At 41.2% G+C, this 72,089-nt stretch overlaps 1 protein-coding gene across 1 annotated transcript; it reads left to right on the top strand.

Annotated features, from left to right (window-relative positions):
- The first annotated feature begins 30,626 nt into the window (after nt 1-30,626).
- Nucleotides 30,627-55,124, top strand: slc7a11 (solute carrier family 7 member 11). The gene is made up of 12 exons (XM_034543494.1): nt 30,627-31,017; nt 32,750-32,876; nt 36,896-37,011; nt 38,634-38,759; nt 41,078-41,177; nt 42,201-42,245; nt 43,452-43,575; nt 48,891-48,994; nt 49,684-49,780; nt 50,189-50,338; nt 50,568-50,745; nt 54,344-55,124. Exons 1-12 carry the CDS (start codon nt 30,750-30,752, stop codon nt 54,397-54,399), a joined length of 1,491 nt encoding a protein of 496 aa, XP_034399385.1. The 5' UTR covers nt 30,627-30,749; the 3' UTR covers nt 54,400-55,124.
- Nucleotides 55,125-72,089: the final 16,965 nt, after the last annotated feature.

The following is a 72,089-nucleotide window of genomic DNA, read 5'->3' on the forward strand; positions in this document are numbered from 1 at the left end:
ACTTACAATTACTCTCCAACCTGGCTTGGTAGCCAGACAATAGATTAACCCAGATATTGTCTCATGACAATCTAACAACCCTGCCTCTTTTGAGCAGCAGTTCATGCTCCGACAGAGGAGGTTACATGTTGAGCAAGATACAGAAAACACACATTGGAACAAAAGAATCATAAAATAAAATAATCAGTAAGATATCACTTATTCTCCAATGCATCATCGCTACAGTGTGTGTGAGCACGTGAATGTTGCTTTATTTGCAAAACCTTTTTGATTTTAAATATATTTTCATATTTACTTTATAAAAAAAAGAATTACAGGTGCAAAAGAGTGCACTTCTGCCATCACCTAATGCTGGATGTGGTCAGAGATAAAAACAGACATGACAATTTCAACAGGATATTATTATATTATTGTTTTGGCAAATGGGAAAATAAAATGTCACTTTTATTGATTCATTTCATTTCCACATTGGCAGCCACTGACGTCCACTGTGAGAGAGACATGGCACGGAGAAACATATCAACATAGTTTTCTCGGCCAAAGTTAACTGACTAACAATCATTTTAATGAGAAAATATGTGGAAATGTGTGGACATGTCTCAGTTCTTTTTTTTTTTTTTTTTTGAAAGGAAGGTAATGTTCATTGTTTTCTTCACCGATATGAGTTGGTGCCCATTGAACTGTGAGACTGTGTTGGCTGAACACTATGATCACAGCCATTGTCTTCCTCCCTACTTGGCCATGCAGCCATAGAAGCCTGGCCTCTGTGTGAAGCCCACAGCAGTAATCTATATTTCATAGGCCCTCTCCATGAATAGGTGAAAAGTGTGGTGGTGCCAGCTGGGCCCACCTCATGACTAACCACACACTTGGCACAGATTGTTAGATTAATAACTCCTAATACAAAAAGGAGCCTGAAGCTGGCAGCCACAAAACTGCAAACTCAACACAATTCTCACATTCTTTGTCTTTTCTCTTCCCTTCAGTTCGCTGAAGCAGCAGGTTAATATGAATAAATATAGGTTACTGTTAATTATAGATTTAATAACTGTTGGGTCAAGGCTAAAAACCGGAGGAGATGGAACCCTTTGAGTCAGAGCCCCCAAGAGTCTGGATCGACCTGTGTTTTAAGAGGGCTGTCAAATCCCTCTTAAAACACACTTTGTCAGCATTGCTTTTTTTGATAGTAATTTAGTGCTATCTGTAAATTGATCTTGCTTTCATGTATTTGTAAAGCACTTGTTTTTTAAGAGTGCTATATATGTAAATACAGTTGTTTTTTTGTTATTTTATTATTAACATTAATTTATTAGCAACAGAAACGCAGTGAATAATTGTAGTTCATTAATATACAACATATGTATATAATAAACACACATTTTGCTTCCATTTTTTTACTGTTTGAGACTCATTTCTATAATTCAAATCCAAAAGGAAAATAAAAAAGGTATATCTCATTTCAGTGAATCCTTATGAACACACTTTGGCAGGAGAGACAGGTGAGTAGTCTCAGACAGACAGTGAGCACAGAGCGTGAGAGAGAACAGTATGTGTCTGTACACAGATAAAATAAGGACTCAAATAATAAACAGAAGTCCATAAGTAAAGCAATACGACACAATAATTGTCCTTCAAAGTAAGGGTGCTCTCCAAAGAAAATCACACAAAGAGAAACTACACAACAACTACAATTTACGACAGATTGCTGACTAAATACTGTTTCATTCCATTCATAAAACATGTATGGATGGAATTATATAGTCAATTACTATTAAAAATCAAGGTTATACTTTTACTTATGTTGATTACCGATATACATAATACTGTAATCTAATAATAGTAATAATCTAATAATGTAAATAATACAATTTTACAACAAAATCCAAGATTTATCTTGTTTTAGTCTTAAACAAAGCACAACAATCCCACTTTATTTTAGAAGCAAAGATGAAGTATATTTTTTTATAAATGTATATTATTTTTTATTAAATTGTTTTAATTCATTCAGGCATGTTGCTAATTTATTCCCTTTTTATTGTATTTGTTTTATAATTCAAACAATAGTGTTTTGGCCTGAGGATATTTTTGTATGCTTAAATCAGTGATTGTCAACTGGCGACTACAATCCATATACGGCTCATTACTGCCTCTCATCCAGCCGTCGGACTGTTATTGATTCAATAAACGTTAGGAGGTAAAAGATGCGTTCCAGTATTTTTCTTATGTTGAAGCAACTCCTAAAACAATTGAGATGGAAACAGTTTTAAGACGATTTACCTTTCTTATCTGACTTATTTTATGCCAATCAGAACACTGGCTTATAGCATCAAAATCGGTTAGTTTATAAGCATTGCCTGCCAATCAGGTCTGCATCGTACTCATGTTTCCATCACTACGGATTGTGACCTTGTGATTGAATTTACAAATGCACCCAATATGTCTGTATGGCCTGTTGCCACATTGTTAATGTTAGCTTTATGGAAACTGTAATGCTAATCATGTGCATGCTCCTCTGATTGATAACAAACCACATTATTGCACTTTGTATATCAGTGGTGTGTGTGTGTGTGTACTTTATATACAAAGCTTGACCATAAAGTTCTGGACTTCTGTTCTATCTCAGCTATATTAACGGCTGAGGCCGACAATAGCCAACCAATCAGACAGGTGCGAGCTTCCACAGGCTAACCGTAAAATGTCCAGTCAAACCATGCAGGGAAAAAAAGCCACACATCAAAATCAGCATAGCCAAATGACCACTGTCAAAGTTGATTTGAACACTTTTGAAGAGTTTATATGGTTCCAGACCACATAGTGTCTTTTTGGAGAGTAATTTAAGAGTTATTATTAACAATCTTTTTGAGTTTGTGGTGGCAAATGTTGCCTTAGGACGAATATTGAAGAAACAGGATTAGGGTTAGTCTATGAAATCATTCATTCTTGGAAGGAGAGGCACCGTTAGAGTCACTATGAGTCTGCCCAAGGATGACTGAAGAGTCCCAATTCACATGGCATAAGAGAGACGAGGAGGGGTTCAGGAGGGGACATATAGTTTCAGATTGTGATAAGAACAAAGGAATTTGCTCAAAAGGTCTTCGTCCTGCCCTTAGCTTATGACCTGTCCCCCCAAGTCATAAATCACTTGAAACCGGGTACGGAAGATGGTATTCCCTTTGCTTTGGAGAATATGATTTGCATAAAGAGGTTTGAAAGCCACTTTACAAATACAAAAAAAAGAAGATAAATTACAACTAAGTCCATTACAAGTTCAAATGTAACTTTTCTGAACACAAACCAGTGTTAGGGTTTCTCAAAACTTGTTTGTAGTGTTGAAAATGAACTTAAGATGGTTTGTTAACTACTTAATTCTTGCTCCCATTAACCCTGTACTGTATCAATCTGACGCTTTCCTAAAAATTACTTGGAAAATACAGTTTGCTAAAGGAAAGAGGTCATGTTTGTTTTAAAACACATCTATTTTATCTTACAATAAACATGAGCAAATATATTGATGTTATACATCAAATTAAACAACAGAACTTGGGCTACAAGAATCAGTAAGCCATTTCCACAGAACTCAAACACCAACTGAAGGAATTATGAAAATATCATAATCATCATTTTGTGAGGAGTCAGCTCACTCAGCACGTTTCCGGAACTAGCAACCCATAGCTCGGTGCTATCAGAAAAAGCCAGATAGCAAAAAGTTAAAAAAATTGTTTGGGGCTTAAAAGGTTAAAACTGAGATTTGAATATTAATGTGGATGTTGATAATGATGGCCTTAGTGCTGCATTTATCTCATTGTTGGACTTGATTGGCTTCTGTCAGAGTACAGAAACCCACTCACTGCTTTGGCCACACCCTCGACCTTGTTCTTACATATGGCATTGACATTGCGCATTTGGAGGTCTTCCCACAGAACCCTCTTCTGTCAGACCATTACCTCATAACTTTTGAGTTTATACTCCCGGAGTATACACCGTTAGTCAAAAGTTTCTACACCAGATGTCTAACTGACAGTGCTGTAGCTAAATGTAAAGAAGCGATTCCTTCTGCATTTGATTCAATACCACGTCTCAATGTGACGGAGGACTCCTGTGCTAACTTTAGTCCGATCCAGATTGATCATATTGTCGATAGTGCTACAGGCTCACTGAGAATGACACTAGACTCGATAGCCCCACTGAAGAAAAAGACAGTGAGGCAAAGGAGGTTTGCTCCCTGGTATAACCCTCAGACCCGCAAACTAAAGCAAACTTCACAAAAGCTCGAAAGCATATGGCGTTCCACCAATCTGGAAGAATCACGCTTAGTTTGGAGAGACAGCCTTAAAACATATAAAAAGGCTCTCCGTAATGCCACTCATCAGTAATAGAGAAAAATAAGAACAACCCCAGGTTTCTCTTTAGCACTGTAGCCAGACTGACCTTCCCTTCCTCTCTAAGATCCTTGAGAAAGTAGTCGCAAATCAGTTGTATGACTTTCTACATAATAATAGTTTATTTGAGGAGTTTCAGTCAGGATTTAGAAAACACCACACACAGAGACAGCACTGGTGAAAATTACAAATGACCTCCTAATTGCATCAGATAAAGGACTCATCTCTGTACTGGTATTATTAGACCTTAGTGCTGCGTTCGACACCATTGATCATGACATCCTATTACAGAGACTGGATCAGTCGATTGGCATTTCAGGTACCGCACTAAGTTGGTTTAAATCGTATTTATCAGATCGATCTCAATTTGTATTTGTAAACAATGAAGCCTCAATGACCACCAACGTTAATCACGGAGTTCCACAAGGTTCTGTGCTTGGACCAATTTTATTTACTTTATATACAGTATGCTTCCTTTTGGCACTATTATCAGGAAACACTCCATAAACCTTCATTGATATGCACATACTTAATTATATCTATTGATCAAGCCAGAAGAGACCAACCAGCTCGCCAAACTTCAAGCATATCTTAAAGACATAAAAACTTAGATGACCTGCAACTTCCTGATCTTGAACTCATACAAAACTGATGTTATTTTAGCTGGCCCAGAACACATCAGATATTCAATTCAATTAAGTTTATTTTGTATAGCCCCAAATCACAAATTATTATCATGCTGCTCTAATAAGACTCTTACATTTCTCCTGTTTTAGCTGTTCTGCACTGGCTCCCTGTAAAATCAAGAATCACATTTAAAATTCTTCTCCTCACCTACAAAGCCTTAATTGGTGATGCCAATCATATCTTAAGGAGCTTGTAGTACTCTGTAGTAACTCTGTAACGCTGTTCATTCTGTACACATGACATCTATTGCTTCTGTCCATCCGGGGAGAGGGATCCTCCTCTGTTGCTCTCCTGAAGGTTTCTTCCCTTTTTTTCCTGTCAAAGGTTATTTTTGGGGAGTTTTTCCTGATTCGATGTGAGGTCAAAGGTCAGGGATGTCGTATGTGTACAGATTGTAAAGCCTTCTGAGGCAAATTGTAATTTGTGATATTGGGCTACACAAAATAAACTGAATTGAATTGAATTGAATTGTTGTGTCCCTCTGTCAACCAGGTTGTAACTTGCAGATGGTCCAGCCTTTACCTTCACCATTTGATTCATTTGTTATTATAACTTTTCATCACTCCCCGTCCTGACTCTGCTCCCCTGGTAGTCCACTCATTAGCCAGTCAGACCGTACAGGACCATGAAGTGGTTTGTCCCTATGCAGCCTGGTGTGGTTATAGTCTTATACTCCCAGGTGTGTGTGTGTGTGTGTGTGTGTGTGGGGCATGCAGGCTGCTGATGTGGCTGCTCTCCATCCCTCTTGGGTGGGTTTAGCAGGTAATCTATCTGTGTAACCGCTGCCCTGTGGCACACTGCATTCCCTCTCAGCGCTGTAAATGGAGGGCTTTTACTGCTGATGAGAGGATGGCAGGATGGACACAAAATGCCCCGGAGCTTCCACTTTAGCGCTGAGCAGTGAAAAAAGGTGGCTTAAACTCAGCTAGCATTTGCCTTTGTGAGAGCAAAGCTAGCTCTGGCCACGCTGCAGGCAAATGCACCTTTTACCACACTGCTGATGGTCCTTAGGCTGTTACTACTCAGTCTTACTTTAACATGTATTCAATCCACTTCACATGAGCCTTAACTGACCCTTCGCTAAGCCTAGGCCCCTGCTAGTACTCCGTCAAGCGGTCAGAACTACCATGGAGACCAAACTTTCATGAGCTGCAAAAAAAAGCAACTTCAGAGAGAAGCAGATGGAAAGGGTCAACAGGGTTTCTTCCCTTTTCCTCCCTATTTATTGGGGGGGGGGGGGAATCATTCTTGAACTAATGTAAGGTCCCAGGACAGAGGATGTGTACAGACTTGACTCTATCCAGAATATAATGAACTCTACATTTCCTTAAAGTTTACAAACACCAAGAGAGTAACTCTCCTCTTGTTTCATCCTTGTTGGTGCAGTTCAGAAACATTCTCAGACTTCACACAGAATGTTCAGCTGTAAAAATGAACATGGCTTCCTTTGTCTGAAACAACAACAACGTGTAATATAAATATAACCTTGAAGCCTTGCAGTCCGTGATTCACAGCTGCTCACAGCAAGCAACAGCTCAGGCATTTCCCAATGGCCTCACTGCTGCTCCATCAGTCTTCAGCTATGGACCTCATTTTTAAAGCTGGCTATCCATCCATCCATCCATCCATTATCACCCGCTTATCCGGGGTCGGGTCGCGGTGGCAGCAGGTTCAGCAGGCCGACCCAGGCTTCCCTCTCACCCGCAATACTTTCCAGCTCATTCTGCGGGATCCCGAGGCATTCCAAGGCCAGCCGGGAGATATAATCCCTCCAGCGTGTCCTCAGTCTTCCCCGGGGCCTCCTACCAGTTGGACGTGCCCGGAAAACCTCTAATGGGAGGCGTCCAGGAGGCATCCTGACTAGATGCCCGAACCACCTCAGCTGACTCCTTTCGACATGAAGGAGCAGAGACTCGACTCCAAGCTCCCCCCTGATGTCCGAGCTCCTTACCCTATCTCTAAGGCTGAGCCCGGCCACCCTACGGAGGAAGCTCATTTTGGCCGCTTGTATCCGAGATCTCGTTCTTTCGGTCACGACCCAGAGTTCGTGACCATAGGTGAGGGTTGGAACGTAGACCGACCAGTAAATGGAGAGCTTTGCCTTCCGGCTCAGCTCCCTCTTCACTAAGACGGACCGGTACAGCGCCTGTTTTACTGCTGCAGCCGCACCGATCCGCCTGTCGATCTCCCGCTCCACCTTACCCTCACTCGTGAACAAGACCCCGAGATACTTGAACTCCTTCGCTTGGGGTAGGCAGTTTGCCCCCACCTGGAGGGAGCAATCCGCCGGTTTCCGGCAGAGCACCATGGCCTCAAAGCTGGCTACATGTGTATAAAAAAATGGAATATTGCAATATTGGTGAATCTTCACCTCAACTATGAACATGTAACAAGTGTGTGTTACCGCTGGTGGTATCCCCTTAGCACAGAGACAAGGTAGACAGGAACTGATCAGTTATCTTTATTAATACTCAAGGCAGATGCGGTTTCCGTTGTGCTCGTGGATCTGCTCCTGGGGACGGCAGCGTAGGTCTGGTGCTCTGCCGAATCCCAGCACCCCTCTCCTTCGTCCCTACCGCCATTTATAATGGGAAGCAAATCGTCACTAGCCCAATTAGGCCTCCACCTGGTACCGTTCCCTGAGCGCACTCCCCCATTCCCCTCTGCAGCTGAGCCTAACCACGCCCCGCCACCACAGAACTTAAACAGTGTCTAAGTGACTTATGGGGACAACATTGTTAAGCCATATTCTTAAAAACACCTGTCAAATTACCAGAAATGGGCAGCCCCTATAACGAATTTGGCCTGGTGTCACTCTATCTAATTATTCAGAAAATTCACCTCTGCATGTATGCATATACCTGGTGGTAGGTATGGTCCTCACACAGAGACAGCAGCTGGAGAGAGCGGTGATCCACTAACCAGAATGTTGGTGGTTTGATCCCTGGCCCCAGCAGTCTATATGTCACAACGTGTTTGGGAAAGACACTGAACACTCCCTGTGAGTATGCATGTGAATTTTTATCTCCACTGATGAGCAGATAGAACATCATGCGGCAGCCTCTGCCACCAATGTATGAATGCGTGTGTGAATGGGTTAATGCTGGCTTGTGTTGTAAAGTGCTTTGAGCGGTCACTAAGACTAAAGGAGAGCTATGACATCCGTTTACAATTTACACACACACACACACATAGAGGAACACACACATCCATACACATGTCCAGGGCAAGTACTCAAACATTATCAGAAGTGGTCTGTTTGTTGCATATTATTTTGAATGTCTTTGCCTCAGTTCCATTTCCATTGCACATGATTCATATTGGGCTGCACGGTGGTGTAGTGGCTAGCACTGTCGCCTCACAGCAAGAGGGCCGTGGGTTCAATTCCCGGTCGGAGTGGTCCTTCTGTGTGGAGTTTGCATGTTCTCCCCGTGGCAGCGTGGGTTCTCTCCGGGCTCTCCGGCTTCCTCCCACAGTCCAAAGACATGCTGCAGGTTAATTGATCTCTAAATGTCCCATAGGTGTGAATGTGAGAGTGAATGGTTGTATGTCCCTACATGTGCCCTCGGTGTCCCCTGCCTTCGCCCTATGTCAGCTGGGATAGGCTCCAGCGCCCCCGCGACCCTAATGAGGATAAGCGGTATTGAAAATGGATGGGATGGATGGATCTGTATTTGCAGAATTTAAATTCCAAAAGGAACATTTTCTTTAATACTTAGGGTGAATTCCATCATATCACTGGGACATGTCCTCTAAAAGTGACGACAGAGTTTTGGCTGGAATTCCTTGACTCTAGGGAATTCAAAAATGTCTCTAGAAAAATAACAACACTATCAAAGGTTGCTTTACATAGATACATAGTAAGTTAATTCATCCATCCATCCATCCATTATCACCCGCTTATCCGGGGTCGGGTCGTGGTGGCAGCAGGTTCAGCAGGCCGACCCAGGCTTCCCTCTCACCCGCAGCACTTTCCAGCTCATTCTGGGGGATCCCGAGGCGTTCCAAGGCCAGCCGGGAGATATAATCCCTCCAGCGTGTCCTCGGTCTTCCCCGGGGCCTCCTACCAGTTGGACGTGCCCGGAAAACCTCTAATGGGAGGCGTCCAGGAGGCATCCTAACTAGATGCCCGAACCACCTCAGCTGACTCCTTTCGACACGAAGGAGCAGCGACTCGACTCCAAGCTCCCCCCTGATGTCCGAGCTCCTTACCCTATCTCTAAGGCTGAGCCCGGCCACCCTACGGAGGAAGCTCATTTCGGCCGCTTGTATCCGAGATCTCGTTCTTTCGGTCACGACCCAGAGTTCGTGACCATAGGTGAGGGTTGGAACGTAGACCGACCAGTAAATGGAGAGCTTTGCCTTCCGGCTCAGCTCCCTCTTCACTAAGACGGACCGGTACAGCGCCTGTTTTACTGCTGCAGCCGCACCGATCCGCCTGTCGATCTCCCGCTCCACCTTACCCTCACTCGTGAACAAGACCCCAAGATACTTGAACTCCTTCGCTTGGGGTAGGCAGTTTGCCCCCACCTGGAGGGAGCAATCCGCCGGTTTCCGGCAGAGCACCATAAGTTAATTCAATTCAATTCAATTCAGTTTATTTTGTATAGCCCAATATCACAAATTACAAATTTGCCTCAGAGGGCTTTACAATTTGTACACATACGACATCCCTGTCCCAGGACCTCACATCGAATCAGGAAAAACTCCCCAAAAATAACATTTGACAGGGAAAAAAGGGTTGTAATCCTGTTAAATAAATCCTGGCAATAAAACCAGCAAGAATATATCATGCTTTTGGTTTCAATTGGTTTTAAAAATAAACTATCCAGTTTATTAAATAAAGTTTAATAAACTGGATAGTTACATGACATTTTCAGTAAAATACATTTTACACAGACTTACAGATTTATTTAAAAAGTTGTCTTTCTGTGCTGAATGAAAGAGTCAAACAGTGCCCAACTCAAAATGCAGATCTGGTTTTTTTGCAAAGACACAGACAAGTGAGGAATCTAGAACAGTAAAGTCAGCCAGGACTTTAGCTTCAACCCCTGTAACCAAAGTAACATACCCAAAGGCTCCTCTGAACAAAAGCTCACCAGCCAACCAAGTTGTCCAAAGATGCCCAACACAAAGAGGAAACCAAGCTACAAAAACCAAGCCCACACAAACCCAAAAAACAAAGAATGAGCTGTGTCACTTATTACCAAAGCTGCTTGACCAAGCTGCCAAGTTGGAGACACATTTGTTGTTCCTCACCCACCAAACCAAATTATATTCCATGACGCTAAGCATCTTGAGGCCTACCAGGGTCCAAGACATTGAAGATACAAGATCAGACAAAGAGTGTATACAATCTTGATGACGAACTGCTCAGCATCTTAATTTCTGCTGCACTTTAACTTTATCAGACAGGCATTTGATAATACCATCTAAGTGAAGAACTGGCCTCCAGCCCATGCTGCAAGGAGGACTTTAGTGTTCGGCAGGTTTCTTATTCCACAAACTTAGTTTGTTGTGTTTAATGACCTTGTATTTTCCACATATCTGTGTTATCTTGTCAGCCTTTGGCACTGTCACAATTGATGCAGACCATTCGCTTCGATTCTTTTTCTAAATAACGCCCATTTTTACTGGTCTTCCCATTCTTTTTCCATAGCCTCGTTCAGAACATATAGACTTGCTATTGGGGAATAGCTTGATAAAAACCTTGAATTCAAGGATGGTGCTGGGTCTTCCTCAAATACCCCACTGTACCTCGGTAGAATCTCCCTTTACATCTGGATCAACAGCACCTTCTGCTGCATTGACTTGGAATATTCCCTTCAGCTCAATCTTATTTTCTTCAGCCAATTTCTGCCCAATAGTGCTGATCGCAACCCTTTGAAGAACACCAGGCTCATGTCTAACTTCAGTTCTCCAAAAAAAGTATAAACACACAGGTGTGAACAGTGAAAGATCTTGGACTGTCAATGGCTGATCTTTGTCTCCAGAGCGAAGGAGCACTTCCCAATAAAAGTCAAGTTTAACCCTCCTGTTATGTTGCGTGTCAAATTGACCCGTTTCAAAGTTTGAAGATCTAGGAAAAATATTTGTAAGTACTTTTGCTGTATAAAACTTATTCTGCTTAACTTATTAAGTGTAATCAACGTTAAAAAAAAAAAAAAAATCATGTATTTATAACCCCTCTGCTGGTTTATATTATAGAGATGGTGTTCGGGTCAATTTGACCCGGCAGTGAAAGTGGAGGCTAAAAGAGGTCAGAAGTGTCACCATTTCTTTCTTTTTAAATGTGAGACAGTCTTTCTTACTCCCTCCCACCATGTTTCACCACATTTCTTTCTCTCACACACTGACACACTCACTCACACACACACACACACACACACACACACACACACACACACACACACACACACATCCCACTTCACAGCCCCATATATAAAGTTGTACACATTTCAAACTTCAAACAAAGAAATCAGGTGGTTGTTATGGGAACCCATCTCTATCCTGCTATGTGCCCATCAAGCCCACGTGAACCACACTTTCCAGACTAAACAATGTTTCTTATCTTCTCACTTTCCCCCTAAATAAACCTTTATTGGACATGGAACTCTAATGTAAGGGTTTCTTTCATGTCTCTCGTAATAAATATGGTCTGACTGACTGACAGAGTGACACACAACCTATTTCATCCCAATCTCAGACGCACACACACGACCCAACCTTTCTAACGACCCCACCTGTGCGAGAAATACAGATACTATTTTGACTGGAACCTTTATTTTTCCACTCGGCAAAACTGAGCCCACACTTAGCAGAGGAGGGGTGAAACATCCCAAAGGGTTGCTGAGAAGTCCTCCCAACAGTACACACTGCAGATACATACAACTGCACCAAGAGAACAACTGCTCGCTGACCTTTGGTCATCTTTTATAATATAATTGATGTATCTTAACACTATAAATAAACATAACTAAAGTTTACTTTCAATACAAATCCTTATGACTCATTTGGCTTGATTTTGAGTGAGTGGGTCAATATGACCCTGAACAGCACAGGTGTCTCATCTCTATTTATCTATATCACCCCATGAAAAAAAAAAAGTTTCAAAATGCAAATAAAATGTAGGAGAAAATACATGTTATGGTAGACTAATGCAATTTATATCTAAATCTTTCCTAAGTACCTAAACAATTGTTTGAACATGTATTTTTCATTAAAACAAATCAGTTATCCTAATTGAACTCTGATCTAAGGAGGGGTTAATAACTCCATTCCTCTAAAAACTGATTGAATTGTTAGTAAAGGTGTTGGTGATGAGGTACAAACTATATTCCTTAGGATTTTTTGGTTTCTGACAACTTTTGGATGATTCAACATTCACCGGGTCACATTAACCTGGGAACATCATTGCTGTACCTAAGAAACGAACATAACAGGAGGGTTAAGTTACACAAATGAACAAGTTCCAGTGGTGCAAAGGCACTCCACAAACTAAACGGTGTCAGGTAAAGCTTCACATTTATTTTTTAGTAGTGACACCCTTTTTTCCCAGTTATTAACTTTTATATTTTTAAACTAACCACCAAAAGGCTGAAAAACAGAGTTATTCACATTTTGAGTGAGTGTGCTACCTGAACACATCTGGCGGGCTCACCTCTGCTGTTAGCAATGTTTATTGCTAATATAGGCACCACAGTTACCTTCCTGAACTTAAAATGTAATTATCAGCAAAGTGTCTCTGACAGCTCGGCTTCCCAGCAGCTGGTAATGTGATTGTTCCAGCCCAACCCCGTTAATGCTAATCACATCACGGATATCGCATAATAACAACCACCATTGCTTATTAGACTGTGGACTGCTATCAGCCTTTAGCTGGGGAAGACTCATTCACTAAGAGATCTCTGATCTTTTCTAACGCAGTTAGATCTAATCCTGTGTGCGATGAGTGATAGACGGGCCTTAAGAAAGGTGTTAAGAGCATTTATCTGTTCTTAGAAGACTGTGATGTAATAACATAATTACACTCTGTTCTTCCTTCCACACAGACAGGAGGCAGAAGTTTACATCTCAAACTTAATTAGTCTAGAAGTTGTCTTGAGGAGGCTGGCCTCAAGACAGTTCTAGTCATTTTAGACTGCATAAATTAGAGGTGTTTTCCAATAATGTTAAGAATACGAAAAGTAATTTGTGGAAAGAGTTCAAGAGTTTAAAGAATGACATAGAAACTAATGCACTCCCTCTTTTCAGAGCGGGCTGAACACTTGGCCTGCTTGCTGCTTGCAGCCTTCTGGAGAAGCACTTATTCAAACCACTTCCCACTCAACGCTGCTCTTCATTGGGTCCTCAGCCTACAGTTACCTCACACACCAAAGTGGCTACTCATGATCAGAAACACCAGTGGATTTTATTTCACAGGAAAAAACACAACCTTTACTGATGCTAGACATAACAGTTACATGCAGATTCTAGACTGAAATAAATCATTTAAAAAGGTTAATGACACAAACATCATATTCCTTCAGAGAATAACTTTAGATGAATCCCTCAGCTGTTTTGTCCTCACACCTACGTTGCAGATTCTGATTTGAATATGATGCATTATTGTTCTTCAAACTATCCAGCATCAAAGAATTAAAAGCTCCTCTGTGATCAAACATGGTAACTACATTTGAGTTTACTTTACTTAAAGTAATTAGAATGCAGGACTTGACTGTGCATTATTGATAGTTTTACTTTGAATAGTTTTACTATGAATAGTTTTATTTCAGATAGAAAGTTTTGTGTAATGTTAATACAATTTGGTAATGTGTCACTTTATTAAATTTGAATATTTTTTGTGTGAGAAAGTAACTTTTTGTATTCCCAAATTGTGATCAGTTTATCCAAATAACACCTGTTGGGAAATGTATTGTGATTGTTGTCAGAGATATGAGAGCTAATATGCGGTCCTTTGAAACCGTCTCTTAAGAATCCTTCAGTGAACTCATGGTGTCTGCTGCTGAAATCATAAATAATATTTCAAACACAGCTGAGGGTCTCACAGAGAGATGAGCCCGTCTTAGCACAGTTATTGTTTTTTTTTCTTGGCAGTAACATTGTTAATGTTATCAATTATGTACACAATTTGAGTTTCATAGGAACTCAAATTGTTGATGCTGCTGTTCGTGGGTACTTCTCCTTCCAGGAAAAGGCTCTCCCACCCACGACCTAACTATTAACTTCAACAACTCAGTGCTGGCTCCGACTCTGACTGCCAGGAACCTCGGTGTGACGCTCGACAGTCAACTCTCCCTGACTGCCAACATTACCGCAACAACACGCTCCTGTAGGTACATGCTGTACAACATCAGGAGAATACGACCCCTTCTCACTCAGAAGGCGGCACAGGTTCTGGTCCAGGCTCTGATCATCTCACGGCTAGTCTATTGCAACTCCCTCTTGGCAGGTCTACCTGCTAATGCCATTCGACCTCTACAGCTCATCCAGAATGCAACTGCTCGACTGGTCTTCAACCTCCCGAAATGTACCCACACTACTCCGCTCCTCGCGACCTTCACTGGTTACCGGTGGCTGCCCGCATCCGCTTCAAAACATTGGTACTTGCGTACCGTGCTGCGAACAGATCGGGTCCGGTCTACATCCAGGACATGGTCAAACCGTACACCCCAGCCCGTTCACTTCGCTCGGCTTCTGCCAATCGGCTTGTAGCTCCTTCACTTCGAGCTAAACACTCAACAAAATCACGACTGTTTGCTGTGCTGGCTCCTCATTGGTGGAACGAGCTCCCCATTGACATCAGGACAGCAGAAAGTCTCTACATCTTCCATCGCAAACTAAAAACACGTATTTTTCGACTATACCTTGAATAGGGAAGGTAGAGCCGTAGTAGCACTCTAGTAGCACTTAAATGTCCCTTACCGATAGCACTTTGTTGTTTAGCACTTTAGTAGCACTTAAATGGCACGTACGGATAGTACTCTGTAGTTTAAAGTTATTGAAAAAATTGTACTCGCTTGATTCTTGTTGTTCTGAGTTTGGACTCATGGTTTAATGCACTTATTGTAAGTCGCTTTGGATAAAAGCGTCAGCTAAATGACATGTAATGTAATGTAATCTAAAGAAAACTGGGAGGAGGGGCCAAGCACCAGTAAAAGTGAGATCCAATACGTCCTGGACCTGCGGGCAAAGCTCCACACGCTGAGTAGGATGTCACGCGGGAATTTGCTCCAGGCCCAGGAGCGTCAACAACGGCTGTACGACAGAGGAGCCAAGCTGAGACAATTCACCAAGTGGCCCTTTGTGGTCACACGGCGAGTGGGGGATGTTGACTATGAGGTGGTGCGTTCTGACAGGGGTGGAGCTACACAGATTTACCACCTCAACCTCCTAAAAGCATGGAGGGAGGCGGAGTCTGTGTCTCTGGTGTCGGCGCTATCTGAGAGAGTGGAGCTGGGGCCTGAGGCCCCAAAATCCACTAATCCAGCCTCGCTCCTTTGTGAAGACCATCTCTCCGGGACCCAGAGAACAGACATTTCCCAGTTGCAAGAGCAGTTTGCTGACGTGTTCTCTCTCCTGCCAGGGCGCACAAACCTCATAGAGCACAGTGCCTGGTGTAGCCCCATTGTTCTTGTTGTCAAGAAGGATGTGTCTATACGGTTCTGCGTGGACTATCGCAGGGTGAATGATGTGTCACGGTTCGATGCCTACCCAATGCCTCGGAAAGGAAAAGACAGCCTTCTCCACTCCGTTTGGTTTTTAGCAATTTACCACACTTCCCTTTGGGGTGTTCGGGGCCCCAGCCACTTATCAACGCCTCATGGACCGGGTGCTGCGTCCGCACACTGCATATGCTGCCACCTACTTGGATGATGTAATCATCCACAGCACCACCTGGGCAGAGCATGTGCAGTGGGTGGGCGCGGTGCTGGAATCCCTGAGGCAGGAGGAGGCGATCAATTATCTGGTGATGTGGTTTCTGTAGATGGCATTGCCCTGGCATCCAACACCACTGTAAAGAATCTCGACGTTATCTTTGATCAGGACTTGTCCTTTAACTCCCACGTTAAGCAAATCTCAAGGACTGCATTTTTTCACCTAGGTAACATTTCAAAAATCAGGCACATCTTGTCCCAAAAAGATGCAGAAAAGCTGGTTCACGCGTTTGTTACTTCCAGACTAGATTACTGCAACTCCTTATTATCAGGCTGCTCTAATAAGTCTCTTAAGTCCCTCCAGTTGATCCAGAATGCTGCAGCTCATGTACTCACAAAAACTAAGAAAAGAGACACATGACTCCTGTATTAGCTGCTCTGCACTGGCTCCCTGTAAAATCAAGAATCACATTTAAAATTCTTCTCCTCACCTACAAAGCCTTGATTGGTGATGCACCATCATATCTTAAGGAGCTTGTAGTACCATATTGCCCAACTAGAGAGCTGCGCTCACTAACTGCGGGGCTACTTGTGGTTCCTAGAGTCCTAAAAAGTAGGATGGGAGCCAGAGCCTTCAGTTATCAAGCTCCTCTTTTATGGAACCAGCTTCCACTTTCAGTCCGGGAGGCAGACACAGTCACCTCATTCAAGAATAGACTTAAGACTTTCCTGTTTAATAGTGCTTATAGTTAGGGCTGAATCAGGTTTGCCCTGGTCGAGCCCCTTGATATGCTGCTATAGGCTTATAGGCTGCTGGGGGATGTTTTAGGATACACTGAGCACCTATCTCCTCTTCTCTCTCTCCTTATGGATGAATTTACATCTCTCCATTGCACCTTATTAACCCTGCTTCCTCCCCAGGGTCGTTGTGACTTCACGTCTCATAGGGTCCATTGGACCTGGATGTGTCTGATGCTGGTGAGCCGGCCTCCCGCGTTGGCCCTGCTGATGCGCCCCGCCCCTCCTCCTCTCTACCTCCTTCTGTTTCATGGATTGGAGTTCCATTCATACATTGTCATATTCATGTAATGTGTTTATGTAACTCTGTAGTGCTGTTCATTCTGTACACATGACATCTATTGCTTCTGTCCATCCGGGGAGAGGGATCCTCCTCTGTTGCTCTCCTGAAGGTTTATTCCCTTTTTTCCCTGTGAAAGGTTATTTTTGCTGAGTTTTTCCTGATTCGATGTGAGGTCCTGGGACAGGGATGTCGAATGTGTACAGATTGTAAAGCCCTCTGAGAATAATTTGTAATTTGTGATATTGGGCTATACAAAATAAACTGAATTGAATTGGATTGAATTAGTTGTCATTGCAGCAGCAGATACTTTTCACATCCACCGTTCAAACGCAACACAAATTCACAGCCGACAACACCTCAGATAACAGAAGCTACAAGCAATGAGCCTAATTGAGCGTTTACCATCAGTTTCCTCAATTGCGAGAGGAAAGAGGGAACAGATGGAATTTTAACGTTCGGGTTTCGGACTGTGGCGTGCGTGCTACATCATCGCATGGTCACAGGCGGCTTGGTACATGTGAAATGTTAATTCTCTACCTGCACACATGTGAGAGAGAGCTACCCAGTTCTAACGCACCACAATCTTTCAGTAAGGCACAATCTTTCACTCCTCATTTTGTGAATGAGGAGACACAGGTGGAACGAATCAGAGCGGGGCAGACAATCACAAATGCGGGAAAACACACAGAAGGTACACCTAACATGACATGAGGTGAGTGTATTAAAATAATACAGGACATACTGAACATTACCAAACAAATGAATGAAAAGAGGAACATAACAGAAAACCCCAAAGCCTGGAAACCAAAATAACTCTGGACAAATCACAGGACCGATGTGGGCAATTGACAAGTTGACAAAAGACAAAACACAAAGTCCGATTACCCAGCCCTCATGTCACAGAGTGAAACCAAAAAAATTGAGCTGAACAACGCTAAAACTCAGACATCTCTGGGTCTTGATCCCTAAGAGCAACATATTTTGCAATACATATAGTCATTTCATTGCAATATACAAATGAAGTTCTAGTGTAAGTTCAGACAGGAAGACCATCCCCTCACACCAGGCTCGTAGGCCCCACCTGTATGGCCCCCTCACCAGCAGCTCACATTCCATACCGGCTGTCACCATCAGAGGAGTCACGAGTCTACCAGCTGATCAACAGCTGGGCGGGAGCCAATAGCACAGAGTCATACCCTCCGAGCAAGCCTATCAGCTGCTGCACTGTAAAATGTAATAAATTGACTACTTGAAAAAAGTCAGGAAACCGATTGCCTCAACATTTTTAAGTAAAGTATCTCAATAATTTTAAGTTCTTAAAACTGAAAAAAACTGAGTTTAGGCAACTTGTGTAATTGCAGTAAACATTAGTATAGTTAACTCAAAATTATTAATTAGGTTAACTATAAAATGTATATTCAGACAACTTAAGGATCTGACTGAAGTTAACTTACAATCTTTAATTATGTTGACAATAAATAGTCAATTCCGACAACTTAAAGATCCAAGTTATATTAAGTAAGCAGTACTAATAAGAAAGAGTTATCTTTACAAGTCCAAGCATTCACATTACTAGCAAATAATAAGCATAAAAAACGCAATTACATATCAAATGTCACTTTGCATTTCTATGGTAGAACACACAATGGTTATTTTTGTGCCTCACAGCAAAACAGGGCTCCACAAAATCAACCAATCGAAGCATTGAAGAGACACAGACACTAAGACAAAGCTAAATTCTGATATTATTAGATAATCAAGTAAAAGAAGATGCTCCTCCAGAGCGAGTGCTATGATTGATTCATTCATTCATCATATGATTCACTGAATGGTTGCATAAGCTAATAAAGAATATGGATTCTCACAAGGACTGGTGTATTTACATATAAGGATGATATTTTAATGGAACAACAATAATAGCACACATGTAAATACAACATAATGTAGAAGGGCCTGAGAACAACAGGTTGATGCAGTGGCATCAAACACTAAGTGAAATAGAAATGACAGCTCGTTAGCCCTGATCAGGACCCTTTGGTGGCATCTGCTGTGTTTCCATAAGGTCAAGTCGCAGCTTCACGCCATCCAAAACTCAAATACCTTCAATAATGAAAAAACAACAACCTAACAGGTGTCTGTACACCCTCAACTGTCTGATGGTAGAGGGGTTCTATTAATATCTCCTCTGATCAAAGTTTAATACGTGGTTGAACAAAATCATATTCTTACCTAGGCTTGTCTTTTTTTGGCAAACCCGTCCTGTGTCCATGTCCAACCTTAACCAATCGTCTCTGCCTCAAGCAGCTACATCAGGCGAGTCTTGCCAAGAAATTTATTAGAACAAATATTGACTTGCTCTGCCAGAATATGCTTTTGTCACCAGCTGGCAAAGCTTATCCCTTGATGTAGCTACTGTTGCCGCATCCCATTATTCCACGTGCTGTAGCCTGTCCACAATATAGTCACACTCAAATAAGTAGTTTTGAATATCCGACTCACAGGAGGCTGATCAGGTTTGCGGCCTACCGTTTTCAGCTGTCACACCTGCATCATATTGGCACTCTACTCCTGAACCTCCTGTTGCAGTAGAGCGAGCATGTTGCCCAAAGGCATAGGCAACAAAGAAATGGTGATGATGTTAAGGGAAAATCCTGTTTGTTTTGTAACAGGAGATATTAGTAGAAGCCCTCTACTATCATGCAGACATTTGAAGGTGTACAGATACCCGTTTGAGTGTGATATGAGTTTTTTTATTTTATTCTTGAAGGCATTTGGGTTTTGAATGGGGCGACTTGAGAGCTGCAACTGGACCCGACTGGAAAGACATGAGATACCACCAAAAAGGGCCCCGATCAGGGATACGTGATCAGTGAATCAAGAGAGATAGATTGGGCAGTTAAATAATGTTGAGTAAAGTCTACTTACAAAGCCTGTCTTGAAGAAGTGTGCGTTCTCATCTCCAAGGATGACAGGAAGGCCACGGAGGACTGCTGTTGGCTTCCCAGTCACATCTGTACTCAAATATCTCAAACACACACACACACACTTCCTAAGTGTTAAATGACAATCAATTGACAGCTCTGCATGCAATGGCATTACTTTAGTAACCACATAAAGAAAAATGACTTTGCTTGAGAAACTTACCCCTGGTGTGACTTGTGCAGATATTCATTAAGTTTCTGGCTGACACTTCCATCCTTGGACTTGCTGTTGGGCCACGGTGCCACTCGCTGAGGCCGAGAGGTCAGCCGTCATACGGTTGTTGTTGAATTACTCCTCGTTCAACTTAACCTTAACTTAACTTAACTATCTCCTCTTCTCTCTCCTTATGGATGAATTTACATCTCTCCATTGCACCTTATTAACTCTGCTTCCTCCCTGGAGTCTTTGTGACTTCACGTCTCATAGGGTCCATTGGACCTGGAGGTGTCTGATGCTGGTGAGCCGGCCTCCCGCGTTGGCCCTGCTGATGCCCCGCCCCCTCCTCTCTACCTCCTTCTGTTTCATGGATTGGAGTTCCATTCATACATTGTCATATTAATGTAATGTGTTTATGTAACTCTGTAACGCTGTTAATTCTGTACACATGACATCTATGGCTTCTGTCCATCCGGGGAGAGGGATCCTCCTCTGTTGCTCTCCTAAAGGTTTCTTCCCTTTTTTCCCTGTGAAAGGTTATTTTTGGGGAGTTTTTCCTGATCCGATGTGAGGTCAAAGGTCAGGGATGTCGTATGTGTACAGAATGTAAAGCCCTCTGAGGATATTGGGCTACACAAAATAAACTGAATGAAACTGAATTAACTTAACATTACATTTCATCTTCATTCAATGACAGTAAGTTCTGTGACTCCTGTAATGTGATGCGTTCAGTGCACATGAGTGAGACAGCCACGGTTATTAATAACCACTGACATCCTGCCTGCCATTAAAAAAATGCTTAATGTGACGTTATATGTTAAGTACGTTACTTTTAAATTGGTAAACGGATAAACTCGTTTCGAATTTTGACTCGTTTCCCGACGAGGTCCCTTCCGTGATTTTCTTGTACCGTTAACCCATGTACACCGACAATAAATAAAAAAGACATGCTTACCAAATTCAAGAGTGGCCCTGAAAGATTGACATAATTATCATTGCACCCGCAAATAAGCACGCTAAGTTTACTGAAACGCAAATGTAGTTATATTTACACTAAAGCTCTTCTGGGGTTACACGCGCTGGACTTGACGGGCTAGCTAGCTTAAACGCTAGCTAACATTAGCTTTCGAAATAGAAGAAGCAAAGTTAACATTCAACCAATAATTCACATATGAAGAATATGGCGAAGAGATGACGACGTTTGCTAAATAGATGAACGGTAGCGTTTTATTATGAAGCTGAAACTTACCTTAAAATAACTTGACACAATGGTGCTTTCTTCCCGCTTCGTCATTCCACCTCACAAAGAACATCTTCAGTGGTCGACTGCGCATGTGTATTCGAGTCGAGTTCGGCCGAGTGCGGCCGAGTTTCTCCGAGCTTTGCAAATGGTCCATCTCATCTCCAGCCAACTCCAGGAGGACCTCAGCCACCACCACCAGTGTCTGGACTCCTCGGGGGGATTCATTTATTGCTGCCGCTCAGGGCAAACACAGCGCGATCTCAAATCTCCCCTCCGAGTCCAAGCGCCAAATGTTTTAGTGTAACCCATGGACATTATAATAAACGTTAACTATTAATCATTCACTTGTCTCTCCTGATTGACATATTGATTAGGGTTGTTTCTGATCTAACTTCAACATTAGAGGTCCACACCAGTGCCGAAACAAAGACAATAATTACCTTGGCATTCATTATTTTTCTCATTTCTTCTCAGTTCAGTAAGAAGAACCCATGTCTTGCATCACATTGTTGTGTCCCTCTGTCAACCAGGTTGTAACTTGCAGATGGTCCAGCCTTTACCTTCACCATTTGATTCATTTGTTATTATAACTTTTCATCACTCCCCGTCCTGACTCTGCTCCCCTGGTAGTCCACTCATTAGCCAGTCAGACCGTACAGGACCATGAAGTGGTTTGTCCCTATGCAGCCTGGTGTGGTTATAGTCTTATACTCCCAGGTGTGTGTGTGTGTGTGTGGGGGGGGGCATGCAGGCTGCTGATGTGGCTGCTCTCCATCCCTCTTGGGTGGGTTTAGCAGGTAATCTATCTGTGTAACCGCTGCCCTGTGGCACACTGCATTCCCTCTCAGCGCTGTAAATGGAGGGCTTTTACTGCTGATGAGAGGATGGCAGGATGGACACAAAATGCCCCGGAGCTTCCACTTTAGCGCTGAGCAGTGAAAAAGGTGGCTTAAACTCAGCTAGCATTTGCCTTTGTGAGAGCAAAGCTAGCTCTGGCCACGCTGCAGGCAAATGCACCTTTTACCACACTGCTGATGGTCCTTAGGCTGTTACTACTCAGTCTTACTTTAACATGTATTCAACCCACTTCACATGAGCCTTAGTTAAAACATAAATGGCAACCCCATTTTGTCCATATCATCTGCCCAGAATATTGTTTTATTGCTGCTGTTTACATTCCTCCTGATGCAAATGTATAAAATGCACCACAATAAATGACATTTGAATCCTTGAATATCAATTTTATATGGCGATACCATGTCAATGCATAGGTCACAGCTGGTTTCCATTCAACCACGTGGCCCAAAACATCAATTATTACTGCTTTGTAAAGTGCAGTTTAAAGTAATTTGAAAGTACTTTGGGGATGGTTTACATTTTTGACATTGTACTGAAATATTGAAAGTATAGTTGAACACACAAAGTTGAATGGTTCTTGGTCTGATGTGTAATGTCTTCTGTTTCTCTAAGTTAAAAAACCAAAAAGCCTGATGATATCTCATGGGTTCTCTCGGATTGGGTTTGAAACTTGAGACACAAGTTTGCAAAAGTTTGCCAAGTCTAACATTAATAATCCAAACAAGCAAAAAAACTTCTCTGTAATCTGTTTCCAAATGACTTCAGGCAGATGCTCTTCATGACTGATACGTATGTCATCATAGCTGCCACTTCAAAGCTTTACTTACCCAGACCAGAATTGCTGATGCACGCTGCTGGGTGCATTCAACCATGGCCCCTTTAACAGGAGACAAACTTAGAAAAAATGTATCCCACATGCATACAATGCAGCATTTAGCAACATGTAATTGCAAAACGCTGTATGACACACGCTAACAGCGCAGCATTTTACCATGTGTAACTCCTGCCAAACTCCCCAATGTTTCACAAGTTCACTAAATATTGCTATTCATCACTGTAATGTGTCCTGTAATCTCTAGTGTGTTTTTATACACAGATGTACACTTTGGCCTTAAATTCCCTCTAGTGTCTTTATGTTAAAGTGGGTTTGGTCAAATACATGGTTTGTTTTTGCCTGACCTATTCTGTTACACCTCTGCAATTGCTTCAATTAAATAAAATTAAATGTATTTTGTATAGCCCAAAATCACAAATGACTAATTATCCTCAGAGAGCTTCACAACATCCTCTGTCCCAGGATCTCACATTGGTTCAGCGAAAACTCCCCCAAAAAAACTTTAATGGGGAGAAACAGGAAAGAAACCTTCAGCAGAACAACAGAGGAGGATCCCTCTATCAGGATGGACAGAAGTACAATTGACTTCATGTTTATATAATTTGTCCTTGTCCAAAAAAAACACCTGGGAATAGACAGTAGAACCACAATCTCATGGAAAATGATTTCCAGGTGTGTGCACGTCAGTTGAAAGGGTGGTGGCAGGACAAGCTACGATTTAAACTATATAATTATAGCTGAAGTAATGGATGATTCTGTACAATTTGAATCAAAGGACTTTCCCATAAACATGTCCATTGTGCCTCTTTAGGTCATGCTTCGGTAATGGCTACTTTGACAGTTTGTTTTCATGTTTCAGCCTTTGTGCCAGAAAATATGTAGCAAATGAGAAAAAATATTGTTATGATTCATTACAAATCATCCGGTTTGAATGTTTTCTTTGGTTATCCGGTGATAACTATCGATACAGGCTCTCCAGACAGCTTAAAATCTTCTCTTGTCGTATTGGTTACAAAATACTCAACCCAGTGAGTGAAACAGTGGCCAAAGACCACATCCAGGAAGACCACACCCTCTCCACTCTACAAGTGGAAAGGAGTTGGAGAGGGTGGACAGCATCAAATTCCACATTACCAAAGACCTCACTTGGGCCCTGAACACATCACACCTGTGAAGAAAGCCCAGCAGAGGCTCTTCTTCCCGAGGGTGCTGAAACAAGTTGGCCTGCTCCCTACACTTCTGGTTAACTTTTTCAGAAGTGTAATAGAAAGCATCATCTGCCAGTGCTTTACTGTGTGGTACTCCAGCTGCACAGCAGAGAACAGGAGGAACCTGGCCCGGGTGGTAAGAACCATTGTGGGAGTTACCCTCCCTGACCTGGACACGTGTATGTGGGCGGCCTCCAGAAGAAAGCCAGAAACATCTACACAGACATTACACACCCGGGGCACTCTCTGTTTGATCCACTGCCATCAGGAAGAAGATTCAGGACTATTAAAACCCGGACTAACAGGCTGAGGAACAGCTTTTTCCCCAGAGCGGTTTCCTCCATCACCCCCACCACACCCACCACACCCACCACCCTACCCAGCTCACACCGGACAGTGCTGCGGGGGGACACAAATAGACAATAACACAACACTTTTTCACTTTTAAGCCATGCTGCCTGTGTTTTATGTTTTATTTATTTTTAAATGTCTTGTTTGTAAATCAGAATGTCCTGGCTTAAATGTGTTTATACATGTTTGTACCTGTTACTGCTGTACTGACTGAGTTGCCAACTTAATGTTGTTGTATGTTTTTTACCATGACAATAAACATCCTTACCTTACCTTATGTTGTCGGGAGATGAAAAGAAAAGCCAGAACCTGTCAAACACCTTTTCTGTTTCGAGGATTATAATAATGTTGAATAATCTTCACTTGACCTTTTAGGAAACCAGTATGATCAGTGTTGTAAGAATAGAGCGGTAGTTGGAGCAGTGTACCGGGTCTTGGTTTGGTTTGGGGATTAGTGTAATCAAGTCAGTATCCATATTATTGATCGTTCTAAAACTAAGGAGTATATCGGTTGTCATTTAAAAAAAATGAGGCTGAAAGTATGGACCTGACATGTTTCTAAAATTCTACTGGGTATATAATCCTGGGGACTAGGACGATTGCTGGGTGATGGTCACATGTGCATACTTTAGAGTAGTAGTTTCGTCTATTGCAATGGTCTTGAGAGGTGTTTCTGGAGATATCTTCTATTGACAATGTTGGTAATGTAAAATGTTATGTATTAATTGATTAGCCAGAAGATTATTTCCAAAATCAAAATGTTGTTGTCTGAGAACATTTTATTCTATAATATGTGTGTTGTTGTTGAGAAGACTATGAAGGTTATTTGTTGTTTTGAGTAATTCTTGTAATCATGTCTGTGGGCGTTTCAGAGGCAAGGGTATCCAGATGTATCCAGTCTCTTCACCTCCTGCTGTAGAACATGTTTATTCCTGGAACATACTATTAATTCCCACAGAGTGCTTGTGTTTATATCCTGGGTGTTGTTGGTTTCTAGGAAGGATGCTTATTGTTGTTTGAAATACTATATACTATTTGTGTCTTTCAGGAGGGAGGTATTAAAGCGCCATCTAGATGGGGGCGGGGGTGGGGGGACGGTAGAAATCCTGTTAGTAATGTGAGGGTGATATAAGATATTGTCAGAAATAATGATATGGTGGACTTTGAATTCTCTGACTATGTCTAGGAGAGTTGCAGGATCAATGCAGGAGCATGTGTTGTAGCATAAGAGGTAATAGGAAAACTCCAGTCTCCAGATATACATCAGTCCACATTCTGACATATTGTCTAATTCTTGTTGAGGATTAGCGGTTAGAATAGAGGAGCAATCCAGATCTGGATTTAATACCCTTTTAAAATCAGAAAGAAGAAAGTGGGGGAGTTAGTGTTGGGCCATTTATATTAGCTATTGTTATAATGTCTTTACCAATATTGCTGTTGATGATAATGAAATGCTCTTCCAGATCAGTTACAGTTGGTTTCTGAGAGTATGGTTTGTTTTTGATCAGCAGGAGAGACACACAATGCCTTTTAGAATTAGAAACTCAATGCCAGATTAATCAGCCATTCAATTTATGAGATTCTTCCTCTATGAAATATATATTTTTTGTAATGGACCTGTAGGCAGATGTTTACATTTTAGTTTGTGTAGATGTCCTTTTTTCAGAGAAGCTGATTCCCTTTTATATTCCAGGATGTTATATTCAGTGCTAATATCATGGTGTTACTGGTGTTGACAATGAAACATAATTCACCCATTCAGACAGTGATGCAACTTCACAGCCACACAAGGACACATTGACATGGACTAGCGGAGCCGGTCTGATTGAAGGCTGACTCGCTGCTCTACTGAGTGCCTCAGAAGAGAAGAAGAAACAAAACAAGAACAAATACATGTTTTCGAAACCATTTGACAACATTTAGGACAAAAAGAGACAACAGTATTGTATTGTGTCGATAACTGGGTGTAAATTAGGTGTTCTATTTTAACCCTGCATTGAATGAAGTAATATTAACATACAGGCATTAGTATACACTCCTAACTATACCTTTATATGTAAACACACACACACACATACATGGTTTACATATACTCATGCCTATACACACACACATATATATATATATATATATATATATATATATATATATACATACATATACTGTATACATACATACATGTTTTTAATCCCACACAGAAATATGCACACTCTCTCTCTCTCTCTTTCACACACACCAACATTACTCTGTTCTACCATCCACTGACTATATGCTGTTAACTGGCCAGTATTCACTGAGGCATCCTTGTATTCTGTTTATGTATTGACTTTTGTCTAGCGATAATAATAAAAAAAGTCCCAGTTCTAATCAGGCTGAGATCACAGCCAGGTCTCACCGATCACAAGAAGACAATGAGACAAAAGAAAAGTGGACTAATCATACTCTCTTTTTGAAATGTCTCATATGGCTCATTCTGGCAAATGAGGAGATCATGCTGTGACATGTCATTTATGTTTACCTTTTAAATACAGGTGTGTTCAGCTCTTCACTTCTCTGTGGTTAAAGGAATATTTTAGTCATGCCCACATGATGCAACCCAGTTTGTCTCCTTTTCGTGTGCATGTGGCAACACCAACACCAACATATATTACTAGTTATAATATAGGTAGATGAAATCAAGCATTCTGATTCATTGACAGTGAGTTACAGGGTGTACTTTATTCAGCCATAACATCCTGTACACCTGTTTACATTTATCTGAGTGTTCCATATCTGTACGAACCCAATAATAACAGGTAGATTTTGCGTGGCCGTTAGTTGTCATTTCAAGCTTGACAGTTACCAAACATGTTTCATGTGAACTTTGATATTTTGATGAGTGCTTAGCCGAAGAGGAACTTCAGGTGGACGTCATGCTACCATAGATAAGAAAGACATTGAGACCTATGAAATGTATGCCGCAACGGAAAAAAAGCTCCCTTCAAAGCTACTGGCACCAAATCTAAATGAAAGACAGCGTAGGGAAAGTATTAAATTACAACTTTAACACTACAGACACACTCGCTGGTCTCTACTGACTTCAGACCAGTGTTCACAACCGGCCCTTTCTTTGCTTTCCAGGGCCAAGTTTTGCAGTTTCGGCTTCTTAGCTTGTTACTTGTGACAAATAATTACATATGGGGCCCTGTTCCCATGGAGGGAGAGGGTCTTCCTTCTGAGAAACCCCACCGGGGAACCTACCTTACGTAAGATCAGCGATAACAACAGATCCATCACTGAGGGGCTTGGGAGCCGGCTCGCTGGGTAGGACAGTGAGGTTCTGTGGGAACCACTTTGTTTATCAGAGCATCTAAATGTGCTCTAACGTAAGGCCGTTCATCTTACTCTCAGGGTTTTCTTTTGCCATTCATAAGTCACAAGCCTGTGCTGGTGAGAACCAACGGCACCGCTGCTTTTTACCGTCCAAACCACCAGGGTGGAACGTGGTAACAATGCTGTCTCCAGGTGGCAGGGGAGCTACTGACACAGGCATGGCCTCAACTCAGCTCTCTGAGAGAAGTCCACATCCTGAGCTTAGCAAACAGGGAGGCCAACATTCTGTCCAGAACATGGCTTCTCCCGGGAGAGGGGTGGCTACACCAAGATGTCCTTGACATATATCTTGGCTCGATATTGGGTAGCATGGGTTGTTCTCATCAATAAAAAGGAATTTTACTCTTTAATTTCACTCATTCTGATGCTATGACACAGGAATGGACAATAGGTTTAATACGTGCGTTCCCCCTTCTTGCTCTTATTCCTTAAATCCTCCAGAGAGCCAGGTCATTACAAAGTTCTGGTGGTTGCTCCACGCTGGCCAAGAAGGACATGGTTTACCAGACTTGATTCAGCTGAGGGTCACCTGTGGAAACTGCCATACTGCACAGACTTCATGTGATCTGTTCAACACCACCTCATTGGCATGACTTTGTTCACATAAAGGTCTCAAGATAGGGGGAGAACTATCATTCTATTAACATAGTTATCTTCGGCATTACAGATATATAGTTAAATTCAAAACTTTCTTTATCCAGCATTACACAGCATCCATGTAATGTATCCAGCAAACAGCAGCAAAATTGAATAGCAAATAACATATCCACAGACAGACAGACAAACAAAGATTCATTGATTTATAGATTAGAAAACATCTAAATATGAGGTGGTCAAAACAGTTTGACCAGACAGAAGCTATTTGTCAGATAAAGTCTGAAGATGAATGAATTGAATGCAGTCCACTAGTAAAATGACCAAGTACCACTTTGCGTGTAATCAGTGAAATTGACATAATCCAAGAACCACACATGTTAACAAGATCGTTCAATTCACCACTCACACAAACAACAAACCCTGGATTACCAGCCATTTGAAGGCCTTACTCAATGAATCGAAGAAGGCATGAGGTCAAGTGAAGCTCAAAGGTTCACACATGAAAGTAAAACAGACCCAAGAGGAGAGCAAGGACTCTCTAGAGGAGAAACTAGAGAGGGATACAGCTAGGGATGTATGGAGTTGGATGGACGTGATTAATTCAATTCAATTCAGTTTATTTTGTATAGCCCAATATCACAAATTACAAATTTGCCTCAGAGGGCTTTACAATCTGTACACATACGACATCCCTGTCCCAGGACCTCACATCGAATCAGGAAAACTTGTTGATTACTGGTTTTAAGTGGAAAGGCAGCTGAGAAGAACCTAGATCGGGATAATGGTCAGCCTGTTGTAGCCTGTAGTAGCAATGGCCACCCCCCAACAACATCTACTTTCCCCCATGTCGATACCATCAGAGGAGGCCTCAGGGCGTGGTTTACACCTCTCCCACTGAAACCTCTAGTAGACCCTTCCAATCCACCCCCCCATCACTGCTCACACTCGAGCTGTAGAGACTTCACCTCGGCAAAGCTGCTGGACCGGACGGCATTAGCCCCCGGGTGCTCTGGGTGTGGTGACCATTTATGTGGAGTACTCCAGCACCTTTTAAACATGAGCCTGCACCTCCCTGTGCAATGAAAACATCAGCAGTTTGTCTATCAGCCATAACGTCCCATGGCCCAAAGACTAACTGATGGGCAGATGGCAGTTTGTGAGGCTACTATGTGTCAGGGCCCCCCAGGAACTGTATTATCCTGTTGTCCACCTACACAGGAGACTTTAAGTACAACTTGGAATTGTGTCATCTACTGAAATTCACTGTTTACACTATCAACGTAGGGTGTGTTGAAGGTGGAAAGTTTACATATATATGTATGTATATATATATATATATATATATATATATATATATATATATATATATATATACATCTGGAGGGTTTGCCATTTGTGAAGATTCTGTTGCTTTTAACATGCTCTACCACACGCCAACACAATGCAGAGTAATCTGTGAGAAACCTTGTTAAAGCGGCTGCTGTCTGATCTGCTGTCAAACTTGTTTCTACTGGTTGCCATGGAAGAAACTACCCCAGAACAGAAATTCTACAGCTTTTGTGAAGCACCAAAGTTGAGCTCAGATTAAAACTGGATGATGAAGAGAGCGAGATATTGAATTAAAAAGAGACAAGAGAGCAACTGGAGAGGGAACAGATACACAGAAGTGGATATGTTGACTTAGAAATAATATATCATGAGTGAAACCCTGTTTGCTGTGTCATGATTACCTTGCACCAAAGAAACACAAAACCCCACCGAAGTGAGCCACAGCTGGTTTTATTGTGAGACATAAAGGGACTGCAAAAAAACCCGTCACCGGATGACACAGCAACACAGACTAGAGTTATTGGGAAAGAGGGAGTAGAGAAAAACTGTTTGAAAGAGGAAAGGGGAAGAGCCACCCTCTGGGCGTTACAGAGGGAGAGAGAGAGAGAGAGAGAGAGAGAGAGAGAGAGAGAGAGAGAGAGAGAGAGAACTTTGTAACTTTGCCTGCACCAGTCACACAGCCTGAGTGGTTCCAGGCTGCACCAGAGGGACAGCTCCCTGGTGAAATACACTTTGACTCCATTCCAAGGGAGACGGACTTTGTGTGGTTTGGAGTGTTAGGAAGGGTTTCAAAAATGACCAAGCGGTCGACACCTTCTCAAAAAGACGGAAAGGGCGAAGTAAGTGGACACAAAGTTTCCCAAAATGAGACCCTGCTGGACGGGGACGACAGGAAGGTGGAACTGGGGAAGAAGGTGACCCTGCTCCGAGGGATCTCCATCATCATCGGCACCATCATCGGAGCTGGGATCTTCATCTCTCCAAAGGGCATCCTGAAGCACTCAGGTAGTGTCGGGATGTCCCTCATCGTGTGGATCGCCTGCGGTGTGCTGTCACTCTTTGGTGAGTTGGGTCACAGGTAAATCAGTAGAAGAGAAACATGTATTTCTTAATTTGAGAGTAGCGACATTGAATGGTGGAGGTGAATGTTACTAAACGTGTTTACTGTCAGTACACAGAGGGAATAACTCCTATGAAAATAAAAACAGAAGTCCATTTTCTTGTATTGAACAGTTGATAACTGCATTAGGAATCTGTAGCCTACACCAGCGGGCCCCAACCCCCAACCCCGGGCTGCGGGTCGGTTGGTACCGGGTCGCACAGAAAGAGTGAATGAAAAAAAAAATTAAAAGTCGTAAAAAACTAATTTCGTGACACATCTCAAGAGGTCACGCATTATGTATCAGTAACCTCTTGAGAAAAGCTAGCGAGCTATAGCAAACCCACAAGCCAGAGAAAATTAGTAAAAAAACCAAACGTCTTTGGAGAGCTTCTTTGCGAAGCGGGTTTCTGCAATGACGAAAACTAAGTTATGGAGCAGACTGGACGTAACAAACATGTCGTTGTCTCCCATCACCCCGAGATGGCACCGGCTCGTTGCAGATAAACAAGCTCAGGGTTCCCACTAATTCGGCGTAATGGTGAGTTGTATTTTTATGCACTTTATGCCGGTCGTATCATTTTATTACATCATATTTATTACGTCATATTTATTACGTCATATTTATTACGTCATATTTATTACGTCATATTTATTGTTTGTCCGTGAAAATATTGTCTGACACGAAACCGGTCCGTGACTCAAAAAAGGTTGGGGACCGCTGGCCTACACAACTTGATGCAGGAGTCAGGCCTACCTCACACAGCTGTGCTTGCTTTGCTGCTTGTGCTTGAATATTCATCAATGATGACGCCCACGACTGTATTCTTTTGCAACAGAAATTGCTTCATTGTCAATCCGGTTACTGTGAGATGACAGTGTCTGGCCCTTGGATACATACATATAAACATGTTCATTCAAGCATGAGATAATGTTTTTAACTCACTATTTGTAATGACACTGACTCACTTGTGTTACAACTGATAATCTCATCTCACTATATTTGCAAATAGGAGACACTATTGTTAAATAAGTATGCACAAAAAACAAGTATAAGAATATTGTTCTACCTTTTTAAGATGTATATATATATATATATATATATATATATATATATATATATATATATATATATATATAAATTAACAATAATAATAATCTTATCTGATCTCTGGTGTCTTTCTACAGCCTCCATCCACCCAAACCTCCTCCTTTTGACTCCAATCAATTAAACAAAAGACTAGCAGCGATTGTGTTTGCCACCACAGCGTAACTGGGAAAATGTTATAGAACAATGTAAAGTTGGTTGAAATACTGGTGCTGCAGTGCTGCAGTATTTCTGGGCACATCTGTGTATTCTAGCATATATTGTTGCAGTATCCTTAAATCCTTCAGTTTTTGCACAGTAATGAAAAGTCCAAGCACATTATCCCTGAATACCCTTCCTTAACCCTTCTCTAGCTCCCCTTAATTCATATTCCATTAAGTTGTAATTAAAATGTGTCCACCTGAATTGTTTTTCTTTCTTGAGATCCTGAAAGGCTCCCACAGTCATATATCTGGGTGATCATGGGGCCCGGGAGGGACTGCAAATTTCTATAGATGTGGCTGAGTCAGTTAAACAGACCTGGGACTGTTGTTAGCCGGCCTTCTTGTTTCAGAGCCAGAGCTAATCTGTCACCTCTGTCACTGCAGGAGCCCTGTCCTACGCTGAACTGGGGACTTGTATTAAGAAGTCTGGTGGCCACTACACATATATACTGGAAGCCTTTGGACCTCAGGTGGCCTTCATAAGACTATGGGCTGAACTCATTGCTATAAGGTAATGTCTACCTCCTCACCTCAGGTATTTATACTAACAATGGATCAAATCAACATGTTTCTTCCAGACTCTTCAGATACAGATGCTTGGTCATTTCTAACACACTGAGTACCCTTTAGTGTACTTGTTCCAATGTGCAGGGTTGTCCGATAGACCTCATTGTGACTTATATATGTGATTTAAAATAAGTCAACGTTGACCTTTCCGTTTCACACAGAACATGGACACCGTCTCCTGGGTTAAAGTCCTGTGTCTCAAAGCTTACTTTGTTGCTCTTTATATTACATAACCTGCCTACCTTCTTTACTTCTTTCATAATGTATATGGCCACTAAAGTCTATCATTCACATGTACAACTGAAGGCCTTTTCAGTGGTCACAACACAAAGGATGTCCGAAAAACAGTACTAATCTCGAGGCAATTAAACAAAAGCTTCCTGCTAAAGTTATTCATCCATTAGCCTCATTTGGCAATTTAGCAATTCAGTTTTGTTTTGTATTGTCAAATCTGCGCAACAAATAAAATAATACAATTGATCAGATCCAATGTCTTGATTCATTCTAAGTGATGTCATCAGCCTGGGAAGGCCAAATCAGAGTTAAAAGAGAGAGAATATCAGACACGAAGCACCAATCTAAATGAATTTACAGCTGTTCAATAATATGTTCACTGTCACAACGTTTGCATAAACAGTGGATGGATCATGGCAAAATCAATTCCTCTACTGTTCAACTTTGGTAAACTCACAAATCCCATCCATTTGCCAAACTGCATACTCTCTAGTCTATCAACTGTGACACGGCATGCAATTTTACACAACCGTGCTCCACTAAAGAGGCATGGTGTGCAGTCAGTCATGAGTCAGTGGTACACAAAGATTCCCTTGAATTAAGTGTGTTAACTAAATGTCCGGTGAAGACGAGCAAATGCATTTCACTGTGCCACTTTCTGATCCGACTAGACACTTATGCTGCGTTCACACCAAACACAAAGAAAATGTTCCCATTTCGTTACTCACGGGAGTTTGATCGCGAGTGTTTATTCGCATCACTCGTCCTAGACACGCTTGAGAGGAGCAGGGCCTCCTTTTGTATAGACATATTTCATCAATCATGGCTGACATAACCACTATTGCTGCTTTGTACCTGCTATGGAAGTCCCTTGTATCTCGCGAAACTAATAGCTGTCATGTCGGGGGCTCATAACATCATCCAGAGGCGCTCCGTGAATTCCATTGAGGTGTTCACTGTATGTAGCAAGTCACACGTCGACTGGTTTACCACAGCCGTATGAACACAAAATAAACAATTTAGCTGTGCTTTAATTGCAATATACAAATAAAAGGGATCTTAAATGACTACAGAATGAGGCCGATTTGTACAGACGACAAGCAACACCCCTTTTTAAAATGCTTGTTTTCTCAATGGATTTTGGATGGGTCTGTGCTAGGCTTTGCTAACGTCGACACTCAAAATACCATCAGCCTCGTTATTGTTTGCAAAAGGAGCGTCACCCAAATTGTGCGTATTCGCCTCATTTGCGCCATTGCATAGTTATCTTGGTGCTTGTCGTTTTCTGTGAACACAGCCTAACTCTGGTTGGAGGAATACTCCACAGAGAATGTATTATTACTTTTAAAACAATCTCTGCCTGTAGTCTTTAAAGGTACCTCAAACAGCTAGGCACAGTTATTCTAATGGCATTAATTGACTAGATACGTTTCAAAACACTTCTCAAATCCTGCAGCATGATTCCTTTCTAGATGTTTCTCTAAGAAACCCGTTACACCAGAGCAGATAACTGAACTTTCACTGTGGCTTCCTCATAGCTCCGAACCACTGCTGAAAATAGTGCATGTAGTTATTAATTCATAATTAACAACAGAAAAGTAGATTATGCCGTCATTTTGATACATTTTGGCATCTTCTTGTGCAATATTTTAGGTTGATTGAAACCTTTTCAGAGCTATGTGACAAGCCTTACGAGTTTCAGTCCAACCCAAGCTATTTACACACAATGCAATTCATGATGGAACATTTTGTGTTTCTCCAGCACATCATCTGTTTCATAATTTTGATTAGACTGTGTTGGGTGACGGAAGCCAGCACACCAAGCAAATAAAAGCTGTATCTGTCTGCGACCTTGTGAGGTGAGATAATGAGTTTACTTTAGACTGGTGAGGTGAGAAAATGATCCGTGTGCAGACGTCTATGTACACAGCCATGGTGAACAGTATAAACAATCCAGAGGCTATCTTGAGCTGTCCAATTTTATGCTGGCCTCGGGCTAGTGGGACTCAATGGAAGCCATGGGAAATGAACAGAGACAGAGGCAGAGAATGAAAACAAGAATGAGGGGAGACAAAGAGAGTTTTCCATGGCTTTAGCAGCTCAGTGGCTGCTTTGGGAAATGAGGGGAACACTGATGAGCCATAAGACGAGCCTGTGGGACCAGCCAACCTTATTTGATTCTTATTGAAGGCAAGTCTATAGCTGCCCATCGGATATTACACACACACACACACACACACACACACACACACACACACACACACACACACACACACACACACACCATTGGGTTAGACAAGATCACAGAGGACAAGACGCACATACACATATGTGTGTGTGGTTATTTACAAAGGTAGTCTACGCGTGATTAGTAAAACTCAGCCATGCAGATGTACGTGTTTTTGAAACCTGTGGGCCTTCATATACTACTATAATAAGTCTGAATTTGAACTTAACACTGCATTTGCAGATCTATTCAAATTGTTTGTTTTTTTCACTCTCTTGCCGTCTCTCCTCATGTGGACACATGTGGGATGTGATCATTCACATGACTCATCTGGTTAAATAAAGGTAAATAAATAAACAATGAATACAAATGGAGTCATTTTGAGTGCACCTAATGAATGTAAATCCAATATTCTCTCTCTTGTAGCTCAGCTTTTGGTTTCCACCAACTCTGTTGACGCTAAATGCTCCACTATATACCAGCTAGTCTGTAACTGAGGACTGTGGATTCATTACAGCTTTCACATTGAAGTTGGGGGCTGTACAACCAAAATCGTAGACCTGAGTATTTGTATATATAGTATATCTTCTGTGCGACTGTGGCTCAGTGGAGAGCAGGGTCGACCTTCAGAGGATCGGCTGTTCAATCCCCGGCTCCAATAGCCCATGTCATTGTGTCCTTGGGCAAGACACTTTACCCCAAAATGTCTACGGTGTGTGAATGTTAGCTACTCCTGGTGGGTAGGTGGAACCGTAGCTCCTCCCATCAGTGTATGAATAGATGTGAATGGATGAATGATGACAAGTAGTGTGAAAGCTCTTTGAGTGGTTGGAAGACTAGACAAACGCTATATAAGTACAGGTCCATCAAAGCGCTGAACAAGTACAGGTCCATCAAAGTGCTAAACAAGTACAGGTCCATCAAAGCGCTAAACAAGTACAGGTCCATCAAAGCGCTGAACAAGTACAGGTCCATTAAAGTGCTAAACAAGTACAGGTCCATTAAAGTGCTAAACAAGTACAGGTCCATCAAAGCGCTAAACAAGTACAGGTCCATCAAAGTGCTAAACAAGTACAGGTCCATCAAAGCGCTGAACAAGTACAGGTCCATCAAAGTGCTAAACAAGTACAGGTCCATCAAAGTGCTAAACAAGTACAGGTCCATCAAAGCGCTAAACAAGTACAGGTCCATCAAAGTGCTAAACAAGTACAGGTCCATCAAAGTGCTAAACAAGTACAGGTCCATCAAAGCGCTAAACAAGTACAGGTCCATCAAAGCGCTGAACAAGTACAGGTCCATCAAAGCGCTGAACAAGTACAGGTCCATCAAAGTGCTAAACAAGTACAGGTCCATCAAAGCGCTGAACAAGTACAGGTCCATCAAAGCGCTGAACAAGTACAGGTCCATCAAAGCGCTGAACAAGTACAGGTCCATCAAAGCGCTGAACAAATCCATGTTCCATTGACCATTCCTCCATCACTATGTGTGTATGTTTCCTCTAGGCCTGCAGCGACGGCAGTCATCTCTCTGGCCTTTGGTCAGTACATCCTGGAGCCTCTGTTCATGCCCTGTGGTATTCCCCCTATGGCTGTCAAACTGGCCACCACCATCGGCATAAGTATGTATACCATTAATACATCGGTGTAACTTAATGTCAGAAAGATATTATCCTTTTGACATGTTAAACCCTATCTGTCAATGACAGGAAATGTGCATGTCTCTAAAGGGGGAGGAAGGCAGTGGTGGAAGAGATACTGAAGTGTTTCACTTAAAGTAACAATGTAAAACATACTCCTTCAAGATGCACGCTGGTAGCTCACTGGGTAGAGCGCGTCTCGTGCACACCAAGCACACATAGTACTGCAGTGGCTTGTACATTGTCATTTCTCTTTCATTTGGACCAGGGCACCTTTTCCTGCAAGTCAACCCTCTCTTTCTCCAGCATGTCTCTATTACACAAAGCAGAAATGTTAAAAAAAGTAAAAAACTCCAACACAATTTCAAAGTTATACTTAGTTCAAAATTCTGATTCCAGCGTCAAATCAGCGTCAGTCTTTTTCTGTTTTCAGAATTGGCATTAAAAAGGTTTTTATCTTATCTTATTTCAAAGTATAAAATTATCATACACACAATGTTTTACAAAAAAGTATGAATATATAGAATAGTGACCCAATGGGTGGTATAGTCAGTAAGTTAAGCTTTATTTATTCAGTAACTCTTGTTGAGATAAAGATGTCTTGCAAACGAGACTTAAGAGCAAATGATGTGCACATAAGATCACAACAAGAAAATGCATTCACTCAATGCAACCATTCGACACACACAGCCACACTAATTAAAATGTATGTTATTTCATTATTACATTACTGACTGTTGTATGTGGTTGTTAGGACTCATTTAAACTATTACAAATGTAGTTTGGTAGTTAATTATATAACAACATAAATGTATTCCAGAATTGGACAGTACTTTAGTGAATCTTAGTTAACTTGTGCATTAAATGAAAACATAGACAGTACAGCAGCTGTTTAATACAACCTACAGTGACACTGTTGTTTAATATCTCACGCAAGAAGGTTCCTAACATTGCTGGCTCAAAATCAAATATTCCCTTGACATAATAAATCCACATTGATGCATGTGTTTTTAATTTTCAATTGACTGAATAATTATGTAGTATGTACTGTATGTGTCATATTGCATAACAAGGTAGTTATGTGGCTATCTATAGGAGTGGACACTCCTATAGCTAGGCCAGATGCAGGATGAGAACTTCAATGAGTATATCAGTGAGACATTTAGTTGCAAAGTTACAGAATTTCAAAGATTTTGCAGCTCTAATCCAGTGCATGGATACATTTCTTTCCTTTAATGTCACATTTTCTCAGCTTCCTTCTCAGAATTCAGCAGGCCAGACAATATCATTTTTGCTCAGATCTGTGCCAGTATTACAATCAGCCCCAACACAATTCAATTCAATCCAATTTATTGAGCTGCAAAATCTTTGGACAAAATTATCATCTGCCTTTACAATCTGTACACAAATGACATCCTCTGTCCCGGGACCCTCACATCGGTTCAGGAAAAAGTCAGACATGCCCCAGGCCCATTCACCATCTTGACTGACCTAACTCTTTGCTTATTGAACGACACACTACTTGCTGCATTGGCACTGAATGTTGTCACTGGCCATACACTGTGTGCTATGAAAAGTCCTTCTGTCTTTCTCTGTCCCTGTAGCTTCTATTATGTACCTGAACAGTATGAGCGTGACATGGACAGCCAGGATACAAATCTTCCTCACCTTCAGCAAGCTGCTGGCTATCAGCATCATCATAGTACCTGGAATGTACCAGCTCTTTAAGGGTAAGACATCTACATCTTCACCACCGTCAGCATCATCATCACCATCATCACCATCATCCCCATCATCACCACCTCTAATGGGCTCTATTGGTATTATTCTAGAGCCCACATACTCCAAGATATATACCGGCTTTACTCAACTCGACTCACTCTTTTTTGGTTTTCCATTAGCAGAAGTTGTGGATAGTACCTGGTACTTGTTGGTACCATGTTGGTGGTATACTCGGTGCTAGAAGGTGAAGTCAAAACACTGCAGACTACTGATTGTTCGGAGAGAATTTTCACGATTGAAACACAGGACATTCTGCACAAGCTCAGCTAACGACAATAAAGACCTCAGTGGTTTTTCTTTACTCAACCAAAATTTCTAAACGAAAATGTCAGCCTGCAAACGTTTGCTATTTACTTCGCCATACAACTGACAAAGATTTCCCTCTGTTTAGTTGCAGATGAAAGGATTCAGCCAGTGTCTCATTGAAGATGATGTCACAGCAGTTTCATGCTGCCTTCAGCTGAGAATTCCTCCTACACTATCCGTACTATCCGCAATGGAAAAGGAATTAGGGAATAGGACCTGGTACAAATGTGAGTTGAGTCGAGTTGAGTCGAGCCCGACCAAACCAAATGAGGTGTTATGCTTGATGTATTTGTTGTAAATGGTAAATGGATCTGTACTTGTATAGCACCTTTCTAGTCTTCCGGACACTCAAAACACTAATTGTCATCATTCACCCATTCACACCCATTCAAACACTGATGGCAACGGCTACCCTAACCGTACCCATTAGGACTAACTACCTCATTCATAGTCCACACATACACCGTAGGGACAGCCTTTGTAGACGAGCTACAGTGCAGGCTGGTACTAGCACGATTCGTGCATGCCAAGCATACTTAGTACTCAGTGGCTTGCACATAGCATGTCCTTTCTCTTTGATTTGGACCTGCGGTTTTCAAATCTATTGTCAGGCTTGATTGCTGTATTTGATTGCTGTCCCTCGAAGTAATTAGGTTGTTGTTTTTGAAACAGATGTAAGGAACCGGTGAAATACCACCTCCTGGCTCATGTCCAATCATAAGCCGGAGCCTGGCGCAGTCACATTTTGCTAGCTACAAACACCATCTCTACGGATGCTCTTTGCACGATTTTAAGAAGTATAAATCACTTCTTACACTTAAATCCTTGTTACTGTTCTTCAGAGACATTCTTAGACTTCAGCTGTAAAAATTAACAACATTTATCTCAAACAACAAAAACATGTAATATAAATATAACCTTGAAGCCTTGCAGTCCATGATACACAGCTGCTCACAGCAAGCAACAGCTCAAGCATTTCCCAATGTCCTCACTGCTGGTGTTAGAGGAGGCCCTCCATTACAGCGCATGGAGACCGTCTTCAGCTATGGACCTCACTTTTAAATCTGCTTATGCATATGCAATTTTGGTAAACGTTCACCTATTGATCCTATGACTCTCCAATATAGAAAGGATAATAGTGATAACAGTTCATCTTCTAATCTGTATGTCAATGTAAACAAAGGCCCGAGCACAGATGACCAGGCTTCTGTCTGTTTTTGGAGGTTTATTGGTGTTTATTTAGTTTTATTGCCCTTGTTTAATCCTACGTGGATCAGGCCCCTGTTGAGAACACGGGTCCTTGGCATAGCATAGTTGTCTCACTCTTACATGCAGATGTTTAAACCAACAGATGAGTAAACTATATCTGTTTACTATTTAATATTGCATGAACTAGTCTTCATGACTTATTCATTTGAGAGTATGATTTATCAAAAACTGTACTGTACTCCCGATGAAGTTTAACGACGGACAGCCAACTATTTTGAATTCACTTCTGCATCTCTTCACAGAGTGATACTTACAAACAATTTGTGGCTGTCAACATTTTTGTTATAATTATAGTCCTATTAGATTCTTTATGAGCAGTTTGTGTTCATAAATCTGAGCTCCTATATAAAGCAGAACACTGATTACATTGAGAGTGATTTAATCTGCCTGAAGTATCTCTTTTGGAGAGATGAAGCTACTATGCCAAGCTAATAAGGCAGAGTACTGCTGCATTCATCTGTTTTATTGTTGAAACTACTTTTATGTTTACTACTATTGTTATGACTATGATCACCTCTGGTCTTGTGTAGTAACTATTTGCACATATCAATCAATTGCTGCAATAATCACTCGTTATTGAGGAGCAATTATGTTGCTTCAAAATGTCAGCAGGAATAAATATATGTCTACACACGCCATTTAAATATTTGTAACTTCTTAACTGTGTGTGTGTGTGTGTTTGTGTTTGTAGGAGAGACCAGGAACTTTGAGAATGCCTTTGAGCTGAACAATGCGAAGCTGTCTGAAATGCCACTTGCCTTCTACTCCGGGATGTATGCATACTCTGGGTGGTAGGTATGGTCCTCACACACACACCACACACTCTCAATTACCTTACAAGCTTTCTTATACCTGGCCAACGACAGAGAGGCTGTGATTCAAACCAAATTGCATTATCGAATCTAAACCATCTAAATATACGATCATACTGCAGCCATGACACAACAGCCAGACTCGAGCTATCCTTACGAGATCTTTCAGACTGCCCGTAGATCTCTCCTCCGTCAGCGAGGGCCAAAAACAGCATACACCAATGTAATAGTCTACCAACCCTCTCATTATCAGCAACCTCCTTCCTGTCAGTCCACAACTCACAGTAGTTGTCGATTCGGCCGTATCCACGTGCACAAATCCGGAGACTGGAACGTCGGCGACCTCCAACGATTTCTAGAAGGGAAAGGTATTCCCTTCTTCAAAACCAAAGATACGGTCACATTATTCTATTCCCTAGAACCAACCATAGTCAGTATCGTCATGCATGAAGGGTAACCCCCCCACCCCACCCTTACTGGTGGGGGCCAGGTTGTATTTTCACCTGTGCCTGCTCTCTCTCTCTGTCTCTCTCTACCTTTACTGCTGCATCTTAGCAGCTTGTTGGTCACGCTACTGCAAGGTATGCCCCTTCTCACAAAGTCAGTTGTCTACCACCTCGCTAACATCCCTCTTCCTCATGCAACGCCCTTTATCACACGCTATACAAGTACAGAGCATTTCCCATTTACTGGCACATTCAAAGTCTTGCCCATTCATCCAGACTTTTGCTGGAAAGGAGCTTAATATCTTTAAGTGGTCTCAGTTTGATATATATATATATATATATATATATATATATATATATATATATATATATATATATATATATATATATATATATATATATATATATATATATATATATATATATATATATATATATATATATATATATATATATATATATATAGTTTTGTCTTCACTTCAGTTCTGTATACATTGCACATGATTGATCATTTATTGATCCTTGGAGGTAATACAATAACTGTTTCCTTTTGCAGGTTCTATTTGAACTTTTTGACAGAGGAGGTAGATAACCCTGAGCGGTAAGTTTAATAAATGTATTGGCTGAATTTAAAACCCAATGGAAAGCAAAAAATATTTTAAATTCAGCAGTAGTTGCACAAAGGTCAAATTACACCATAATACTGGGGAATATTCTTAAAGCAGCAATAATCATAATTCTGTATCTAAACAACTAGACTACTTGTTTATGGAAGGAGTCGCTCGTGATGAACTCATAAGGAGTTATCTCCAGCTTGGCAGCTCTAATTTGCTCAAATTCAGTTTATTCTTTTGGTTTTTAAGTTGTCAACTTTATTGAATTGGTTCACTCTCATGGTTCTCATCAACCAGCAGGCTTCTGTTTTCAGGGGAAACCCGTTGTACACTACTACCTGCTGAATAGCTAACATACACTGTTTTTGACTTGCTGGTGTGAACACAGGTGAGAATTTAGCAGCTAAAGAGACCAGAAACCAAACTAAAATAGTCAAATAATGATGTTGTACTGTGAACAATTCACACAGTGAATAAAGTAGGTATTGTGTGTGAATCAAAACCTGTCTCATCTGGTTGTGTCATAGAGCTCCATTATTGTCTACAAACACATTATTTAGCCACACTGTTGCACTGGAAGTCATGATCCTTCATTACTTTGTACACACACACTGTAAATGTTTGACTCAATCCCTGCTGCAACACATAATAATTAATAATATATCCTTTATTGATCCCACAGTGGGGAAATTCTTCTCTGCATTTGACCCATCCTTAGTTATCAGTGGGCTGCAGTAATGCGTCCGGGGAGCAACTGGAGCTCCCCGACCACTCTCCCGATGAGCTACAGCCACCCAAATACTCATTAGAGCACCCAATGTGGATTAGTCCGCCACTTAAAATAGTCCCCAATAAATGCTTTTCAATTGTCTCCTTTTTTAGTAGGTTTTTTTCAAAAATACAGTGTCATCTGGTTAAGAAATGAAACTATATGTTGTTCATGTCTCCAGTAGAAATCAATAATCCAGAAACAGCAGGATAGCAGCTTTTATTTAATAATTCATGGTATATCCTCCTGAAATATGTTAACTCTGTGCATTTATTGGCCCCAGCAAGTGTTTTACTTAAATGAATAATATACAGATAAAGAGGATGTCAGAGTTCATAACAGAGGTAAAATAAAGGTGAATGAGATGCACCAGTGAATTACAGCATAACAGTACTGCTTCTGTTATTATCCCTCATGCCATCAGGACTATGCCATTAGCAATCTATATCTCCATGGCGATTGTGACTTTCTGCTACGTGCTGACCAATGTGGCATACTACACTGTGATGTCAGCAGACGAGATCCTGGCCTCAGATGCAGTCGCTGTGGTAAGTAAAACTAATGGAATGGCTACAACAATATTGCACAAGGAAAACACATCATATTTTACCCATTGTAGTAAGTTGCTCAGATTGCCTTAGGATTTAATGGAGATTTGTAAAAGTTTGTGGCCTGTGTTAAAGTAGGGTACAGTTTATTTCATGGAGCTTTTGCTTTCTGTTTTTTCTTCTTCTCCAAAGTCTCTTTTTGTTGTTGGAGCAGCTGATAACGGCTTAGGTGTGAACTGACCTACTTAGAGCGCTTTATTTGTGATCACCCAAGACACATGTTGATTCCAGGTCTGACAGATCGGCTGTGCTGCCGCTGTTAATGTGTTTGTTACAGCCCAACACTATGCATGTTAATGTTGCGCTTCTAGTCCTAACCAATGACAGCAATATGGTCTCCACCATGGAGTTCTTGGTAATTTTAGTCCCTGGACTACCTTTTAAGGGACTAAAAGGTTCCTCCGTCCCATTGTTGTCTGTGATTCCATGAAAAACATCAACACGCCAAGCTGGACTGTTGGTAGGAGACAATGTAAATGTGGATAGCTTTGCTTGAGTGTATGGATAAGGTAACTCTGCTTAACAAACATCATGTCAGAAGTTAAAGTGATTAGGCAGCATATAGTTTGAGGTTTACGCTTCTTCCCTCTAGTGTCTCTATCTGGTAGCATCGTTTTGGATTTTATTCAAATCAAATGTTTTATTCTTGTTTTTACTTTTTTAAATAGGACTTTGGGTAACATACTTTATAGGTTAATGCACAACACCCTATATGCTGTTTTAGTTATTTTTACATCATGCAATATGCCTAGGTGCAGGCCATTTCAGTGTGAAATCTGCAGTTTTATTTAGTTCTACAACATTTATCAGACATTTTCCTATAGTCATTTCACGACTTTATCTGTTCTTAGATGAATTGATCTTTCACAGTTTGTCTGGTATTTGGAGGTCACTGATTGACAGTATGCAATATTATCATCATGTAAAAATGACTGCTCCAATAATTATACCTAATATATTGTTTGTAAATCATGGTTAGCCAACCAGTTGGAGTTGTGCTCCAACAAGAACATTATCACACTTCAAACTGTGTTTGATAGGGCCAAACTTGAAGCGCTGCTATCAAGAATTCAAATCTAATAACTTTTCATCCAAGCTACTCAGGCTGCTCAATCAATATGCCACACAACTGGCATTATTAACTATACCCTTATTTCAGGGTGCACTGGTATACATTTGTACCACCATCAAAAAACAATTTCAAAAGGTGTCCTTCATATATCAAGAGGGTCCAACTGCAGACCGTCACATCTGGGTACCCTAGAGCTGCAGCCTTTTCTCCTGTACAGGACAACATCAGCAATATGTCTTTTGTCAGGTAGCAGCCAAGGACAAACCAACATCTAGTTCAACTTTACTTCTTGTTGTAAGATAGAAATGCTCTGCCGAACCAGCAAGTAAATACTAAATGCTAAATGTGTTGATTTTGGGTAGTCCAGGTGACGTTAGCTAACAAGAATGTTAGCTTCGAGGCAATAAACAGGGATGGGAAGATGACTAGAATATCGAAGTAAAAGTACTGTCACTTTAAAGTAATTTTACTCAAATTAAAAGTTCTGTAACATTATTCTGAAATAGGATGAAAAAGTAGGTCAGATAAAATGTACTCTGACTAATTCTGTGAGACTCCTGCAGCCTTCACTAGAATTAACCTAGAGTGTGAAAAGACAAAACTAAGTCAATTAAATCCAAATGATGAACAATAAATAGAAAGTCTATGGAAACCAGGGAGGGTGCAAGCAGCCTCATCAAGCCACATCGAATAAACAGCTTGACACTCCTTATTAAATCAACAGCAGAATTGAACACCACAGAGGCAGACGTCACCGAGATCTGTAAACAATACAAACTCCACAGTGGCTACTTGTAACAAACACACTGGTGATAAAAGAAAGCACTTAAAGGTGGAGTCAGCAATTCTGGAGAGCCCTCAAACAAATACACCATTCCCACCAGTCCTTCAGAACGTTAGCCTGTGAGCATGTGCCAAAAGTAGGATCTGTCTCGACCCCTCTGCCTTTCTCTTGACACATCCATGGCATATCCTCTGTCCTGTGCACCATCAATGCTATTTACAGCCAGGCCGGTGTATGAACACCGGATTTATTTTCCTTTTCACTTTTCATTAGTTCAATGTTAGTGTATTTTCTTTGTATATTTCTAAACTCAAACTGCCTTCAAAAAGTAATACATACAATACATTCAGAGGATATCCCTACTGTGACGTCAGTGACAAACACAAGATTATTATCATCATTTATGGTTATAGTTCTAACATATAATGTTTGCCTCAAGTTGGATCCTACTCTGTTCCTTTCACAGCGAGCTAATGTGTACAAACTTCTTTTCAGTTATATTTGCCTGGTCGGGCTTAATTAGAAAGTCACATATCCATGTTGTTTTCTTTCATATGGGATATTATTACATTTATCTTTAATAAGAAGTGTACTGTTATTTTCTGAATTTAGGAAGAAAGTAAACTATTTGTTTTTATTCTTTCGGGGCTACAAAGTAAGTGATGCACTTAACTTCTGGGGACCTTAAATGAGTGTATTATGTGCATCATGTGTATCCCCTGCCAGACGGCAGCAGTATGAACAGGTTGTGGCTGGGTGGGTTTTGTCTTTTAATATCCTTTGAATCTTTTAATGTCCTTTAAGCTCCTACTCGTGTCGCCAACATCACTGAAGCTCAGTAGATGGGTACCAATGATGTTCTGGGTGGTTTTAATCTCCCATGTAGAAGCCTGCCGTCCTGTGACGTCATTATACATTCTTGTAAAAAATGCAGTCTTTCATAGGTTTTGCTATGCATGCTGGATGAAACCAGTCAGAGGGTTATTGCTCTTCTGTAAAAGTTAACGAGAACTTTTTTTTCCAAAATTAACAATCAGATTCAATCACATTCAAACACAAAAACAATATCTCTCCTCAGTGTCATGGGAGAGGAATTTTTCAGTTAAAACATCCCCGAATCATAACGGCACACATTGAGATCTGTTTTATTTACATGGTAAAATACATAATTTTCAGGAATAATCCTATTTCCAGACTGTAGGTGGAATGCATGAAACCTGGGTTTATGACAAATTGTATGACCATTTTCTTTAATTCTTCCCTGTGCTGTTAGGTATATTTAACATTTTTATTTAAATAGAAGTCAAGCGTAACAGTATTGCATCATCGTGGAGTGGTGGCTTAGAAATGATCCTCAGTGACAACAATATTTTAGTGTCCATTTGTATAAGACTACAAATGCACATGTTTCCCTTGCAGCCCCTGCTTGCCCATACAAGCGTGGACTGTGATTAATCAGCACTGAATGGCTTCATGAATAATAAGCAGCTTTTTCTCCCACTTCTGCATGACCCATTTAAGACAATTACTGCCAGCAGCTCTGTCAACTGCTCACATTTTATCTTACCAACGACAGCTGATTAAATAAGACAAGCTACAATTCACTAAACTGATAGCTGAACACTTTCATACATTCACAGTGGAACCCTGCTTCCCTTTCATACTATAGCTCACATGTAGCAGAAGAGGCTCTACCCGTTTGCTTTCTTTACAACGTTGTCAGTGTGTTGTTCAGAGTCAGGACACAGGAGGCTGGAGGCTGGAGGGAGAACAGTCACCTATACCTTCCAAAAAGTTCAAATGCAAATGTGTGTTTCTTTTGTTGGAACTAGTTCCTGAGCAAGCTGCTAAGGACAACGCTACTAAGTATGGAATGCTTAAAGAGACGAAACCAGAGGCACCCTGTGTCTCCTCATTTGTTCTGTTGCCATCTGGGTGGCGGATTTGCCGCCCTCTAGTCACAAATACAGCCATCAATTCATCCGTCTGTGTGCCCGTCTGTCTGTGTGTGTGTGTGTGTGTGTGTGTGTGTGTGTGTGTGTGTGTGTGTGTGTGTGTGTGTACGTATATCCATCCGTCCGTCCGTGCATGTGTATGTAGAGTTTCTCAACCCATAAGCCAGCTACCATGATAACCAAAAGAAAGATCTAGCGATAATGTTATAAATCCTCATGAGAAATTGTAGCCACAAGGTAACCAACCACAAGGTACCCGGTTCGATCCCCGCTCTCCTCATAGTTCATGTTGTGTCCTTGAGCAAGACGCTGAACCTCCAGTTGCTCCCCGGGCGCTTCACTGCAGCCCACTGCTACTTAACTTTTTAAAACCAACCTATTTTTTAGGTTTCTGCTTGAAATAACATACCCAAACTAAAAAGGGTGTATCTCAGCAACCACAAATTATTATATTTGAATAATGTTGGTGTTATAATAAAGGCAACCCATGTGTGCTTTTGTTTAGATGTGTAAATATTAGTATATATGTTACTGGTTTACTGGTTTAGAGAAAATAAAGATGAAAGACAGCAAAAGTTGAATTTTTAGGTTCACCTAGGAAAGAAAAGCAATTTCAGGATGATTATCTCTTGGAAGGATGCACAGAAACAGCAGAGCACAGCAGACATCATAATACAATGTGGCCAGTCTCTCTGCAAAGTTTGACTTTGAAAAAGTAAAGCAGAACAAAAGTTAGAGAGGTTTTAGTACAGATTAATTAGGCAAAATGGGCATTTGGGCACCATCTGTGCAATTAGAATTTTCTCATGTACAAAACCATATATTTCACTATATAAGCAACATTTGTGACTGTAAAGCGCTAAAAGCGACTCATGTTGCTGTGTTCTTTGGCTCATATCTCGGTGATGCTTTGGTGCAAAAAGGATTTTCTAAAGATGTTTAGAATCTGTGTTAAATCCTCTTGCTTTTTGCTATCTGGCTTTTTCTGATAGCACCGAGCTACGGGTTGCTAGTTCCGAAAACGTGGGCTGTGGGCCGAGTGGGCTGACTCCTGACAAAATGATTCATAATTCTTTCAGTTGGTGTTTGAGTTCTGTGGAAATGGCTTACTGATTCTTGTAGCCCAAGTTCTGTTGTTTAATTTGATGTACAACATCAATATATTTGCTCATGTTTATTGTAAGGCTTTACACAGTCTAACTATAATGTGTACATCGACCCCCAATTGGGGGCCACGGTTTTCAGGATGGGTACAATGCAGAGAAGAATTTCTCCACTGGGATAAATAAAAGTTAACATTTCTTTTCTTTTAAAATAAATTAATGAATATTATACCATGAGTGAGAGCAGATACATACTTCTGATATATGTCAGTCACTTATTACATCCTTTAAGCAACACATATTCTTGGTCACTTTGCCCCCTCTCTGTCTCTCCCTGTCAGACCTTTGCAGAGAAGATGATGGGGAACTTCTCGATAGTGGTGCCGGTTTTTGTGGCCTTGTCCTGCTACGGATCCATGAATGGTGGTGTCTTTGCCATATCCAGGTAAAGATACTTCCTCTTTGTTGGCCTTCATATGCACTGATGATTTGTTCACTTGTATAACGCTCTAGAAAGAATAATGACTGGTGTCCTGGTAGTTAGTAGTAGATTCCCAAATAAAGGTTTGTATTCAAATAATGGCTGAGTCTCAAATAATAGTTGTGTGTGAGGCCCAAAGGAACAAATAAAGTAGGTCACTAGTACACAAAAAAGTCCTTGAGGTGGTGAAATTTTTGGTGGTGATTTATTTGTCAACGTTACCTTTTTTATTTGAACCCAAATGAGACTCTTTCCATAAACCTATCTAAGTAGTTTTGTTGCCTTAACTTAACTGGTTGTTTCCTGTAAAGACAGAAGTTTATTTTGAAAAGACTGGATGCATGTAACAAGTGTAATTGACCCGTGTGGCTGGCTTTTGTAGAAATACTCACGTAGGATACTTTATGAACCGTTGTATGAGGATAAGTTGGCTGATGCGATTACAAACAAGACAAGTTTTGCAGCTGAGAGCAATATGCCTTTTCATGCATCTGTTTACAATTATCCTTGTGACAAAGTATTAATGCACATGAGGCCGACTTTTAGACACCGAATGATGTCACAATCAGAGTGGGGGAATTCAACTTGTCAGCCAGTTGATGATCAGTGTATGTGTAATATATATATGTATAATGTGTCTGTGTGTTCACCAGGATGTTCTTCGTTGCATCCCGAGAAGGACAGCTCCCTGAGATTTTGTCTATGATCCACGTCCGCAGGCACACTCCATTGGCTGCTGTCCTCATACTGGTCAGTTTACTGCAATATGAACAATAATGAAAAACATCAACAGCTGATCATTGGAAGAAAACTGACAACACAATATTACTCATACCCCCATTTTAAATAAACTCATTGACAACAACAATTACATATAACATTTAATAACAATCTATCAGGACATCAATACTTATGTTGAAAAAAATTAATTAAAAGTTAATTATTATCAGTATTATTATCAGTGGTAACATATTGTGAAGCATAATGTTGTTGCTGTGGTGTTTGAGGTGTCCTGGTAGTAGAGTGTAATGTACACCTGCCAGCCAATCATAAATGTGATCAATTTGACCGTGGCAGAAATAGGAGCGTCTACACTCGCCATTTAAATATTTTTAACTTCTTAAATGTGTGTGTGTGTGTGTGTGTGTGTGTGGGCAGTACCCCATCACCATTCTCCAGGTGTTTGTGGGAGACATCTACAGCCTGTTGAACTTCATGAGCTTCCTGCGGTGGCTGTTCATCGGTCTGGTGGTGTTGGGCCTAATCTACCTCCGATATACAAAACCTGACCTGCCCCGCCCCTTTAAGGTCAGTGTTTCCACCCCTGTCCTCATCTGTAGCTGTGCTCACACTGATCTGAATCTGTGCCATAATATTGGTGAAATAAAGACCACTCACCTTTGTTGTATTTCACAGTTACTCATTATGTAGAATGAGTTACTTCCACAAGAAGTCGACTAGAACAAATATGTGTATATCTGCTTGTAGACAGTATATAGATAGTAATAACTGACGACCCTTCTGACTTCTGACACAGGTGCCGCTCTTCATCCCAGTGGTGTTCTCCCTCACGTGTTTCTTCATGGTCTTTCTGTCTCTGTACTCGGACCCGGTCAACACAGGGATTGGATTTGCCATTTCCCTCACTGGCATCCCTGCCTACTATATCTTCATTTACTTTAAGCACAAACCAAAGTGGCTTCAGAGGGCTTTAGGTAAGTTGTTGCTTGTACAATGGACCATGACATTCAGCAGCACATGACTGGATTAGATGGATCTGTTTTGTGATACATGGTCATATTGAACCTGTATTACGCATCACAGAGGTAAAGGATCACTCCACTCATTTGTCACCACACAGCTGGAGAATGTCTTCTGTGGTTGTAAAGAGTTCATTCGATAGATAGAACATTTTAAAGTGGGGGCTTAGAGTTAGGGCGAGGGTATTTATCGGGCATGGGAAGTCTAATGCATGATGCTGAATTGCATTATGGGAATTGTATTTGTGTGTTTGAAGTTTGATTTCATAAATGGAACCAAAAGTTAGATGATCTTCTTGACCAATTTTTAAAAAAATAATAATTTAACTTTTAAGTCACCCAATTGAACACAAAGACATCATTATAGGAGGAGCTCTTTACATTATATATATACATATTATTTATATTATGTGTTTTATTGTGCACTAAACATAAAAAAGCATACTGTTTTCAAAAGTCCCCGAGTAACCCCAATGGTTTTGCTAAGGTTATTGGATTATTTGATTAGTTACACAATTTGCTTAGTTACACAATGTTTTTTCTGAGACTCATACTGATAGATTGATTCATTATCTTCAAATATTTGTGTGTATCTGTTTGATCTGTATGCTGGAGCTAGGTAACTAAGAATTGCACTGCACGTTTTACTGCGTATGATTGATTTGCCAATGTATGTAATCTCCTGTGTGGAGAAGGGAGGAAGAAACACCTCATCCAGAGGTTAAAAGTTGATCCAAAAAGCCCATCCATATTGTTGGGGGCTCCCAGGAGATCATCCAGATCATCCTGCTCCTTGGGAGCTTGGTGAGACATCACACTGCCCGTGGCCATTGTAAAACATCCCACAGCTTTGAAGCAAATGTGAGTGACAGCCTGGAGTTACAACTTCCAGGTCTTTGCATGATGCCATTGATCCAAAACACATGTATTCAAATAGACTCATATTAGGAAAAAGACATCTTGAAATCAGGGCAGCTCGTGGTGTCGTGGAGGTCGCCTCGCATTAAGAGGGCTCCGTGTTTTGTGTTGAGTTTGCTTGTCTCCCTGTGTCAGCGTGGGTTTTATCCTGGTTTTCCAGTTTCTTCCTACTGTCCAAAGTCGCGCAGGTTAGGTTAAATGTTTACTCTAAATTGCTCATATGTGTGAATGTGAGCGTGAATGGTTGCATGTCTCTATGTGTCAGCCCTGTAATATTCTGGCGACTTGTTCAGTGTGCCTTCGTGTCAGTTGGGATGGTCCCCCGCGACCCTGAAAAGGAACGCGGTTAAAGATAATGGATGGATGGACGTTTGTTAATTAGAGGATCATTTTTTGGAGGTAAATTAACTTCCCAGTTCTGACAGTTTAAAAACATTAGGTGCTAAAAGTTGTCAAATGTACTAATAGCAGAATCCATAGTTACTTTCCTTGCTCCGTTCCATTGAGAATGAGACCGAGGCTAGATCAAGGGCAGGAGGAAATGCTAGTGCGATTGCTCAATGGGTCCATGCATGTAGAAGATGGCCGGAGAATCTTTACTCGTAAGTCAAACTTTTTTGCTTCATGCACCAATTTTCATAGAAATTAACCTTCAATGCTGTATCAACTTCTCTTTATACATCCATAGTTGCACTTCCCTGAATGAGACTTTTCATTTTGTCGATGCTAAAATTCAAAATGTCCATCTGATGCCATGGGTCGGGGGCCTTAGGCTGGAGCATTTTACGATGGTAAGATGTCTCCATTTCTCAAGGTGCAGACCTTGAGAAAATCCACCAGACCTGCACCCTTGTCTTCAATCACTGCCACCAGGATAGCAAAAACACACTGGCAGATGTCTGGTTGAGTTGGAATGACAAAGAGTCATATGTGACGAGTTGGGATGAGAATATCTATGGAATTGAATTAAAAGAAGTCAGTTTCAGTTTTATAGGAGTCTGTTCCAGATATATACTATATATATATATATATATATATATATATATATATATATATATGGCAAAGAGGAAACGCTGATGACACAGCTGTGATGACATCGGTGTGATGACACATTTTTTAATATATCCTTGATATATTCTTAAGGTGATAGTAGACTGACTTTGTACTGGTCTTAATGCGGTTATTGAAATTAAGGTCTGAGTCCCTGACGACATCAAGATTTCTACCAAAAAAAACCTAAGCGCTGACTTTTTTCTTCTTTGGTCCAAAAACACCTACCTCAGTCTTGTCTTAGTTTAATTGAAGAACAGTCTGGATCATCCACAAGTTGGTTTACTCAGTGCTTGTATTGGACTATTGGATTATTGTTATGTAAATGCATGTGGAATCTACATTATTATGGTAATTCTTTTGTTTTTGTTTCCCATAATCTGAGCCAGTGGAATGTAGCCAGAATGGAGCCTTGGGGATCTCCACATGTCATATTTGTCCTCTCACATGTGTTACCTGTATTGTCTATAGACACAAAGCCACTTTAGTATCATGCAAGAAAGTCCCAGTTTTACGGCTCTTCTGGTGATATGTTGAATGTCCACTGACAGAACTAAGGCTGAGCTTCTGCCACTATCTGTATTGAAGTGGATGTCCTTGAAGACCTCAACAAGATGCAGCCTCACCGCTGTGGTGTGGTTGAACACCTGATTGGAAGACATCAAAACTAGTTTAATGTTAAGAAATTTGCATTTCAATGATTTTACCAATAAACAGGAGATCAACATAGAGATGAGTAGAAGACGCAGCCTGAATAAGTTAGAATTCCACCTAAGAAAACATACAATGAGTAAAGAAGTCTACGTAATATGATGCGTGGTGGGTGAGGTGTACATGTATGTGATCCTCTGCAGTTGCCTGAATAGTTCTGTACCATGTCAACACAGAACATTTCAATTTGACACAGAGTGCAAATAATTCAAGTATGACATTAGTAAACAATGAGGAAACCCTTTCAAAAAACCTAAACTTTTTGTATTACGTTTTTATTTTGTTACTATCTTAAAAGGCCTGTTCATATATAAGGAAAGGTCTAATTTGTATGTTAGACAACCATCGATGTGCCTTTGATAGTCTTTTAGACAAAGAATTATTAAAGATGTGCTGGGAAAAAAAGAAAGCATTAATAACTATCGCCCAATTGCATATTTTTACTGAATATTGGCCAGTTCTGATCGTTGTCCAGTCAATGCGAGAATCCCCAAAATTGTACTTTTGTCATTTTCCAAATGTTTCAATAACTCCAAGGTCAGAAGGCAGCCAGCTACCACATACGTCTTTGAATAGCCGAAAAATAGAAAATGATTTACTAATGTTCGCCTTTAAAACAGCTTTTCCAAAAGCAGGTTAACAGAAAGTCAAAAGTTCAAGATAGCTCTCTATCTGGGGATTACCCTTCTAGAACTTTTCTTTTTAATGGTTTAAAATGACTTTAGTCAATTGTATCTTATTACCAAGTTGTTTCAACCTTGTAAATGTTCTTTGTGAATTCATAACACCCTTGTTTTTTTCTCCACAATTTTCTTTTAGACCGCCATATTTATAAAATGAGAGATGACGTAATTGTATTTCTTTGTGTCTCCAGATTCCTTCAACAGAACCTTGCAGATCATCCTGGTTGTGGTCCCTGCTGAGCAGTAAAGGTTCAGATCATCACCTCCTTGGTCCAATGTATCACACATACATGTATATACTGAGCTGATCTCTAGCTCTCTAAAACTCATTTAGACATGAATGTATCTGCTGAATGTGAGTGAGTTAACGTAATGTGTTTTAATGACTAATAAAGACTTGGGAGTATTATGATTGTTTTTGTCACCGTAAATGCCATCTGATCACCCTTTTCTTCTCAACAACTACTAACTGTGAGTCTGAACAGAGGAAGTTCCTCCACAGTATTCAACAAATGTCTGGACTAATGTGATTTTATCAGAATATGATTCTTTATACAAAAGTCAAAGTAAAGTCTAAGCAACCACAGACTCAAGTGTGTTATTTCCGTAGCTTAATCATTGTTTGGTGGTAGTATCATATCATGTTGTTGGTTCAGACTTGGATCCAGTTGCAACACCAAACCTTGCTCCATGGCTAACAAATCTAACCTTGAGCCTATCCTTGCTTTTTTTAACTGTGTTATGTGTGTGCTGGGAATCAACATTTTTAATTTCCTTCAGAGAAACCAACTCTTACACATGATATCTATTGTACTTCTGTCCATCCTGATAGAGGGATCCTCCTATGTTGTTCTCCCTGTTGTTTTTTTGGGGGATGTCGTATGTGGACAGATTGTAAAGCCCTCCGAGGCAAATTTGTGTTTTTGGGCCATACTATATTCATTAAATTGAATTAAATGTCTTTAAGTATTCATTGAACAGACACTTGGAATAATTCAGCTGAATTGATAGTCTTTCCCCACAGATGGTTGAGAGGTCTAACCACAAGAAAAGGTTTAACAGAGCCTTTATTTACATAAATGTGTCCACCGAAGCACCAATGCCACGATGCCAGGCTTGGTAGATGCATGACAGGTGTTGTTGTCTCCAAGGAAGTGGGTGAACGGGCGAGAACAGGATGACACAACAGCAGTCAGACATGACACATTTGATAGGATACATTTGTTATCTGGGCCTGGTGAGTTTGTGAAGTCAGGATGAGCCGTCTCTCATGCACACAATGTTCAGAGTTAAGCAATACAAGTTACAGAACCAGAAGAAAAGTCTCCACAACAATGCGCTGTCAGTTTAGGTAGCTATATTTTCTCTGCCAAGCAAACCCAATTTGGCCGCACTGTTTTATTTGTTTCATTGTTTGGTGATCCTCTCTGAAATATGCTTGATCTCCTGAAAGCCTGTTCTTCACCAGGCACCACTCGTTTTTAATAACACATAGGGCAAAAAGTGTCTCCTATGACAAGCTATAGCAGCGGTTACTGGAGAACCACTCCAAGTTATGTGATTATTTTATCAGGGGTTTGGTTTCCAACAATATCCTGATCGGAACCAAGGTGTTCCATCTGACATTTAAAAAAAGGCAAACTTTCAAATATATGCTGCAGAAGATCATCTACATATGAATACTAACATCTGTCAAATATGAGGAAACCAACAGTATTTTGAATTATAACTCCATTTTAAAACCAATCTCTGCCACTGAACTCAAATAGTAAAATAATGGCAATAACTAGTTGGGACCCAAAAACAGATATGATGAGGCAGTAGGCATAAAGGTAATAAAGTAAATAGCTTACTAGCTGAAATTCCACAGGTAGACATGATAAAGGCAGTAAGTAAATCCCCAAAGACTGGTCACAGGAAAGTAAAATATAAACTAAGAACACCAGGAGATAAACCACCACAAGGGAAAAATAAGTGACACACTACTCACCAAGAGCAACGCAAAACATCAGGCTCCTTTGAGATGAGCCAGGTAATGGCAGCACAATGGTTAGATTTGGCTCTGACTTGATGACTGCCGTCATGCGCATAGAGGCTCACATAAAAATATCTGCTGGCAACTACAGGTAGCCTGCAGAAATATCTAACAGGATGTCAATATTGATGTGATATCCAGTATGCTTTGAAGGCTGCTGGAAACTGTCTGACTGGACTGCAACTTGTTGCAATGATAAAACACAATCAGGAACAAATCCGGGTGGGACATGGAAGTAAAACCAGACAAAATACGTCACTCAAAGGAAGCAACAAATAGGGAGACAAACGAGCGGCCTGCTAACAAAAGCTATTTTATTTTAAACACCGGCCCACAACAATGAAAAGTGGAGGTATCAGTCATCAGTAGTGCCGTGCATGTATGGGTCTGTGAAGGTGCATCAGAATACAAAAACAAAAGAACAGGCAGCAATGGTTCAATTCAGTTTATTTCTTATAGCCCAAAATCACAAATTACAAATTATCCTCAGAGGGCTTTACAGTCTGTACACATACGACATCCCTGACCTTTGACCTCACATCGAATCAGGAAAAACTCCCCAAAAATAACCTTTGACAGGGAAAAAAGTGAAGAAACCTTCAGGAGAGCAACAGAGGAGGATCCCTCTCCCCGGATGGACAGAAGAATAGATGTCATGTGTACAGAATGAACAGAGTTACATAAACACATTACATGAATATGACAATGTATGAATGGAACACATGATGTATGTGTACAGATTGTAAAGCCCTCTGAGGATCATTTGTCATTTGTGATATTGGGCTATACAAAATAAACTGAATTGAATTTAATTGAATTGTTGTGTCCCTCTGTCAACCAGGTTGTAACTTGCAGATGGTCCAGCCTTTACCTTCACCATTTGATTCATTTGTTATTATAACTTTTCATCACTCCCCGTCCTGACTGACTCTGCTCCCCTGGTAGTCCACTCATTAGCCAGTCAGACCGTACAGCACCATGAAGTGGTTTGTCCCTATGCAGCCTGGTGTGGTTATAGTCTTATACTCCCAGGTGTGTGTGTGTGTGTGTGTGTGTGTGGGGCATGCAGGCTGCTGATGTGGCTGCTCTCCATCCCTCTTGGGTGGGTTTAGCAGGTAATCTATCTGTGTAACCGCTGCCCTGTGGCACACTGCATTCCCTCTCAGCGCTGTAAATGGAGGGCTTTTACTGCTGATGAGAGGATGGCAGGATGGACACAAAATGCCCCGGAGCTTCCACTTTAGCGCTGAGCAGTGAAAAAAGTGGCTTAAACTCAGCTAGCATTTGCCTTTGTGAAAGCAAAGCTAGCTCTGGCCACGCTGCAGGCAAATGCACCTTTTACCACACTGCTGATGGTCCTTAGGCTGTTACTACTCAGTCTTACTTTAACATGTATTCAATCCACTTCACATGAGCCTTAACTGACCCTTCGCTAAGCCTAGGCCCCTGCTAGTACTCCGTCAAGCGGTCAGAACTACCATGGAGACCAAACTTTCATGAGCTGCAAAAAAAAGCAACTTCAGAGAGAAGCAGATGGAAAGGGTCAACAATATGCTTCTGCAGGCTATAACCAGGATGTCAAACATAGAAGTTAATGCCGACAGTGTAAAAGTGAAACAGTACATCACCTGGCGATCAATGAACTATGAAATAAAGGTGGTCCTGTAAAACCTGCCTTGGTCAATCTTGCAGAGTGGTGCTCGGAGAACTACCTACTTTTCACCGTCAGTAAACCAAGGAGCTGAATGTTGACTTGAGGAATAAGAAGGAAAAATCAATGGAGCTAAAGTGGAGCAAGCAGTTGAAGGTTCCTGGGAATCAGCGTCACAAACAACCTGACATGGTCCTCACACAGCTCCATCCTGGTGAAGAAAGCTCAGGAACGGCTTTCATAGGGAAACATTAACGGCATAACTCCCGAGCCAAGTTCTTGTTAAACTGTTACAGAAGAGTAATAGAAGACAACCGGACTGCAAACATTACAAACTGGCATGGGATGTACATGGCCCAAGACTGTGTGTGATTTAAATTAAAAGCACTTCATCAGTACCCATCTACTGAGCATCATGGATTCCTCTGTATGTCTTGGCAGCAGAGTGAACAGGGTGAACATGGTGAAGAGGGTGAGGCTGGGTAAACATGGTGAACAGGGTGTGGGTGGGTGAACATGGTGAACAGGGTGTCAGGATCCCTGTCTGACCCAGTGTGTTTACCTCTGTTCTCCCAAGTTTCCTTACCTCATGTGTCTGTCATCCCCTGTTTGTTTTGTGGTTCCATGTGCTTGTCTTACCTCCAGACCCCGCCCGTGGCCACACCCCCGAGCGGTGCTGTGGCCTGTTTACGGAATACAACTCCTTACCCTGATTCTGTCTCCTGTGGTCTGCTATTGGATCCTAACCCTGTTCTCCCGTGACACAGGGTGAGGCTGGGTAAACATGGTGAACAGGGTGTGGCTGGGTGAACAAGGTAAACATGGTGAACAGGGTGAGGCTGGGTGAACAAGGTAAACATGGTGAACAGGGTGTGGCTGGGTGAACAAGGTAAACATGGTGAACAGGGTGAGGCTGGGTAAACATGGTGAACAGGGTGTGGCTGGGTGAACAAGGTAAACATGGTGAACAGGGTGTGGGTGGGTGAACAAGGTAAACATGGTGAACAGGCCGTTTGATTTCATGTCACCCGTAAACCAAAGACACATTCTTTTGGCTTTCACCTCTCCATTCATCCAGGCTGTCTGGTGTGGGCATGATTTTGTATCATTTTTCAAATCATCACATCATCAACATAATTAATATACAATTTCACTGTTGATGTGTATTCCTCCAGAGGGATGTTTTCCTGGGTGGCGGCTTCCCTGAACATTTGCCAGTCTGTAGATTCGAAACAGTCCTGTAGTGTCCGTATGTAGACAGGAGAAGATATGAAATATGGTCTGACTGTCCACAGGGGGAGAGGTGGGGGAGGACTTAGTAGCTGCCAGGAATATTTGTGTAAACATGCTCCAGTGTATCCTCTGGACTACTTTTTTTAATTAAAAAAAAATGCTAAATAATGTTGATTGAGTCTGATTCGGTGTCCAGAGGTGTGACCTTTTCATTTGACCTCAAAGGTCCTTCAACGTGAAGAAGATAATTAACACACCAAAGAATTGAGGTTCCAGGTGCAAGATGAAAAACAAAAAAATGTAAGGACTTATATAAGGTGTTTACCCACGGTGTCGTCTCCTGTATGTGTGTGTGTGTGTGTGTGTGTGTGTGTGTTTGTATTTACCATACTGTGTCAGCTCCAAACATTCACGGTGCGAGCTAAGAGATAACACGCATGTACACGTGTGCCAAGAGGTGGCGCCGCACCAACGGCTTCTGACCTGTCTCTCCCCTCTCACAAGCCTCTCTTAGTAAGGACGAAGAAAGAGAGAGAGAGAGAGAGAGAGACCTCTGCGTTCAGAGGAGGCATCACGGACCTGCATTCACATACACAGTGTGTAGTGACTGAGAATGTGCTCATCACATAGCATCAGAGAGCAGAAACACGCTGCTTTTGATCACCCAGTCTCTAAACAGCATAATGGATCATTGTGCGTTTCACTCTGAGCCTATTTTCATAAATTTGGCTGTTATTCCTGTCGGTGATGTAACATTGAGCCCAAATGGGAGAGACGTGTGAACACGATAACATCATCAACAATACGTCTGGAAACACAAGCAGTCAGACAATCAAACAGACAAGTTAGTTCAGTATAATGTGACAGGTTGAGGCACTTTGTTAAGGTTGGGGAACCCTTATCTTCATGGTTATGAATAAATAATTGAATAAGATTAGGGAACTAGGACTGACAACTCACACACATCGACCGTGAAGCATTTGACACTCTTTACACACTCTTACACAACACAGACATTTTCTCATGCAGTGACACAAATGAATGTATAACGATGACGAACATATGACAGTGACAGCAGCACACAGACAGAAAAGACAGAGAAACACAGCACAATAAAACAAATAAGACACTCGGGAAAGGTTGGTGTGGAAACTGTATCTGGACAACCAGATGAAACATTCTGGAACAGGTGGGTCTCAGTCCTGTTCCAGGTGAACTCTATGGTTCATTATTGGTGAAAGCAAAGCAGATAATAGAGATATGATTTCAAAGTCTGAACTACGACTGTTTTTATCCACCTGTCGATGATGGCAATCGTAAAGAAAAAGGATCTATAAGTGATCTTAGATCCCCCACTATTGTGAAATATACCGTATTTCTATATTTGCATTGTGTTTTTTATTGAATTTGTTCATTCAATAATCTGCCTGACTGTTTCCTCGTCTCTTCTCTCAGTAGTTCTCCTCACAGTGTTGACATGCAGTTCTGTGGGCAGACACATGGGGGTGCTGCAGTGCTTCATAACTCTGATGACCTTTCCTTTTTAAATTACTTTTAAAAGCACAGGACAGCACCACACAATGGTAAGCAGCCCACAAAAAATGATCCATGAACAAAAGAGATATTATTGAGTTTTTGTAAATTATTTAGACACTTACATTTGAACGTAACAACGAGGAAGCAGCAATGAGAAATATCTATATTGATTAGAAATAGAATTAAATACAAATGTTTTCCTTAAAAAGCAGGAAGTGTGACGAGAGAAGAATGTTCTGTAGTTTCAACAGCGCGGGTTTTTAAAATGATGGAAACGGCTCCCATTCTTTTGGCAAACCAAGGTTATTAAATGTTTGCGAGATGTATTCTTTTCAAATCAAGGTCTAAAGAGAGAGAGAGAGAGAGAGAGAGAGAGAGAGAGGCTGGAGGGGATATTGATGTATTTTTTGCGTCTAATAGTGTATCCTCATTCTCTTCCTATCTCTCTCAAACAGGACATATTGTATCCCAGTTTGCTGTCTCTGTGGTGATAAAGATACAGCAGACACTAAAGTACGGACACAATTCACCAGCTCAATTACATTTACTATCATCCCTGTATCATACACTATTACATTTTGAAGTAGTTTTAATGTTCAATAATGTCTGACAGAATCATGAATACATTCTTCATCATGTTGTTTTAGCCAGTTTTAAGAGTTTCTACCACAAGGATCAACACAATGCAAGGAATGTAGACCGAAACTTTATTTACAGGGAAAATAGTTTTCATTTCCATTCCTTACTAAAAGAACATTTGGAGTACAAGAATTCATGACAAGTTCTTTTAAATCACTGGCAGGTGCTACAGAAGAAAACATCTCTTCATAAAAGTGCTTTCTGCATTCTTTGATGGACCCGATTGTTAAACACATAATTCAGTAAGCTGAAAGTAAACCATTTTAAACTGACAAAAGCAGAAAGGACAGCTGGTAGGTATTGCCGTCATCTCTACTCGTACTCACTCAGTGAGTACGAGTAGAGATGACTATAATTTCATTTGTTGCCCGGATGTATTCTGATGATCATATTTAAATTTTTTTGTAAAATCTATCATGCTTTAGATGAAACATATCATACATTCGTTAATTCATACATTCACACAGTCAACGATTCATTGTCTGTTGGAACTGTGTCACTTTCAGTCTGGATTCTGACTTTAACTTCTTTGTAATTGTGTGAAATTAATTTAGGATTTTACATACCGAGCTTTGATTGGTCAGTAAACGGCGCTCTCCCACGAGCTGATCTCTGACCTCATCACCTGCAGGTTGACCATGGCCATCTTTCCCAGTGTTAACCCCAAATCCTGCTTCGTAGCGCAGGCCTCTGTTCTTGTGTATTGCTGAAACATTTGAAATCCACAGATTGTTGTTATTATGGAACTGAGAGGTTGCATAAAGTGGAACGCAAACAAGCAATGTTGCATCCTTTTCACTGTGACACTCAGCAGGAGTTGTTCTACCAGGGTAATTATATATCACACCATTGTCAACTGATTTGCTGCTTCAGCATATACAGTTGAACTTGTATGGAGATGGGCCTTGAGGTACTCAGTGTAGTGACAGAGTTCACCTTTCCAGAGGACTTCATGTGTAGAACTGCTCTAAAGCAGAAAGGACCAGAACCTCTTGGGTGTACAGATTGACGAAAGTCCTCTCTTGACCTGAACACACACTGGTGTCCTGTCCAATGGCATGGAGCGACACTCACACCCCAACACACAAGTCATCTTTGTGTTGTTAGGTGACAAAGTTTGAGGGAAAAGAATGACTTAGTCTTTGATATTTGTTCTCTTTTGTAAATATGTTAGCTGCAGTCTCTGCAGAGGAAATGCATCATTTGCCAGAGAGCCTTTGGTGATCTTTCATCCATGGCAAGTAGAAATAGAAAGAAATGTGCGCAGAGATTGTGTCATGGGAAAAAGACACACTTTGAATAAACTTTCATGTTCATCTCTATTCTGCAAGCTGCATTCTGTGTCACATGAATATTGTATTGTATTGACAGACAAGATGGAACATATCTGTCATCTAATGATGCAGCATTGCAACAATGAATATGGGAGTTTGAATGGAGTGAAAGACACATTGCAAATGTTGCATTCATTTTTCAATTAATTAAGAGAAAGTAAAAACAAAAAGGCCTCTTTAAAGGGCTTTAAAATCTTTCAATATCCTTTCATGTGGCAGCTGACTCCATAATTAGAACGTCAGTGGTTATTTCATTGAAACTGTGTTGCAAAAACATTTCTGACATCAATTAAAGGATCTTCAAGCCTCAAAGTCTGCGTGAGGTATTTATTGGCAATGAGCTTCAGGGCAGGGTCAAAGGTCACCTTAAAGCAAATTGATTAAAGGTTAGTGCGTAGGTCCAAACGATAAAGAATGATGGTTTTCATGAGCGTGTGCATGTGTGACTTTACTATACAAGGGCTGTGACTCAACTCAGGGAGGGGAGGGGGTTGATTCCCCTGGCAAACTGTGACTAATGGGCCATGTGTGTGTGAGTGTGTGTGTGGTGGACCTTAAGGTTCCAGGGTCATCCCCATTAACAGGAAGCAGCAGACCCCCCCAGGTAAGAAAGGTCTACCTTCAGGGTTACTCTTGGCCCAAATGGATGTGACAAGACTGTGCCTGTGTGTGTGTGTGTGTGTGTGTGTGTGTGTGTGTGTGTGTGTGTGTGTGTGTGTGTGTGTGTGTGTTATTACCTCCTTCTGAGCAGAGATGGATGAATGGATTCACGTTCTGAAGAACTTTGGAAGCAGTTTGTTTCTGCATGTAAGTCTGTACGAGAGAAGGCTGATTGGCCTGAGGCTGCTGCTGTCAGATAGGTTGACACACACACACACACACACACACACACACACACACACACACAGTGATGAGTGTGTGTTTGCATGTGTGTGACTCAGGTTGAGTGAGCAATACAGGAGTTAGGTAGTGAGGAGGGCTGACGAGACAAAGCACCTAATTCAAAGTGACCGCAGGCCAACTCCAGAGAGTCGCCATCATTACTGCTAACACAGAAAACTACTAAAACATCCACTGAGAACGCACAAATAGTCCGAATGTGTTTTACTTTTAATAGAAGAATATTCCAAATATTTACAAATATTTGAAAGAAAACGCAGATTTGACACTTTTCTAAATCACAGTAATAATCGGCCTGTGAAAAGCAGTTGTAGAATGTATTCTGTGTCTCTGGGCGAGCTCTGACACAATAATCCAGGTGATCAGGGGTCAACAGGGTTATTACACAGTTTGAGACCATATTTAGTTTGTTTGACTAATTGGGGGCGTGGAGTTTGAAAGACATGGCCATTTACCAATCAGAAAGGGTCTGGTGACAGACGCTACTGAGTTACATTATGGGAACTGTAGGACCAATGCTTTTGGACCTTGGAGCATATGATACTAGGGATACAGAGTTCCTCATCTCCTTCGCCACCATCTGGTAGACAAGGGCAGACTGCAGCGTATGATTCGCTCTGCTGAGATGGCGATTGGGTGCAACCTGCCTTCCCTTCACGACCTGTACGCCTCCAGGAGCCCGAGAATGGCGAGGAAGTGGAAACAAACTTTGTAGTCAAATGTTTCTGATCCAAAGCATCGGCTGTTTGCTCTCAAATCACAATACGGACATCTTGGATAGCATATTAGCTTGCTTATGTTGGCTGCGTGGCTTATCTGCACTAAATAGAACGTACACTGATGCTGAATGTCAATTTTTCCAGCTACATTTGATCATAAACCAAATAACCGTTTGTCCTTTCAGTCTCCAGACCGTGGGGTGAGACTTTGGGGAGACAGCTGATGTTGCAGCTTCCTTTGGGGTGAACCCCTACTGCCACCCTTAGGCCGCGGTGATCCCAACACGTGCCTGCTCTGTCTCACCATCTCTCTCTCTCTCTGTTTTGCTTGATGACTATTGCCTACATTTTTGGAAACACAACTTGTACACCTTAAGTTCAAACTGAAATTTTAACTGGATCTTTGTGAGTCAGATGATTGAATGTAGTTCACTTTATGACCTATGTATATCCACATGTACCAAATGCCATGGAAAACCAGGTGTTCAGACATTTTAATCTGGCCAAATCCATCCAACAGTTGCAGAGATATTTCAGTCTGGACCAGCAGGTTGAACCGACCAAGCGGTCATGGCTGGAGATTTTAAATAGCCTAATAAATGGGGGACTATTCATAGAATACATAAATAAATAACAGGAAAAACATATGCATGGCACATTAATTTAATCACAACATCATACTTTTTATATTTCAATTGGTTTAAATAGGTGCACATAAAAAATACATGAAATATAAGATTTGTGAGCTTTGGAGGTGTTGTTTGGCGTATCTTACAACTTTAGACCAAAGCTGGCTAGTTTCACCTCAGCTTGTCCTAACTTAGGCTCATCACCTTTCATATGGATCTTACTCTTAGACAGGTAGTTAATAACTTGAGTGTGGTGATTCATTCTGACCTGAGGAATACATATCTGTGGTAAAATATTGTAAATTAAAAGTACCCCTTTTACCCTCTTTGGAACATATCCTGTTATGTTCAATAGCCAAATTATGTTGCCACGTTGCCATAACATGGTTGCATACGTTCAATGACTGTCTTCTGCAAAAATGATATTAAAATAAGAATTAGAATTAGAGGATTTTCTAAATAAGATCATTATGAGTCATTATGTCATCAATGATTTTATTATGATTACATTTGAGTCAAATGCATTCTGTGAGGAAAAAGAAACCCATAATTGAGGAAAGATGTACATGACAAATTAAGGGAAATGAGATAAATCAAGTCACAATATATGTACTATAACTCTGAACAAGTGTAAACTACATCTATACAATGGGACCCCATTCAAAACAACCTGACCAATATGTTATTATAGCCCAGGACACTGCAAAGCATCACGTGTCCAGAACACTTTACAACAGCTCAAGGAAAAGCAGAACAAATAGCTCACTGGGTCGCAACAGTCAGGAATCATGTTCGTTTCATTTTGACAGACAGTCACTTATCTGTAATCACATTTCTATCAGGCCACATAGAGCGTGATCTTAAATTTAATGGAATCTGGGATGGGAAGAAAATATTGCGGCACTCCAGGCCCTTAGCACTCACAAACCTGCCTGTCTGGCACTGTAAAGAATCTACGCCTTAAAATCTGGTAATCTTCTTCAAAAACATTTGAGATATTTTTCAAATAATAAATCAAATGCTCTGGCAAAAAATTGTTTAAAAATCTGGTATCTATTGCTGTCACAAGACTGTAACAAGCTCATCCAATCATTTCATTTGGCCCCAATGTAAGGAGTGGACGGTCTACGTTCCTAAGGTCTCTCTACCTGCCCATGGACTCATTGCGCATCACCAGAGTCTTCCACAAACTGCTATCTTAACAGCTGTGAGTACTAACAACACTCATTGTTGGATGTTTGAATTCATAATGATAATTTTGGGGCAGTGGCTTTGGAGGGTGGCCTGAAGGGAAAAGCTGCCCGTGTTGCTGTCTTGGTGACTTGTTGAGCTTCATATTGAACGGGGCCAGCTGAGGTGGTTCGGCATCTAATCAGGATGCCTCCTAGACACCTCCCTTCAGAGGTTTTCCAGGCACATCTAACTGATAAGAGGCCCAAGGTAGACCCAGACGCTGGAGGGATCATATATCTCGTCCGGCCCTGGAACGCCTTGGGGTTCCCCAAACAGAGCTGGAAAGCGTTGCTGGGGAGACGTCAACTTCCAAAGTCTGCTGCCCCCACGACCTAAGTGGATGGAAAACAGATGGATGGATAGATATAACTCTGAAGTTGACATTGGATAATACGATTTTTTGGAGCTGGAGGTGACTTTCTGAACATGTTACAATCAATTTTAATGTCCTAGTTATGTCCTGATAAATGTGGCAAGCTGTTTTCTGATATAAGGTGTAAAATGTACGAGCTATCGAGTTTTGGAGACACGTTTTTTTTATTCAATTCAATATTTATATATATATATATATAATTTATTTTGTATAGCCGAGAATCACAAATTACAAATTATCCTCAGAGGGCTTTACAATCTGTACACATATATATATATATATATATATATATATATATATATAACACTCGTTAACAACTACAGGCAGACACATTCTGTCTCTACCTGGACTTACAGGTAAACCTGAATGTAACTAGTGCCCGAGACTTATAATGTTAAGTATGATGATGGGTTATTGGATTGTAATTTGAAGGGGGAGAAAACATACAAACCAGAACGCATGCACATATGTAGCATGTTAGAGACATAAATAACGTGTCCATGTGAGAAACAACATTTTTTTTTTTTAAAGCCCATAATGCCAAATTATTTGGGGGGGCTGAAGAACATTTTGTTTGGGGGGGTAAAGCCCCCATAAAATAGGCCTAACAACGCCCCTGGTCTCGTTCCCCTATATATTTAGTCTCTTTGTTTTTCTTGTTCTGTGCCTCATCGTTATTGTTCTTCCTGTGTGTTCCTCGTCCTCGTATGACTTTTTTGTGTAGTAAAAGATAGTTTGTTCACGTCACCTCGACTCCCGTGTGTTCCTCTGCTCCTGAGTCTCTGCCATTGCCCTACGGAACGTTTGCGAACGTGACAGAGCTGCTACAATGTCAGCATAGCCCAGCACCAATCGATACGAGCTCCATTCACAAAACAAGAATTTTAAAAGTTATTTGCTTGTTGTCTTGCGACAGACGTAACACACTTTTTACTAATCGGCATCATTATTTTGTTATTTCCTTTAATCCGTTTATTCCAATTTAATACTGTAGTAAACCAGCCGACATGTGGCTCAGTGCAATTCACAGAGCACCTCCGGATGATGTTATTAATATATGACGCTTAGTGTCCCGGGTTATGTGGGACTGAGGCAACATGAGCAGCTAATTTCAGCCATGATTGATTAAGAGTCGTCAATACGGAGAGAGCACTTACTCCTCTCCACCACGTCTAGCGCATAATCATCGCAAATAAATACAAAAGATCCCACGATCAAACCCCTGCTAGTAACGCAATGCCAACATTTGCTTTTCGATTAGTGTGAAAACATTAAATTTGCAAAAGAAAAAAAATGCACCGCATGGTGGAATTTTCTCAACATCACTTTGGTTACTTGAGAATGTGAAACAGAAACAGGGTTTCTTTTGTATAACTTGGGGTAGTTATAATTAAAGTCACTTTTTCTAATATAAATCCCCATAATCTTACGTCTGCTTTTATGCCATAACTTGCCACACAACCTCTATGAGTGCCCAGTGTACTGGAGTTGATTCTGAAATTAGACACCTCATGTGCTGAATCCAGAATCAATTGAATCAGGAATCGTTTGGAATCGAATCGTGACCTAACAAATTCAAATTGAATCAAATGGTGAGATAGCGACAGATTCTCACCCTTGGTATTATCAGGTGCTCTGTAGGCCCACTTCCCCTACTTCATCCTTATCGTGTGTTTGTCTTTTCTTTGTGTAATATTCCGTCTTTTGTGTGCACATGAAAAGGAAAGAAAACATACATAAACACAATTAAATAAATAAAAGCTGAGAGGAGAAACTCATCAAATCATCTGATATTTCTCTTCTCCTAAAAGTACATTTGCATCACCATGGCAACTGGGCGGAAATGACAGACAATTATTTGAGTGAACAGGAGGGAGCAGGGCCTGCTTTGCTTTCAACATATTGCGTGGGGAATTTTCTGTGTTATGACGAACAATGTGCAGATGTTTTCTCAGTCTGTATCAGTTTCACTGTGTGGGCTTGTAGAACAAGTGTGCTGCTCCGAGGCAATCTAACTCCAAAGAAGAAACCTAAAAAAACACTGAGCTTATTTTGTTGGGCTGATTGGATTCCTCCAGTGACTAATGCACTTCAACCAAGACATCAGACAAGTTTGATCAAGTTTTGATGTGAGCCACAGATTTCACTATTTGCCCAATGACTGCTGTCGTTTCTCACCCCTGTGCGGCGCTCCCCGAATCTCGCTCATGTCTCAATTTAATTGGTTAAAAAAATCAAAGCAGGCATCGAGAACGGGATGAGTTGAAATTTAAAAAAAAAAAACAAGCTTTGTGGAACACTCTGCCTCTGGTCCTGGGTTTATAATTGCTTCTGACTTTTTACACGGAAAATGTGGGAGGCCCCGATACCTTCAATGATATGTTTCAGACAAAATCAGCAAGGGCAGCAGATAGGATTTGGGCATCTTCCTCCCTCCCTCCGTCGGTTAAGTCATTCTAGCTCCTCAGGCTGAATCTTGTTGTTTTAGGATTTGAACGCCTCTACACCCACTGTTCATTAAGCCTACCAACACAGTGGCATTAATCTGTTTTTTTGTGTGAGTAATGAAGGCCTCCATAATACTCTCACTGTACATTACCTCCATCTGTTATTCTAACTAATGACTTGCAACACACTGCAGTCTTGCCCTATAGTAGAGATCACACACAAACAAGTTTGTCTCCAACGTATCAGTCATCCATACAGTATAACTCACACATGACAGTGATAAGTGTTGTTTGGACACCAATTCCCACAAGGCACTGGGAGAGTTGATGAGGCTGAGCCAGGAAAAGACAATATATCATTGTGTTTTTGCTTACCCGAGGCTAAAGAGAAGATGTCCTGCTAACATTAGAGGATAAGAAAATCCAAAGAATGTCTCATTTACATAAGAAAAAGCCTGGAACTCAAGAGGGCTCTGGATGACATTTCAGAATCATCACCCCACATTACTCTAATCTACAATTTTTCTTTTTTGACGCCCACTTTTGTGTCATTGAAATGCAATCAAAAGATGGATGTTGAGTGGAAAATCTCAAGAGCCTGTCAGCTCGAGGGCAACTGACTTCACACTTTATGATGATACATGGATTTGAAAGTTTGCAAGTCTGTTACAAACACAGATGAACCGTAAGTGAAATGTAGTTGGAGCAAAGCAATAGAATAATTGCAGGGAGTAACTGAATGAACATATTGTGGTGTTTTTCTTTTAAAGCGAAACAATATATCTAATTACATATACGTAAAATGTAGTTAGATTACCTGTGTGATCACCTTCAGAACCAAAGCCGCCTAGTCTCGGTGCTAGACTGGGATAAGCATAAGCCAAGAGGATATTTGGCCTTTTGAGTGGGAGCTTTGGGACTGATCCACAGAGGAAGATCTCTATTGCTGGGCTCATCTACCCTCAGGCGAGGTGAACATCCCTGCTGAGCCACCCAGATCTCAGCCTCAGCACACACAAACCTGAGAGACTGATGTGGATATTATGCACAATCACAGACGATGTAAAACCTCTCAAAAAGAACAAATGTCTCTGAATGAACACAGATCAAGGTGGAGATTGATTTATGGGGCACCTTAAAAGAAACCACATTTACAATGCCCTAACTGAAATTCCATGAAATAACATTACAGACAGCATCAGTGGGATTTTACAAAAACACCAGTATGGGGCGCTATCATTGCAGACAAACACCATACATGTATTTTTTTTTAGTAGTGACAATTTTGACTTAATTGGTAGAAGTTGAAACAAAAAACACATATATACTATTCATACTAATTTCTTAGTGAAATTCCATTTTAGTTTCAGTTGGACATGATTTGCAGAAAAATAAACTACAAAGCAACCACACGAATAATGTTTTAGAGAGGCACTTTTATGGTCTACGTTCTAATGTTTCATAATGCACCTTTAACGGTGTGTGTGGATGGACATTTTTAGGGTTGGGGATGCTGCTGGACACATTGTCTTTAGAGGCCTTCTACACTGCCGCTGCACTACTGCTACTTTGAATCAAATAGAAACCAATGATCTCTGAAACAAAGGTTACACTATTCTACCTCTAGTTCCATAAGTCAAGACAGAGCCCTCTTCTTGACTGAACTGAACTGGGTAGCAGTGCCATGGCCTAGCCCTGCTGGGGTTAAAAGACCATTAGCTCTGCACATAGCAACTGCCATGCTACGTGTGTCTGTGCGGAAGACAGTGGGAGGGGTTCTTCCCGCATGCCTTCTGGTTTGGGAGATGCACTCACAAAGCTTTTCTTTGATAGGGCTTTATTGGCCACGCCATCAAACAAACAGCTGTTCGGTGTATCTGATGGAGGCTACGCGTTTAATATAATTTGCCCAACGCAAGAACTGGGCAAAGATGTCCTTCCCATATAGGCTGGAAGCCTTTAGGTGTATAACCCTCAAACTTAAGTTCCTGGGATCAAAGGAGGGAGTTCCCCCTTATAAGGGGTCTGAAGTGCCAGAGGATCAAGCCCACTGCCTGTAGTGTTCTTGGAAGGTGATGTGTTGGTCTTTCGCTAGAGGCCACACATCACCAACCACTCTCCCCAGGTAGAGGACGTCAAGATAAAAGAAGAACCTCACTCCATGGTTGCGCAGCGGCTAAAGCATGCGCAGAAGGCGTGGGGGGGGGTCAAAGAATAAATGAATAGCAGCCTGTTGTACCTGTTGGCTCTCCTGAAAGGCACAATGCAAGAATGTAGTTTCAGAGCCACCAGACCCTTCATGAATGTAAGGCTGGCCCATGTCCAGTGAGGAAGGCCTCGAACGCATCACCGCCGGATTCTGTGGATTCAACACATATTCCAGTAGCCACAACCTGATTTGCCAGCTATGCTTATGCTAATTTGTGCATACAATTTTACAATGTCAATGACTCTACTTCTTTTGATTTATTCCCTCAGTAAACATTGTAAACATGAGTTTATCTCTAGTTCCAAGTCTTTTTCAATACAGCGTGATGTTCATTTAGTAAACTATGGTCCACTTAGAGTCAAACAGACCATAAAGCAGGTTACGCTTTAGGGCGGGGCTACAAGGTAATTGACAGGTTTCTACCACTGCGTTGTCCGGTCTTGAAGTTGTGTGTGTTTTCATTTTAGAACGTGAACCTTTTCACAGTATAATTTCAGTTCATGAAAGTTAATTGGAACCATTTCAGGTTTCCTTGAATGCTCTTATTCAGCATTTAATTGTACTTGGCTCCACCCACTCGTATCACTTCAGCTCGCAAACAAACCAAGATGTAGTCTACAAACCAATGAATGACGTCATGGTGACATATTAACTTTACCGTTGTAGTTTATTCCTTGCAGCTCAAGCCTGAGTCTGTCTGTCTATCAGCATCGAGACCGAGATATATATACGTTCACACCCAACATGTCCGCCCTCATATGTTGCAGCACAATGGGTTGGCTAGCTTGCCAGATTGCTGATTCCCTCATCAGAAATGGGGTTTGAGGTGCAGTTCAACGATCCGACACGAACAAAGAGAAACAAAAAAAAGAGAAGTAAAGTACAATAATAGTAACATTGAGAGATAGCAGGATTAAAAGAGAAGGAGAGAGTGAGAGCGATTGGAAAGGTCAGAGCAGCTCCAGGAACTGCAAATACATTAGTTTATATTAGTTGTCA

This window comes from Cyclopterus lumpus, chromosome 10 (genome assembly GCF_009769545.1).
Source record: "Cyclopterus lumpus isolate fCycLum1 chromosome 10, fCycLum1.pri, whole genome shotgun sequence".
Classification (NCBI taxonomy): Eukaryota; Metazoa; Chordata; class Actinopteri; order Perciformes; family Cyclopteridae; genus Cyclopterus; species Cyclopterus lumpus.

Coding starts and splice junctions, on each gene's coding strand:
- slc7a11 (XM_034543494.1), top strand. CDS start 30,750: ATGACCAAGCGGTCGACACCTTCTCAAAAAGACGGAAAGGGCGAAGTA. Junction 37,012..38,633: donor GGCCACCACCATCGGCATAA/GTATGTATACCA, acceptor CTGTCCCTGTAG/CTTCTATTATGTACCTGAAC. Junction 38,760..41,077: donor AATGTACCAGCTCTTTAAGG/GTAAGACATCTA, acceptor TTGTGTTTGTAG/GAGAGACCAGGAACTTTGAG.